Raw genomic sequence first — 72,089 nt, 5'->3', positions numbered from 1 at the left:
ATTTTCAAAGATAGTTTGATTAGGATAAAGAACATTCATAACTTATTCATTTAATTGTTGACCTGGTGCAACATCATGGCAAAATTGACTATCGAAAAATTGAAAACAAGAGTTATCACTATCAAGAATAACATGTGGAGAAGGACGGGTAACAGGTCTGGGTCGGGGAGGCGGGGGAAAGAGTAGTAGCTTGGCGACTAGATTCACCAATTTTAGATTTTCCCTTACCCTTACCACCAAATATTTTTTTCAAAGAAAAGTCCATATTAATTATAATTATACTAAATAAAACAAACAAAACTATAATATTAAAACTTAAGAGTTGGAACGAGTTTACCGAATTGACGAACAACTTCTTAAAAATTGAATATCGTTAAAGACTTGAAAACTTGAATACTTCAATTCACCAACTTCACAATTTTTCACGAAATTACAATAATAAACTAATAAAGTAAGCAATTATAGAAGAAAATTAGAGAGAGATTGAGAGAGATTAATGAATTTGTGAGTAAAAATGAAAGAATGAGGGGGTATTTATAGTTGAGAATAGGGAAAAAGTGTAATTATAAAAAGTTTGGGGTTAAAACAAAATTTGGGGGCCAAATGGCTATTTTTTAAAGTGCCAAATGGCTAAAAGTGAATGCCAACGGGTAGATTTTAAAAATTTGACCGTTGCACATTTTTATGAAATTTTTTTTAAAAAAATAGCTGTTGGGCTCGGTTGGCCCGGTTGAACCGGCCCAGGCCCGCCTACCGGTCCCCGGCTCACAGACTTTTGGGAAGGACCGGCCCGCTATGGGCTTTTGCACCACTAAAGACCAGCCCGTTTGAACCGGCCCATTTGGCCCGTTTGACCCGTTTGGCACACGGGCCCGGGCCGGTCTCGGGCTGGGCCCAGCCCACAATACACCCTTAAGGACAACTGATTTTGAGAGTTGATGAAGAAAGAGTCATTTTTTATATGCAAAAGATATTAAGATTTTCAGGAGATGAAACATCATCTTCATGTTTTTCGATTGACATGCTTAATTATCTTACAGACGAATTCAAAGATGATCAGTTGATTCCAGATTCAATGGAAAGATGTTTGGCCAAATCTGGCACCATACAAGATGATGATCCTATCATCAGAAGAGAAGCCGAAATACTAGAAAAAGATTCTGAAGAGGAGGAGATGCAACCAGAACAAGTTCAACCAAAAATTGAACTCAAAGTTCTCCCATCTCATTTAAAATATGTTTATCTTGAGGAAGAATTATTTCCAGTAATTATTTCATCTTCTCTTACTGCAGGACAAGAAGAAAAACTGATTGAAGTGTTGAAAGCACACAAAGGAGCCTTGGGATGGATTATAGAAGATATCAAAGGGATTAATCCAGCTATTTGTACGCACAGAATTCTCATGGAGGATATCTACATGCCAATAGTCCAGCCCCAAAGGAGATTGAATCCAGCAATGCATGAAGTAGTAAAAAAGGAAATCGTAAAGCTTTTGGCGGCAGGTATTATTTATCTTGTTTCAGACAGCCCTTGGGTAAGCCCTGTTCAGGTAGTACCAAAGAAAGGAGGTATGGCGGTTATAAAAAATGAATGTAATGAATTTATACCTACCAGAACTGTCACAGGATGGAGAATCTGTATTGATTACAGACGTCTAAATGATGACACTAGTCCTTTACCATTTATTGATCAAATGTTAGAAAGAATTGCAGGATATGGTTTTTACTGTTTTCTTGATGGTTATTCAGGGTATAACCAAATACCAATTGCACCTAAAGATCAGGACAAAACAACTTTCACATGTCCTCATGGAACATATGCCTATGGGAGAATGCCATTTGGTCTATGCAACGCCCCTGCTACATTTCAGCATTGCATGTCAGCAATTTTTTCTAACATGACCGAAAAATTTCTTGAAATTTTTATGGATGATTTTACACTCTTTGGCAAAACATTTGAGGATTGTCTTCACCACTTGACCTTAGTTCTTAAGAGATGTGAAGAGGTAAACTTGATTCTTAATTGGGAAAAATGTCATTTTATGGTTACTGAGGGAATTGTTTTAGGACATAAAATCACTGCTAAAGGGATAGAAGTTGATAAGGCTAAAATTGATCCCATAGCAGGATTACTCCCTCCCACAACTGTGAAAGGCATTAGAAGCTTTCTAGGTCATGCAGGTTTTTACAGACGGTTCATAAAAGACTTTTCAAAGATTTCAAAACCGTTGACTAACTTTTTGATGAAAGATATTAAGTTTGTTTTTTCAGGTGATTGTTTGAAAGCATTTGAGACCCTTAAGGAAAAGTTATCAACCGCCCCTGTAGTTGTGTCCCCAGACTGTAATCAACCTTTTGAGGTCATGTGTGATGCTAGTGATACAGTAGTTGGAGCTGTTTTAGGCCAGAGAAAGGATAAGATCTTTCGTCCCATTTACTATGCTAGTAGAACAATGAATGAGGCTCAACTAAATTATGCCACAACAGAAAAAGATTTACTAGCAGTAGTATTTGCTTTTGATAAGTTTCGATCTTATTTGATAGGAACCAAGGTCACTGTTTTTACTGATCATGCAGCTTTAAAATACATCTTAGCAAAGAAAGATGCTCTACCTAGATTGTTAAGATGGATTTTACTTCTACAAGAATTTGACCTTGAGATAAAAGATAAAAAAGGAACAGAGAATCAAGTCGCTGGCCATTTGTCTAGATTAGAAAATTTCCCCCTTGAGTTTAGCAAAATAAAGGAAGAATTTCCTGATGAACATATTTTCTCAGTTAACTCAATTGTGACTCAACCACCCTGGTTTGCAGAAATTGCAAACTACTTGGTTGGAAAGTGGATACCCCAAGATCTCTCTTACTAGCAAAGAAAAAATCTTATATCTGATGCAAAGTATTATTTATGGAATGAACCTTACTTGTTTAAAAATTGTGTAGATAATATCATTAAAAGATGTGTGCCTGAGGAAGAGATGTACAAAATTTTATATCACTGTCATGATGGAACAATTGGAGGTCATTATGCAGCAAATCGAATAGCCTTTAAAGTTTTAGAAGCTGGATTTTTCTGGCTGACTCTCTTTAAAGATGCCCGAGCATATGTTGCACAATGTGACATGTGTCAAAGAACAGGTAACATCACTAAGAGAGATGAGATGCCATTGCAATCAATACTGGTATGTGAAATATTTGATGTTTGGGGAATAGATTTCATGGGTCATTTTCCTTCCTCTCATTCTTTTGAATATATCCTTGTAGCTGTGGATTATGTGTCAAGATGGGTTGAAGCCATCCCCACAAGGAAAAATAATGCTCGAACTGTGTGCAATTTCTCAAAAAAATATTTTTACCAGATTTGGCACACCATGGGTCTCATTAGTGACCAGGGAACTCATTTTATGAATAGACAATTTTCTGCTTTGCTGACAAAATATGGTGTGACTCATAAAACAGTAACACCATATCATGCTCAAACTCAAGGGCAAGTTGAAGTTTCCAACCGTGAGTTAAAAAGAATTCTTGAAAAGACGGTTGGAATCTCAAGAGACTGGGCTTTAAAATTAGATGATGCACTATGGACATACCGAATGACGTTCAAAACGCCAATTGGAACATCCCCATATAGATTAGTCTTTGGGAAAGCTTGTCATTTGCTAGTTGAATTAGAACACAAAGCTTTTTGGGCACTAAAAGCATTAAACATTGAATTAGCCTCTGATGGTAAAAATAGATTTTTTCAGGTTAATGAGTTGGATGAAATGAGGTTGGAAGCCTATGAAAATGCAAAACTTTTTAAAGAAAAAATAAAAAAAATGGCATGACAATTTGATCTGAATAAAAAATTTTAAAATTGGAGATCAAGTGCTTCTTTACAATAGTCGACTCAGGCTATTCCCAGGAAAATTAAAATCAAGGTGGACAGGTCCTTACTATGTAATAAATGTTACTCCATATGGAGCAATTGAAATCCAACAGAACAATGGAGGTGACAAGTTTAAGGTAAATTGTCAAAGACTAAAATTGTACTTTGGGGGACATTTTGAGCAACATTCATCAGTCACTTTGATAGACTGATGAATTCCACAGGTAATAAGTTGAGCTGACGACGTTAAACTCAGAACTATAGTAACATACTCGTAGCCATTGAGGATGAAGCAATGGAGCCTTATAAGTCCAACATAGGTTTGATAATTAAATGCTTAACCAATTAATCTGGTCAATATCCAGGTTACTGTATAACGAGAGCATCTCATGAAGGCCTCTACAAAAATAGAGTCACCTACACATGAGCAACTCCATGGTGATCGGTATGCCTAAGTAACTGGTTGGTTAATCATTTAATGATTCAATTCGAATGTTGGCTCAGGTAATTTTTGGTTTATATTTAAACCAGGACCAAATGACTGATAAGGTCTTAAATTAGTCAGTCTATTACGCATAGAACATGTATAGTCACAGTTTCTTTCAAGCTTTCTTCTGTGATTGTAAATTTGAAAGCCAAATAGATTTTTTATTTTATTTTATAAATATTTGTCTTAATTTTTTATTTTCCTTAAATTAATAATTATATATGTATATCTCTTATCACGTGTTTTAGCCAGGAGGATGAAACAGTTCACGTGTGGAGGGGGTATATTCTGATGAATTTCTAGTATATGTTATATATGAATCTAATTAATAGATATATATATATATATATATATATATATATATATATATGTTTATATGAAGTTCTATTTTCTTTATATCTTTATATATAATTATTTTTCTCTCCTCTATCCTATTTGTAGGTGTTTAATTGACAAAATAAATTCTTTACTATATGTCCAATGATTAATTCTTTTCATCTTCACCATGTAAATTCCATATATATGATTTTGATTTTGTGAAGGCAGGAGTAAGCATCTTTATCTCCGAAAATCATTGGAATTGAGAACAATTATGATCGCAAAACAGGTAGAATCAATAAACTTGGCTAGAACTTGCTCTAAATGTTTCATAGGGCGAAATAATAGGTGACACTGATTTTTGGAAAATGAAATTAGGCTTTCTTTGATTTACCATTTTCTAGCCTTCTTATTTTCTAACCAAATACATATAAATATTCCATTAGAACCCTTATTTGAGCCTTTATCCCATTTTTTTCAACATTTTGATCTCTTATAAAGAAGAAGAAAAAGAAAAAGAAAAAAAATGAGTAATTATATATATATACATATATATTCATGAGATCTTCCAACTAAAAATGAGCAGAGATTGGTGTATATATTTAAAAAAAAGGATGGAAAAAGAAAAAGAAAAATTTATGTGAATATAAAATATTTGAGATTACAAAAAAAAAGGTTATCAAAGGGAGGAAATGTCGAGCACCAAGAAATGTTTTCTCCAAGCTGGGGAAATAAGTCTCTCTAAAAATATCCTTATTCTACCAGCCTGAAGCCTAACATTACAAGCCCAAAAAAGTCCTAGAAAGATTCTAAAAATCAGTGTTGAACCTATATTAGTGGAGAAAAACATAAGGAGCAAGCCTATTGTCACGACCCTAAACCCGGACCCAGTCATGATGGCGCCTCTCGTGAAAACAAGGCCAGCCGACACTTCCCATTTCAATTTTTAACAGATAAACCATAAGAAATAAGTCTAAAGCATAATAAATAGAATATCAAAGTAGCAGATAATAGCATGATTTGTGGAATACAACCCAACACATCCCGATATCGGAGTGTCACTAGTCATGAGCATCTAAACAATCTGAAATGCCACACCTCCTTTTACTATCCCCTGGAAGGGGTATAAGGGAGTTTTTTTCCAATTTAAGTGACAATCGAAACGGGATTATTTATTTAAATTCAGAGTTTCCACTTGGGATAATTTATGGTGTCCCAAGTCACCGGTTTTAAAATCCCGAATCGAGGAAGTATGACTCTTATTTACGGTCTGCGAACACAGAAATCCAGGTAAGGAATTCTGTTAACCCGGGAGAAGGTGTTAGATACTCCCGAGTTCTGTGGTTCTAGCACGGTCGCTTTGATCATACTTGGCTTATTAAATCGTCTAATTACTTATTTTAAACCCATGCGCATTCACCTATTTTAATTAAGAAATTATCCTAAAACGAGTCACGCGTACGTGTACTCATTCCATTTGGCGCGTAAAAAATCATGTCATGCGTACGTGTCCACAATTAATAACGCTTTATTAATATTTAAAAAAAATTGCGTGAACGCATACTCCAATTTTGTTTTTAGAAATCGTAATCATGTCACGCGAACGTGTCCACAATCACAATGATATATTAAACGGGCCTAGAACAACTACGAGCATTTGTCATTTTTATATCTAAGTTATGAAATTAATACAAGGGCCATGAATGATTAAATTATGGATGGCGCACCTCGAACTATATGGACTAAATTTAATTAAAGAGGACTAAATTAATGACAAATTATTATTATTGAGGAAGTTGGTCGAAGTTGTGCGAACGCATACTCCGAATTAATTTTAGAATCGTAATTATGTCATGCGAACGTGTACACAATCACAATAATTAGATTTACAAATGAACTCCATAGACATTACATTTTCGCGGATCCAAGCTAATGAATAGTACGAGCAGACTATCAATATCTTAATGCACACTTTCTAGTATCATATCAATGACTCTCTGTAACCTATAGTACCATCAATAAGAGTGTAATTTTTATTGACAATATTAAAATGGCCTCATCTTATCAATCTAAGAATTTCATCCATGCTCCTACTCTCCGGCCTTCTTCCTTCGTTCATTTTAGCAGAAATTGTGATGAACGATTGGCTATGTGTAGTGCTACCCATCTTCATTTTTTCCTTTAAAGGAAGTGAAACCAGTTTAACACAACAACCTCTAATCCTTTGGGAACTAACTGTATTGTATGTACAAACAGCAAACATGAAACTTCCTTTTGATTTTGCCCATCACAAAACAAAACTGATGCCATACTTTAAACTCAATAAAGACTAAACATTAACGATAAAAATGGAATCTGTAGAACAAGTTTATTGAATCAGATCCTTTTTAAGTAGAACAAACAAATACACCACACGTCTTCAATAGATATAATGATATGAACCAAGTTCTTGTGCCTTTTCATTCAACAAGTGAATTTAGTTTAAAATTGGTCTGTGCAATTTAGTTTAAACTTAGTCGCACTAGTAAGCCTTCATTTCAATACGACGAGGTAGGCAAAGCAACATGGAGTACTGTGAACTCAAACAAACTGGCCACGTAAACTTCAACACTGCCGAGTCCTTAAGGAAATAACAATTTTCAAGTAACGGAACCAAACAGACACTTAAAACTTCATATTTGATTCAACAGGTAAACAAACAAACATCACAAATAGAAGGCTCAAAATACTAGATCAAAATAGATTTACAAATTATAGAAGCATGAAATTAAGCTAAGATAGTAAGAGAAGGAGAAATAAACCTCAAGTAAACCTGAAATTTAAATGACTCACAATCTGAAAATGCTAATCGACGGAACGAACAGGACTGCAAACAAAATCTAAGTCGGAAAATCTCACCGGAAAACTCATGAGCTCTGACCGGACTGCCTCGCTGATCTTTCCATCTTGTCACTGTTTTTAATCACAAATGGGAGGGAAAGAGTCGCTGGGAAATATTAAACGAATCTGAGCGAGGAATATCTTGAACATAGGAAAGGTTACTGCTCTTTTCTGTGACATAGCTGCTGGTTTTCGTCTGTTTTAAGAGGAATTAGGATGGGTGTTGCCTGTTCCTCTTAATTAGCTGCTCGGTTTTGTCACAGTTTGTGCGTTGTGGCTGTTCTCTTGAAGCCAAAGAAAGAGCCGCCATCCATTTCAAATTAGGTTCTTGGGGTTTTTATTAGCTAAAGAAGATGAAGTTCCAAAGGGGGGGTTGTGAAGAAGACGAAGCTTTTAAGGGGGGGTTCTTCTCTTGTGTTCCAGTGGTGCTGCTTCAGTCTCTGAGGCGTTAGCTCTTTCTTCCTTTTTTATTCTTTAGTTGATAGCCTTATGTGTATATGTCTAGGGTTCAATTAAAGGGAAGGGTTGTCGGGCTAAGGGTTAATTTTGGGGCAATGGGGGTTTGGGCTGTAGGGCTAGTCCGAAATTGGGCCATCTTCTTGTCTAAAGTTGAGCTAAAATTGTTTTGAATTAACTAACAATTGGGCTTCTTAGAAAATCTGGATTTCATTACCTAAGAGACTAAGTTTTCCTTATTTAAAATAGTATAAAGCATTTATAAAAATGTAAGACTACTCCTAATTAATTAAAATAAACTATTAAAGATAAACCTAAAATGAAACTGTTGAAATAGCTATATTAGGCCTAAACTAAATATTTACGTGCTAAAATATGAAAAATCCTGGGAGGGTCAAAAATCACATGTCTACACGGAATACTCAAAGAAATCTACAGAGTTTAATACAATAACTAAGAACACGGAGAAATAAGATAGGGAAGAAGCTACCTAGAGACTCCTCGGATCCGCCTGAGCTGGGAAGATCAGCACTCAGGAGCGGGACCAGATGCGCCTGAATCTGCACACGGGGTGCAGGGAGTAAAGTGAGTACTCCAACTCAGTGAGTACTAATCATAAATAAAGACTGAAAGCAGGAAATCATGTAAGGCACATTGCATGCTATAATGAAGCAGTAAAACCATTAAAACAGTGAATCAGTAAAGATATAAATTATCATATAAGTTCAGTTTAAACTTCAGGAAATACATTTTTAACAATTAAACAGATAAATGACAGACAAATAAGACAGATAAGCACATAAAGGTTTTTGCCCCTCGGGCGCAATGTCAACAATACCAGCCCCTCGGGTTATCTCTCACATTACAATGGGTACCCACGCTCACTGGGGTGTGCAGACTCCTGGAGGGGCCTTTTACGGCCCAGGCGCAATATCAAGCCATCTCGTGGCATCATCACTAGGCCCTCGGCCTCATAATCAATATCAAATGTTTCCTCACAACATAGGCCCTTGGCCTTACTCAGTCAAAATCCTCACAAGCCACTCGAGCAATAGTAAAACATGATTTTCAACCCAAAATATCATTTAAAAAATTATTTAGGTGTTAAAACAGAGTAAACATGGCTGAGTACGAAAACAATGACATATAACATGACTGAGCTCAAGTATAAAGTCAAAATAGTGAGGAAATATCAATAAAAGTCCCCTAGGGGTTCATATAGTTGGCACGAAGCCCAAATATGGCATTCATCCCAAATAATGATGATAGCAAATAGATTTCAGTCAAATACATGGCAAAATAGTCATTTGGGATGGACTAAGTCACAATTCCCAACAGTGCGCGACCCCACCCTCATCATCTAGCATGTGTGTCACATCAATATAGCACAACGATGTGCAATCCGGGGTTTCATACCCTCAGAACATCATTTACAATCATTATTCACCTCAATCCGGCCAAATCTCTAGCCCGCAATGCCTTTCCTCCTCGAATCGGCCTCCACTCGCGCCGAATCTATCAAAAATCAGAATCACGGCATCAAAATATGTGAAGGGAACGAAGCCCAAACGAAGATAATCAATTACAACACAAATCCCGAAATTACCAAAACCCGATACCCGGGCCCACGTCTCGGAATTCGATAAGTTTTACATCAATGGATTCCTTATCTCCCCACGAGTTCATACATATCAAAAGTACCAAAATTCGACCACAATAGGTCCCTAAAATCCTCAAATCTAAGTCTCCAATACCAAGCCCTAGTTTTCCCAATTTTTAACCTTAGATTCTATTAATTATAGCTCTAATCCGTGAAATAATACTATAGGAATGAGTTTTAGGTCCAAAATCCTTACCTCAATGAAGTTCCCTTGAAATCCCTCTTCAAAATCGTCCAAAGAGCTCTAAAGCCGACTCAAAATGGTGAAATAGCTCAAAAATCGCGAAGGACACAATTTATACCTTCTGGCCAAGCATTTTCGCACCTGCGGCCAATTTACCGCTTCTGCGGTACCGCATTTGCGGTCCTTGAATTGCTTCTATGAAAATCACTTAAAATGCCCAACTCTGCATCTGCGATAAAATATCCGCACCTGCGCCTTCGCAGATGCGATCCCACAACCGCTTCTGTTGTTCCTACAAGCCTCGCCAACTCCCGCTTCTGCGAGCCCCTTTTCTGCATATGCGACATCGCACCTGCGGTCCCCAATCCGCAGGTTCGGAAATACTAGAAGCAGAAAAATCTGCAACTTCACAAAATCTCAAACTTCTCCATCAACCATCTGAAATCACCCCGAGGCCCCCGGGACCCCAACCAAAAGCACAAACATAACACATAACCTTATTCAAACTTGTACCAATCTTCAAAACACCTCAAACAACATCAAATCAACCAAAACACATTGGATTCAAGCCTAAGTTTCCAAAAATCTTCCGAATTCCGCTTTTGATCAAAAACCCAACCAAACCACGTCCGAATGACCTGAAATTTTGCACACACATCCCAAATGACACAATAGAACTATTGCAACTCTTGGAATTCCATTTTGACCCCTATATCAAAATCTCGCCTACCAACCGGAAATTTCCAAAATCTCACTTCGCCAATTCAAGCCTAAATCTACTTCGGGCCTCCAAAACTAATTCCGATCACGTTCCTAAGTCCCAAATCACCTCTCGAAGCTATCTGAATCATCGGAACTCACATTCCATCCCTCTAACATATAAGTCAACATCCAGTTGGCTTTTCCAACTTAAGCTTCCTTAAAAGAGACTAAGTGTCTCAAACCTTACCAATTCCTTTCCGAACCCGAGCCAGCCAACCCGATTGCATATAAAACCGATAGACAAAGAAATAAGAAGCAGAAATGGGGGAAACAGAGCGGTAACTCATGAGACGACTAGTCGGGTCATCACATCCTCCCCAACTTAAACAAACGTTCGTCCTCAAACGATTCAAGAAACATACCTGAAGCCTCAAACAGGTGAGGATATCTGCTCCGCATCTCCCACTCGGTCTCACAGGTAGCCTCTTCCACGGGCCGACCTCTCCACTACACTTTCACTGAAGCTATATCCTTTGACCTCAACTTTCGAACCTGATGACCCAAAATAGTTACTGGCTCCACATCATAAGTCAAATCATCATCCAACTGAACCGTGCTAAAATCCAAAACATGAGACGGATCCCCAATATACTTCTGGAGCATAGAAACATGAAATATCGGATGCATACTCGACAAGCTGGGTGGCAAAGCAAGCTCATAAGCCACCTCCCTAATCCTCTGAAGCACCTCAAAAGGTCCAATGAACCGAGGTCTAAATTTACCCTTCTTCCCAAATCTCATAATACCCTTCATGGGCGAAACCTTCAACAGAACCTTCTCGCCAACCATGTAGGACACATCTCGAAACTTCCTGTCAGCATAACTCTTCTGCCTCGACTGCATTGTACGAAGCCTCTCCTGAATTACCTTCACCTTCTCTAAGGCATCCTGCACCAAGTATGTCCCCAATAGCATAGCCTCACCCGGCTCAAACCAACCAACCGGAGATCTACACCGCCTCCCATACAAGGCCTCATATGGAACCATCTGAATACTCGACTAGTAGCTGTTGTTATAAGCAAACTCTACAAGCGGTAGAAACTGATCCCATGACCCTCCGAAATCAATGACACAAGCACGCAACATGTCCTCCAATATCTGAATAGTGCGCTCGGACTGCCCGTTCGTCTAAGGGTGAAATGTTGTGCTCAACTCAACTTGAGTACCCAACTCTCCCTGCACAGACCTCCAAAACTGCAAAGTAAACTGAGTGCCCCTATCTGAAATGATGGAAACTGGGACACCATGCAAACGAACAATTTCCCGGATATACATCTCTACCAACCGCTCTGAAGAATAGGTAGTACACACCAGAATGAAGTCTGCGGACTTGGTCAGCCGATCCACAATCACCCAAATAGCATCGAACTTCTTCAAAGTCTGTGGAAGTCGAACTGCAAAGTCCACAGTGATCCTCTCCCACTTCCACTCTGGAATATCCATCCGCTGAAGCAAGCAACCCGATCTTTGATGCTCATATTTCGCCTGCTAACAATTGAGACACCGAGCTACAAATCCCACAATGTCTTTCTTCATTCTCCTCCACCAATAGTGCTGCCTCAAATCCTGATACATCTTCATGGAATCCACATGAATGGAATACCGCGAGCTATGGGCCTCCTCCAGAATCAACTTCCGAAGCCCATCCACATTGGGCACACAAATCTGGCCATGCATCCTCAACACCCCATCATCACCAATAGTCACATCTCTGGCATCATCATGCTGAACTCTGTCCTTAAGGATAAGCAAATGTGGATCATTATACTAGTGCTCTCAGATGCGATCATATAAGGAAGACCGAGAAACAACGCAAGCCAATACCCGACTGGGCTCCGAATAATTAACCTCACGAACCGATTGGCCAAGGCCTGAACATCAATTGCAAGAGGTCTCTCCCCAACTGGAATATATGCCAAACTCCCCATACTCAATGCCTTTCGGCTCAAAACATCGGCCACCATATTAGCCTTCCCCTAATGGTATAGAATAGTAATATCATAATCCTTTAGCAACTCCAACCATCTCTGCTGCCTCAAATTAAGATCCTTCTTCTTGCACAAGTGCTGGAGGCTACAATTATCAGTAAACACCTCACAAGACACACCATACAAGTAATTCCTCCAAATCTTCAACGAGTGAACTATGGCAGCCAACTCCAAATCATGAACGGGGTAGTTCTTCTCAAGGGGCTTCAACTGACGAGAAGCATAAACAATAACTCTACCCTCCTACATCAACATACAACCAATACCAACTCGCGAAGCATTACAATACAGGTATATGAACCTGAAGCTGATGGCAAAACTAATACTGGAGTTGTGGTCAAGGCTGTCTTGAGCTTCCGAAAGCTCTTCTCACACTCATCCGACCACACAAATGGAGCACCATTCTGAGTCAACTTGGTCAAGGGTGATGCGATAGATGAGAATCTCTGAACAAACCAACGATAATAGCCTTCCAAACCAAGAAAGCTGCGAATCTCTGTGTTTGAGGACGGTCTGGGCCAACTCTGAACCGCTTATATCTTCTTCGGATCAACCTGAATACCCTTGCTGGTCACCACGTGCCCTAAGAAAGTCGCTGAACTAAGCCAAAACTCACACTTGGAGAATTTTGCATAAAGTTTCTCCTCCCTCAATCTCTATAACACAACTCTCAAATGCTCCGTGTGCTCCTCCTGACTACGCGAATACACCAGAATATCATCAATGAAGACTGTCGCGCCCCCTTTTTTCCTCTTTGCATCGGAAAATCGGGTTTATGACATTTTTGGGGTAGGACAACCCATTCTTTTTGGGAACTAGGTTTGCATTTGGAGAGTCATCACGTAATGATTTAAGGTTCATTAGGACACCTATAAGGTTCATTTCTAAGTTTGTTTGATAACCAGAGACAGGGTAAGGGCTTGAAATTATCCTAAGGGAAAGGTGTTAGGCACCCCTTAGGATCCACTAGTGTGGTTCCCGCCGGACAGTTTTTGTGAATTTTGTACAATTAGCAGATAGACAAATATAGACTCAAATAGTAGGGGATTTAAGTTTGAACACATAAGAGTTTGAAAAACAATTATTAAAAGGCGAATTTTGCAAAGGAGTTACAGCTCTACAAACACTTGAGAATATAAAAGGGAGGAGGGGGTCCTAGGTTTATTTACAATACGGATTACATCAATGCGATACCCGGTATGACATTCCTCAGGAGAGGGGATACACGTGGTATTAGTGCACCGGTCATCATATCCATATCTACCCTTCCCACCCCATTAAGGTATTAAAGCGCGGATTGGTCTCGACCAATATTGCATGCAATTACCCATCCCGTTCCTATCAGTCCCGGAGGAATTTAGGACTATTATTCCTATAAGAGGGAGGGTTTTAGGCTGACTCTTGGGTTTTAAAGGTAAAAAGCTAAGGCGACATATAAAACACATAGGATTGCATATTAGGGGAAATATATAAACAACTAAGAGGCTCATATATACCTCCTCAGATAAAGCACATAAATAGTATGACTTAAACACATTTGGGGTCATAATTTAAAGGTACTAAGGCAAGGTGCTTTAATCGTTGAAGCAGACCAATTTATTACATAACTCAGATAAGAAGTCTGAATCAGGCATGTCTGCTGGTTGTAGCAGTGCTAATTAAACAAAGCCGAGTTCAATTTTATCAAGCAATTACCTAAGACTTGCCTAAGTGTATTGGTGATGTCCTATAAGCAGGATATCTATCACTGATTAAGAATGCAACAGAGCAGTGGTTAATTTAAATAGGCGATTTAGATCCTATAGGCATGCTTTCTAGACCGTATTAATAAAAGGAGTAGGTTGTTTAAACTGATTCAGAACAGACATGAATCAAACTGATTTTAACTATACTGGTTTTAGATCCTATAGGCATGATCTCTATTATAGTTGATTTCAATTCCTATAGGCATGGTATCTACGTGTTAACGACTGATTTTGATCCTATAAGCATGGAAAATGCAATGAAGTAGGCAGGATTTATTTGATTAAAGTGAAATTTCTATAGGCATGATCTCTATCTGCGTGAAAATAAAGCATGCAGAACTTGAATTAAAACAGAACAGATCCTATAGGCATGTTATCTACCCTTCTAATAGCTAAAGCATGCATAATCACCCTATCCCTTTTCACTAACCAGCCCCCAATATTTGTTACAAATTATTACAGACCAAATATTGAATTACATCAGAAAAGTGTAAAGTAAGAAGTTACAACCATAGGAAGCCTGATTCCGACTTCCTCTCTGAGTTATGGAATAAACCACTTAAAATGCCACTTGTTTCAAAGCCTTTCTCAAACATGGGTGTATCAAAGTTCCCTAAGGGTCCCAAGGGACCTCGGGCAGTGCTTACACCCAAGTTGCGTAACCAGACAGAGATGAGTGCAGTGTGGAAGGGCTAGCCCTTATGCGTCCAAGTTCAAAGGGAGCTCAAGGGTCCCAAGGCAAGGCTCACACAAGAGGAGCAGAACCTAGGTTCTAAGATTATAGTGGCAGTGCAGAACATAGTAAAAAAAAGAGTTTGTTTAAAACTGGACTGGGAAATAGTAAGTGGTAAAGGGTGATTTGAAAACAGTAGTATTAAAACTCAAACTACACAGAATCAGTAGTTACACAAAGGGGTCAGAGGTTTTGGCAATACATTGTATGAAGCATATGACCCCAAAAAGGGTCAGGTTTGGCCATGCACAGCAATAGATGATGTTGGCATGCCTACAAACCAGCCAGAGAACACAAACACATAGGGGGGATGTGGGGTTTGGGATTCATACACATAGGAGAGCATTAATTTAAAAAGGGGAAGGGAACATATTTCACATGCTAGTAATGTAACTTGATTGCATAAACATAAGCAGAAGCAGGCAAAAATGAAGGAAACTGAAACAGCTAAAGAAACATGTTGTTGTTGATGCTTGAAGATTAACTAGGACATACCAGTAGAGAAGTAAAGTGCAGAAAGAAAGAAATAAGCAAGATTCCACAGTCTAGCTTTGGCTTTTAGCCGGTTAGACAAAGCAGTAGCACAAGTAGTAGTAGAGAAAAGAGAGAAAGTTTTGAGTGTAAGTGTGTGTTCTTGAACTCAATTGTTCGTGCCCTTGAAAGAAGAGGGAGTGCAGGGTATTTATAGTTTTGAAAACAGGTGAAGAGTAAGGTAATAAGTAAAGTCTTAACACAAACATGGAAACAATCATAAGTCAGAATCAATTACTACAAGTGATTCCCTTTAATTAAGGAATCACTATTTAACGGGTAGCAGCAGGTCTAATTAAGGAAAGAAAATCGGTTTGGGGACAGATTAATTATTGCCATAAAAGGGGCAGTCATAGCATGAAGTAAACAATCAAGTCTAAGTACAAAAATATGCTTATTTTGGGAAAGGATTCGGTAAGGTAAAACATCACAGTAAAGGAAAGGAATCAATTAACTTTAAACAGATGAGTAGAAATTAGGGTCGTAAGAAAACTTTTGCAATCAGTCTCAATATTGAGGGAATCAGAATCAATCAAGAAAGAAACATGATTCTGCACTTCGTCATATAAATAGAATGAACAGCAGTGTCATACATGCAAGGCCAAACACATTGTCAAGGAAACAACATACAATAGTAGCAGAAATAAGCATAGGATTCAGTAGTGAACGGAGTCAAGTGGTCAGGGCTCACATGTATTAGCCAAAGCGAAGAAGAGAGTCAAAAACAAGTAAATGTCTCACAGTAACAGGTGAGGAAACCTTTTGAGAAGTTAGGGTTTCAACAGTAGTCGAGTTAAAAAGATAGTAAAACTCAGAATCAGATAAGCCACATAAAGAAAAGAGAGCCTGAAACAAGGAACCTTTAATGGAGTCAAGTATACATTCAAACAAGCAGTATCAGACCAAAATACCTAGGGTTTTCCACAATAATCGAGTTTAAAAGATGGTAAAACTTAGAATCAAATAAGTCAAACAAGAACGAAGAACTTAATCGAACAAATACACATTTAAACATGCAGTTTCAGAACTCGGATGAGACAAAAAGGGAACTAGGGCTTTAACATGCTAACTCAAGTGGAAGGAAAGCATAACAAGTAGTTTGAACATAGTAAAATCATAAAACAACATCAAGAATCAGAGAAGAGATTTTTTTAAAAGAGAGGTTAAGAGAAACCCTAATCGGAGAAAATGAAGAGTCATTTTGAAAGAAAAGTTGAAGAACCTTCGAGAAAACACTTAAGAAATACATAGAAAGTACAGATCTAAAGTAGATCTGAAAGAAAGTTGAAAGATCTTAAGATTAGGGTTTCAGAAAACCCAGAAAAGGTGAGAAAGACCTTGTAAGTTTCCGATCTAACCAGGAAAGTCAAGGATCTGCCCTGAAATGCCATGAATGGCCGGAGAAAGGTCATGGATGGCCGGAGAAAGGCCATAAACAGAAGTCGAGCAAGGACTGGACCAGATTCCGTTGAGGTCTGGCCATGAAACCATAGAAACAAACACCCAGGAGCCATAGGATGCTGATACATATCTCAAATGATCATGAGAGGCCATGGATTAGGCAGGCGTTGAGGTGGATTAGGGTGGGATTGGATGGCAGCGGCTAGGGTTCATGAGAGATTTCAGAGAGAGTTGAGAGAGGAGAGGGATTCAACGGCGGCGTTTGGTGAAGAATGATGTAGGTTTATGGGGTCTTTTGGGTTTAATTATGGAAGGGCGAATGGTGGTCGTTGATCTGAATGACCAACGGCCTGGATTCAAAAGGTTAGGTAGGGGAATCCGGGTTGGGTCATTTAATTGGGTTAGGGATCGGGTTTAAATGAAATTGGGTCATGAAATTGGGTTTAATTTGGAGTCAAATTTAGGCTAAAATTGAAATGTAATTGGGCTATTATTTAAATAGTCAATTTTCTCCTTTTAAAATTATAAAAAATAGTAAATTAATTTCTGAAAATAAATTGAAAGCACTAAAATGATTTATAACATATAATTAGCAATTAAAAAATACTGGACTTAATTTTATGAATATAAAATACAATTGAATCTTAAAAGGGCTAATATTGCAATTATATGCAATTTAGCTTAAAAATACTAAATAAATTTGTAAAAATATGCAAAAATTAACTTAGCTATATTTTAGCATAAATATAAAATTCCAACAAATGAATTACCAAAATAATAATTTTAGAAATAATTATTGGGTTTTTATGGATAAAAGAGGAAAATAAATTGATTTGAAAAACTTTAAAAATTATGAAAATATAATAAAATACTTGGATATGCTTAATATGCATATATTTGCTATTTTGAAGGTATCTTGAATATTAAAAATATATAGGAAAAAATTGAGTATCAACAAAGACTATGACAAACGAGTCGAGATAAGGCTGGAACAAGATGTTCATCAAATGCATGAATGATGTTGGGGCATTGGTCAGCCCAAAAGACATCACCAAGAACTCATAATGACCATAACGGGTCCTGAAAGATATCTTAGGAATATCTGAGTCCTTGATCTTCGACTGGTGATAACCCGAATGGAGATCAATCTTGGTGAACACTCTCGCTCCCAGAAGCTGGTCGAATAAATCATCAATGCGAGGCAAAAGATACTTGTTCTTAACTGTTACTTTGTTCAATTGCCTATAATCAATGCACATTCTCATAGTGCCATCCTTTTTCTTCACAAATAGAACCGGCGCATCCCAAGGTGACACACTAGGCCGAATGAACCCCTTATCGAGGAGTTCCTGAAGCTGCTCCTTTAACTCTTTTAACTCCGCTGGTGCCATACGATATGGCGGAATAGAAATGGGATAAGTGCCCGGCACCAGGTCAATACCAAAATCAATATCCCTGTCTGGTGGCATGCCCGACAGGTCTGCAGGAAACACATCGGGAAAATCCCTCACAACTAGAATAGAATCAATACTGGGAGTCTCAGCATCGACATCCCTCACAAAGGCTAGATACGAAAGACAACCCTTCCCAACCATGCGCTAGGCTTTCAAGAATGAGATCACTCTACTGGGAACATAATCAGTCACACCTCACCACTCAATCCGTGGCACACTCGGTATAGCCAATGTGACTATCTTGGCATGACAGTCCAGAATAGCACGACACGGAGATAGCCAATCCATGCCCAAAATGACATCGAAATCCACCATACACAATAATAAAAGATCCACATGGGTATCCAGACCCCCAATAGTCACCACACACGACCGGTACACACGGTCTACAACAACAGTATCGCCCACCAGGGTAGATACATGAATAGGTGAAGCAAGAAACTCACGGGGTGTACCCAAATAATGAGCAAAGTATGATAACACATGGAACCGGGATCAAATAATACAGAGGCATCTCTATGGCAGACTGAAACAATACCTGTAATGACATTATCTGAAGCAATAGCATCGGTTCTACCTGGAAGTGCATAGAAACGGGCATGATCGTCACCTGATCGACCTCCCCCTCTAGGGTGACCCCTAGCTGACTGACCTCCACCCTTAGCTGGCTGGGCGGGTGGTGATAAAGTAACTGGCACTGAAGTCGATGACTGACCCCTCTGTTGAGATGAACTCGCAAGACGACGAGGGCACTGCATCCACATATGACCCATCTCACCACACTCATAACAACTCCCAAGTGCTGGAGAAGGGGACTGAAGGGTACCCCTCACACCGAAGTGACTAGCAGATGCACCTGGCATAGAAGAGCCCTGAACTGATGGAGCACGGGACAAACTCTGAGCTGAAAGGGTACTAAGTGATGACTGGCCCTGATGAGAACTGTGAGAACCATGACCTGATAATGCCCCACGATAACCTGGGCGAACTGGCTGAGCATGCCTGAATGGACGGCCTCTGCAGTGCTGAAACTGACCTCTCAAAGGAGCACCACTGTAGCTACCAGATCCTCGAGACCTCTTGGCCTCCCGCTCCTCTTGCTCCTGGTGACGAATAGACTCAATCTCACGGGCAATATCCACAACCTCCTCGAACGTAGCACCAGTCACCCTCTCTCTGCTCATAAGAATACGAAGCTGATAAGTGAGGCCATCAACAAAACTCCTAATTCTCTCTATATCTGTTGGAACCAACCAAATAGCATGACAAGCTAACTCAGAGAACCTTATCTCATACTACGTCACAGTCATCTCTCCCTGACGCAACCATCAAACTCCTTACGCAGCTCCTCTCTACGAGATTGCGGCACATACTTCTCTAGAAAGAGAACGGAGAACTGCTGCCAAGTAAGGGGTGCTACACCAACAGGCCTACGCCTCTCAAAAGCCTCCTACCAAGTGAAGGCAGCCCCAAAAAACTGATACGTAGTGAAAGAAACCCCGCTAGTCTCCAGAATACCCGTTGTACAAAGCATCCTCTGACACTTATCCAAGAAGCCCTAGGCATCCTCGCCCTCTGCACCACTGAAGGTCGGAGGCTGAACTACCAAACCTCTCCAACCTACGCTGCTCGTCCTCTAGCATGGCAGGAACTACATAGTCCTGAGCAGCTACAATCGGATGAGCTGGATGTGCCCCCGGCGTTTGAAGTCCTTGCACGACTTGCTCAGTTGTGCGAGCGGCGGGAGTCTGATTGCCTCCCCCGGTCTGAGAAGTAGCTGCGACTGTAGTGACTGAAACTGCATGAGCTACGCCGGTGCAAACTGATAGAATTTGAGCCAAGGCCTCCTGAAGACCCGGAATCACAATGGGCACAGCTGGTGCCTGAGCTAGTGCTGCTGGAGCGTCCACAGCTGGGACCTGATCTTGAACTGGGGTGGCTGGTGGATCTATAGGTGTTGCCCTAGTTGTTGTGTGGCCCACACCTCTACCCCTACTGCGACCACATCCTCGGCATCTAGTGGCCACAGCTGGTGGTACTGTTGGTCGTCCATCCTGGCCGGTAGCGCGTGTCCTCACCATCTGTGAGAGAATAGAACAACAGAAGTTTAGTACTTGGATCAACAAAGTCGCACGACAAGAATTTCAAGAATATGAAGTTTTTCCTAAAGGTTCTACAGCCTCTCGAGGATAAATACAGACGTCTCTGTACCGATCCGTTGAGACTCTACTAAACCTGCTCATGACTCGTGAGACCTATGTAATCTAGGCTCTGATACCAACTTGTCATGACCCTAAAACTGGACCCGGTCGTGATGGCGCCTCTCGTGAAGACAAGGCCAGCTGACACTTCCCATTTCAATTTTTAACAGATAAACCATAAGAAATAAGTCTAAAGCATAATAAATAGAATCTCAAAGTAGCAGATAATAGCATGATTTGCGGAATACAACCCAACACAACCCGATATCGGGGTGTCACTAGTCATGAGCATCTAAAGAATCCAGAATATTCAGAGGAATCTACAGAGTTTAATACAATAACTAAGAACACCGAGAAATAAGATAGGGAAGAAGCTCCGGGTCGCGAATGCCGACAACTACCTAGAGACTCCTCGGATCTGCTTGAGCTGGGAAGATCATCACTCGGGAACGGGACCAGATGCGCCTGAATCTGCACACAGGGTGCAGGAAGTAAAGTGAGTACTCCAACTCAGTGAGTAATAATCATAAATAAAGACTGAAAGCAGGAAATCATGTAAGGCACATTGCATGCTATAATGAAGCAGTAAAACCATTAAAACAGTGAATCAGTAAAGATACGAATAATCATATAAGTTCAGTTTAAACTTTAGGAAATACCTTTTTAACAATTAAACAGATAAATGACAGACAAATAAGACAGATAAGCACATAAAGGTTTTTGCCCCTCGGGCACAATGTCAACAATACCAGCCCCTCGGGCTATCTCTCACATTACAATGGGTACCCGTGCTCACTGGGGTGTGCAGACTCCTAGAGAGGCCCCTTACGGACCAAGCGTAATATCAAGTCATCTCGTGGAATTATCATTAAGCCCTCGGCCTCATATCAACAAGCCACCTCGTATCTCAGTCTCTCAGCCTCATAATCAATATCAAATGTTTCCTCACAACATAGGCCCTCGGCCTTACTCAGTCAAAATCCTCACAAGCCACTCGGGCAATAGTAAAACATGATTCTCAACCCAAAATATCATTTAAAATATCATTTAAGTGTTAAAACAGAGTAAAAATGGTTGAGTACGAAAACAATAAAATATAACATGACTGAGCTCAAGTATTAAGTCAAAACAATGAGAAAATATCAATAAAAGTCTCCTAAGGGTTCAAATAGTTGGCACGAAGCCCAAATATGACATTCAGCCCAAATAATGATGATAGTAAATAGATATTAGTCAAATACGCGGCAAAATAGTCATTTGGGACGGACTAAGTCACAATCCCCAACACTGCACGACCTCGCGCTCGTCATCTAGCATGTGTGTAACATCAATATAGCACAACGATGTGCAATCCGGGGTTTCATACCCTCAGAACATCATTTACAATTATTACTCAACTCAATCCGGCCAAATCTCTAGCCCGCGAAGCCTTTGCCCTTCGAATCGGCATCCACTCGCATCGAATCTATCAAAAATCAGAATCACAGCATCAAAATATGCTAAGGGAATGAAGCCCAAACGAAGATAATCAATTTACAACACAAATTCCAAAATTACCAAAACCCGACCCTTAGGTCCACGTCTTGGAATTCGATAATTTTTACATCAATGGATTCCTTATCTTCCCATGAGTTCATACATACCAAAAGTACCAAAATCCAACCACAATAGGTCCCTAAAATCCTCAAGTCTAGGTCTCCAATACCAAGCCCTAGTTTCCCCAATTTTTAATCTTAGATTCAATTAATTATAGCTCTAATCTGTGAAATAATACCCTAGGAACGAGTTTTAGGTCCAAAATTCCTACCTCAATGAAGTTCCCTTGAAATCCCTCTTCAAAATTGTCCAAAGAGCTCTAAAACCGACTCAAAATGGTGAAATAGCTCAAAAATCGCGAAGGACACAATTTATACCTTCTGGCCCAGGCATTTTGGCACCTGCGGCCAATTTACCGCTTCTGCGGTACCGCATTTGCGGTCCTTGAACCGCTTCTGCGAAAATCACTTAAAATGCCCAACTCCGCATTTGCGATAAAATATCTGCACCTGCGCCTTCGCAGATGCGGTCCCACAACTATTTCTGCGGTTCCTGCCAGCCTCACCAGCTCCCGCTTCTGTGACCCAATCTTCCGCATATGCGACATCACTCCTGCGGTCCCCAATCCACAGGTGCGGAAATACCAGAAGCAGAAAAATCTGCAACTGCACAAAATCTCAAACTTCTCCGTCAACCATCCAAAATCACCCCAAGGCCCCCGGGACCCCAACCAAAAGCACAAACATAACGCATAACCTTATTCAAACTTGTACAAATCTTCAAAACACCTTAAACAACATCAAATCAACCAAAAAACATCGGATTCAAGCCTAAGTTTCCAAAAATCTTCCGAATTCCGCTTTTGATCAAAAACCCAACCAAACCATGTCCAAATGACCTAAAATTTTGCACACACATCCCAAATGGCACAACGGAACTACTACAACTCTCGAAATTCCATTCTGAGCCCTATATCAAAATTTCGCCTACTAACCGGAAATCACCAAAATCTTAACTTCGCCAATTCAAGCCTAAATCTACTTCGGGCCTCCAAAATTCATTTCAATCACATTCCTAAGTCTCAAATCACCTCCCGAAGCTATACGAATCATCGAAACTCACATTCGAGCCTTCTAACACATAAGTCAACATCCGGTTGACTTTTCCAACTTAAGCTTCCTCAAAAGAGACTAATGTGAGCGCGTGATTTTTGCCTTATGTTAATTACTCCCATAAATTCAAGAAAAATAAATTTTTCCCATTATTTGCAATTTCGTAGATTTTTGTCGATTTTTTTTAATTGTTTGCATTTATTTGTGCATGTTTAATTTTACTTAATTCATGAAAATACAAAAAACATTGAATTTGCATTTAGGATTTAATTTTACATTTTTAGGTTAATTAGCAATTTAGTTGTCTTATAAAAATGATTAAAATAAAAAAAATAACTCTTTTTGCATGTGTAAGTTTTAATTTTGAATTTTATAGTTTTTCTTTTAATTTAGGATTTAATTAATTATTGAAAATACTATGTTGAGTGATTAGTTTAATTTGGTACGTTATTTTAATTTAAGAGTTATTTTAGTTTAATTTAAAAAAGGAAAAGAAGAAAAGAAGAAGAAGAAAAACAATTGAATTAAAAAGAAAGGAAATTAAAATAAAAGGGCTGATTGATTTTGGGCCACTGATATCGCATCCCAAATGATTTCTCCTTCCAAACCCGTTCAGGCCGGCCCACGCTCCACCCCAATACCCGGTCCAACCCCCCAAATCCAAACAGCATTGTTCCGTGAAATGAAAGATCTGAGTTGTTGATCTCTTTCAATCCAACGACCAAGGAACGCCCCCCCCCCGCTTCATTATAATTGTCCACACTTTAGACATTACCTCGTATCTTTGCACCTCATCTCCTCAATCTCTCTCATCTCTAACCCTAGACCCGCCGCCCTGAATTTCTTCACCATCTCCGGCCGGCGGCGGATCTCAAACTACCACCAAAATCTAACCACACAACCACCACTCATCCCTGAGTACCAATCCACCACCACATATCCTCAAAATCCCCATCAAATCGGGTCAGTTTCAGATCTAAAAAAAGAAGAAGAAGAAGAAGAAGAAGAAGAAAAGGAAAATCTCCCCAAGTCTTCGAGTTAACGATTAGGGCTGAAATCGGTATTGATCGTCTATTCTCGACGAGAACATGCGACTGATGCCAATTTTGGGTCAAATCGAAGTCGCCTAAGGTTTGTCAAGCCCTATCTGTGTGACCATTTAGGTATTTCTGTTCTTTTCTCCATCTTTTGTTTTGTTCTTGTCCTCATCTCCTTCTGATTCCTCTCTTTTCTTTCTTGTTTTACTACTCTAAAGTCGTTATAATTGCATAAATAGGATCGACTCATTTCAGTGTATAATATTTAGATTAAGCTCTCTGATTGGTATTTGCTAGTTTTCTTTCTATTTTTTTCCTTTTATTAGTTCTGCTTCGTGTAAATGTTTTGTGTCTAAAATTTAGAAATGGAATAATTTTGGTTTTCTTGGTTTGATTGAGAATTCATTGGCCTAAAACTGAACTTGGGATCGCTAAATGCAAGAAGCCCAAAGAGCTGTTGAAGCTCGTTGTTACAGGGGGGCCAAAGGCATTTGGGCAATTTGGTTCAAAGTTTTAGCGTGAAAGTAATTAGTGAGTCTTTTAGGGGTATTTGGGGAAATTTAATAAGGGGAATCTGGTCTAACTAACTAGGTAGCTTCCAGAAAATTGGGGAAGGGATTGACTTAACAAAACAGGTTTTAAATTGGGGGTCTGAAGGGAATTAATGAAAATTGGGGGAGGGGTAACTAGTAAATTAGCAAAATCACTTTTGTTGCCCTAAAGCCATCTATATAAGGCTTGCCTTCAATAGAATTAAAAAAATATCAGACCCTAGAAATTAGAAACGACTGAGAAAATACCAACACTAAAAAAGTTTGAAGAATCAGAAGAAAAATACAAAAACAAATCACAAAATACTGTTACATTGAAGCTTTTTGTGTAATTCTTTGGGTTTTAAAGTTTGAAGTAATCTTTGATTCATTCTGGGCTCGGAATGGCTTGAAAGGACTGAATTTCTTGGTTGTTTAGCTTGTGTTGGTGTTGCTGACATTCTGCTGCTGTTAACTCCTTATCTTTTATTTGCAATCCAGGTATTCTCCAAACTATGCATAACAAGTGAATGTGAGCATGTGTTTCGAGTTGAAACCTGATTGAGTACAAAGTTGTACTTGAGTTTTATTCCTTATGTTTTTTTCATTTTATTAGTATTTTGTAGTAAATCCAATACTAGACATGTTATTTTAGCTTTCTCATGTTACTAATGTGTTGTAAAATGAGTCAATTTAAGAGTTTGGGTGTGATTTTGGATTCAAGTAAATGATATGTGAACATCCTGGGTTCTGAGACTTGTGGTATTAAGAAAATAACCTAGTTTAAATTAAATTTCATAGTGTATTTGTGAGTTGGCTTGAAATTAAATTGCTGCTGTGTATTGATGAAGTCTATCAAGCTTATCTGGTATTGTTGGGTGTGAATGGCATGTTTTGTGTGAGTGTGGACTCGATCTTAAGTTTTTCTCTTCAGCCTTAGCTTTGCAAGGTTTAGGCTCTTTGGGCCTGGACTTAGGGCTGTTTACAAAGTGGGAGTTGCCTTACCATGTGTTGTTTGGGCCTGCTTCTCGGATCCAGTAGCATACATGATTGCTACTGCTGGGTTTGGCTCTGTTAGGGGTTCGACCTGAGGCCTCATGGCTTTCAGTAGTGCTAATAGGACTTGATATTTAAAATCATGGCTGTTTAATGTCAATCTCGCCAAATATTGTTGATATGGTGTGTTAAAAGGTTTAATCGAGGTTTTTGATTTTCATATCATTGTTCTTAAGTTAGTTTGGGATTGAAGTTAAATTGAATGTTGTATGGTTTGTGTTTGTATGTCACTAATACCCTTGAATCAAACAATGTTCTCTTTTAAAAAATGTAATCTAGTATAGTAATGCCCATAACCCTTTTAGCCTGTTATTGCATACTGATGAATGTAGTTGAGCTTGGCTGGAATTTTGAGGTTCGAATATTGACCGCTTGACTGTGGAAGGACTCGATCTCGAGTCTCTGATTCTTCCGCATTGTCTTAAATCAATTTGGGCTACCTTTGGGCCCAATAGTTAATTTAAGTGTTGTGGCCCATCGTGCCTATGACAGGCGTGGCCCAAAGGGTTGGGAACCAGCATGATTTCAGTGATTGTGCAAACAATAACTCCAAATTGTGTTTTTTTTTCTTCTTGTTTAAAATAATTCTTTTACTAAGCTGAGGCGTGCTATAATAAATAACACCAATAGTCTATGGCCCTCATAATTATAAATAAGAAATCATTTGAACCATTAGATTTGAGGCATGCCATATTAAGTAGGATATAGTTTATGGCCCTCGAGAGTTTAGTTCAGACATCCTTTAAAATTAGAATCGAGGTGTGCCATTAGTTGAATTTTCCATGGCCCTCATAAACTTGAGAATACGTAGTTGCTTTAGGCGCGCTATTTAAATTAACTTCCTTAACTCGGGTGTGCATTTCATGTGACCTAACTCTAATTCTCAACAACGTTAAATAAAATGTGTCGTGGATTGTGGGTGCATTTCATGTGGCGCGGTTCAAGGCGTGTTTTAAATAACGTTGAATCTTCTTAAAAATGATTAAAAGCAGTTAATAAGTTAAAATATACCATAGGCTAAAACATGTATTAAAATTGGATAATAGGCTAATAATAACAGTTGAGCGACCGTGCTAAAACCACGGAACCCGAGAATGCCTAATACCTTCTCCCAGGTTAACAGAATTCCTTACCCAGATTTCTATGTTTGCAGACCGTAAATAGAGTCAATCTTTCCTTGATTCGGGATTTAAACCGGTGACTTGGGACACCATAAATCATCCCAAGTGGAGAATCTGAATTTTAATAAATAATCATGTTTCGATTGTCGCTTAAATTGGAAAAAACTCTCCTATATACCCTTCCGGGGGTAGAAAAAGAAGGTGTGACAACTAAGTGTCTCAAACCTTACCAATTCCTTTCCGAACCCGAGCCAACCAACCTTATCGCATATAGAACTGATAGATAAAGTAATAAGAAGCAAAAATGGGGGAAACGGAGTGGTAACTCATGAGACGACTGGTCGGGTCGTCACACCTATGAACAAGAGTATGATATTAACTGAATAAGTGATCATAAATCTATCAATTCTGAAAGATTTAAGGGAAGAAGATTGCAAGTTCTTGTTGATCAAAGCAGAATTCAGAAATAAGGTAAAAGATTTGGTGAATTTTAAAAGGGTTAATTGCATTGACCATATTGGAGGATATTTATTTTGTATAAATTTTCTATCATACAATAGTCATGGATTTTGGAAAATATATTTTTAAAGTATTCTTTTTCCTCGAGGACAAGCAAAAGTTCAAGTATGGTGGTATTTGATGGATATAAATTATTCATGTAATTTCATGTGTAAAAAATAAGTTTTTAAAATAAAATATGAATAATTATATCCTATCCTCGCATATTTTCTAACAATTCTTGTCGGAAAAAGAAATTATGAAAAAGAAAAAGCCACAGTTGCACACATCATCGTCATATTCGCAAATGTGGAATATACATATGGGCTTATGGAAAGAGACAATTAGAGATGAAAAGGAGTATAGTTGCATATGTGAAATCTATATTTGCAAAGGTCACATTCGCAAAACCTACATTTGCAAGTCTAAGTCATGAAGTCAAGAATGGGAGCAAAAAAGTTATAGATGCATGCGTGGAATCTATATGTGCAAAGGTCACATTCGCACACATGGAACATACATATGCAAGACTAACTCATGAAGTCAAGAGTGAAGCACAAGTGCCACATTTGCATATATTGAATCTACCTACACAAAGGTCACTTTGCATACATGGAAGCTACATTTGCAAGACTAACTCATGAAGTCAAAAGTGAAGCACAAGTGCCATAGTTGCATATATAGAATCTACGTACACAAAGGTCACTTCGCATACATGGATTTCACATTCGCAAAAGTGGAACATGACAAAAGCTACTCATCTTTTCCTATAAATATCAAGCTCTCTTTGTATAAGGATATCCAATTTTTCTAAGACAAGAACTAGTCTTGATCTTCTTTCTTTGTAGTAAAAATATTTCCTTAGTCTTTTAAATATTTCTAGTCTTCTAAATATCTTTTTTAGCTTTTGTTACTCCATAATGGAGTAATTTCTTTTTTTGGGATAGTTGATGAAGCTTGATATATTCTATTATATTATCTTAGTTTTTATATATTCTTGGCTTGAAACTTTTTATTTACATTTCATACTATGCTGAAATAATGGTTTTTAATTACTCTATCATCACATATACATATTTTATCTCTAAGTTATTCATATATTAATTTTATAATTCTCGCGGAGCAAAATTAATATATAATAACTGATGAATAAAATAGTAGTGTGAAAGTAATTTTTCAGTAAACTATTATTTCAAATCAGTAATCTTGCTTGCCTCAGTTTTTATTCTCACGGAGGAATTGTTGTAGGCAAGATTATTGATCCTTGGTAAAAATATTCTCACAAATTTTTTACTTTCTTTTAGCACAATTCAAGCAAGAAAAATATTTTGGTTTAAACGTCACTAGTCTTAAATTGATTAATTAATATAATTCTCACAGAGTGTTATTAATTGATTATTTCTCAGTGAGCAAAATATAATTGTATTAGAAATAAGCAATTATTCTTTAGAGAAATAAATGTAGAAATTGAGATTTTATTATAGTAATATTATCAAGTGAATTCAATGATTCCCAACTCCTTTTTAAATTATAAATCTTCCAAAAATATTTTGTTTTGTTTAAGTAATTAACAAGTTTTATACCTCACTCACTTTTTATCAATTTGATTTTCTCAAATAGTAGTTAAAATATTACAAGTCTGTAGCATAGATTATCCAGTCTCTGTGGGACGATATCTTAAACTATATTAGAATTTGACAGAGTACGAGAAGGAAATTCTAATACATATTGGCCTCATCACTGGGACTTCTCTGAACTTGAAATCTTTGATGTCTTCTGCGATCGCACATTACATTCGACCTCTGTTAGATTCTCTTTGTATTTTGCGGCCGCAGAAGGAATTCTGCGCTCTGCACATTTAGCCTTTTGCTTGCTTTTTGTACTTGAGTTTATTTTACTCCTTTTTGAGTTGGATTTTATTTTTTTGGCTCATTTCCCAATGCTCCTACATTTAAGCACATTTCACCAATTTTCGGGAAAAAAATTAAGCACTTTTGGACTAAAACGAAAGTAAAAAGGCGCTAATAAGTAGTCAAAATTCTCACTTATCACCTCCCTAAGCACTTTAATACATATACTTTAAATTCAAACCCCACACTTATGTTGAACCAAACCCCAACCTTCATTCATAATAGCCTCAACCTCCCAATATCGTTAAGCACAAATAAGACAAAATTTACCACTAGCAAGAATTCAAATTTTTTTCTAAGTTTTAATTTTTTTCTTTCTTTTTCAATCAAACTCTTTTTTTTAATTCTCTACAAGTGGCTCTCATAATTTTTCAAACAGTGCACTTTTCTCTTTTTCTATAGTTCTACTCAAAACCCGACCATACCTCACTTAAATTTTACATGCTCATAATAAAATCAAGTGCTCAAGAGATGTAAAAGGTTCAAACAGATAGACAATTCAAATAAAGGCTCAAGCTTATAGTGTGGTTGCCAAAGAAATAGGATTACAAGCTCAAAGTACATCACATTTAGGTGGGTAAAGACATATATCTGGCTCAACAAAGAAATGCCTATATCACTTCCTAGACTGAACAAGACTATTATTTCGTTTTGCAAACACACGGGGCAAGTTCTAGACATCAACCGGCATGCACAAAATATCATAAAACCTCACACACATATTGGCACATAACTCACTTAGGATCAGATCTATCCCGACTCTTTAGTCAAAGCATTTATGCAAATTTACAATCATATAATTTAAGGTACTTATTTCCGAGTCAAGAACTGAGCCTAAGCGTCACAAATCAGGAACTCATTGCTCTCAAGGCACAATAAAGTCAAGAAAAGTCATCTCCCTTTAACACCTAGCACAAGACTTTACTACTCCTATCAAAAGAAAAACTAACTACACTCAGTTCAAGCAAAACTCTTAAAAAAGAACTGCGGTACAAAGAAAAATCAAGGGGCAATTGTTACACTATCTAAGAAAATAAAATATTTTTTTCTTCGACTTTGATCCCTCAAGAAGACAGTCGAGGAAATCCATCATCGGAAAAAGTCACAAAAAAAATTCAATCAAAAGAAACGATTTCAAATACACATATACATATTTACATTCCCACCCCACACTTTAAATTGTAGTATGTTCCCATGACACATAAATAAAAAGCAAGAGATAAAGGAAACTTTCCTGATTCATCTGGTTGGGTCTGAATCGAAGTCGGGATCTCCTTTGCACGCCCCACCCAGTGCACACATCCATGCTGAGAGCTTCTTTTCAACGTTCTTTGGGTACATCCCACACTTATCAGTTTCACTTTTTCCAATTTGCTCTTTCAGGTCCCCCTTTTCTCCTTCCATTTTGAAATTAATCTTTCATCCCCCACTCTGAGCATGAGTTGCCTTTGCTTAATGTATAGAATTGCTCTGCCCATAACCAAGAAGGGTCTTCCTAAAATCAGCGGGACCTCCCTATTTTCCTCCATCTCACCACAATGAAGTCCATGGGGAACACAAATTTGTCTACCCGAACCAGCACGTCTTCCACTATTCCTTCAGATATGATTGTGGTATGATCTGTTAGCTGCAAGGACACAGGTATCGACCTGATCTCTCCAAACACTCCCTCCAGTTTCCTAAAAATAGACAAAGGCATAAGATTAATGGAAGCACCTGAATCACATAAAGATTTTTTAAATTTAGTACTTCCTAAAGAGCAAGGTATAGTAAAACTCCCTGGATCTCCACATTTTTTAGGGAGCTTATTTTGCATTATGGCAATTTTGACAACCGATGCCTCTTCCACTTTCCGCTTCTTGAACAATATCTCCTTCATGAATTTAGCATAAGCTGGCATCTGTGAAAGCACCTATGTGAAAGGTATATTCACATGCACCCACGTGAACACTTCTAGAAAGCGCTCGAATTGTTTGTCCAACTTCTCTCTTTTTTGCTTCTCAGGGAAAAGGTAGAGCTAGCATGTATTTGCTCTCTTCAGTCTCATTATTTGTTGAATTATTATTTTTCTTCTTTTTCTGAGCTTTAATCTTCCCCTTATTCTTCAAATCTTTATCTACCCTCACTTCACCTTCTTGAATGTTGTTGATTTTCTGTTCCTCCACAATCTCCACCTATCTTTCAACCAGCTCATCCTTTTGCTTTGCTATGGGATCCTCTAACTTGTGCTCACTCCTCAAAGACACTGCATTTATTGTCTCCTTTGGATTTCTTTCAGTATCGGCAGGGAGCATTCCTGGAACCCTCTCAGACAATAGAGTAGCTAGGTGCCCAACCTGTCTTTTCAGATTTCAAAAGGTTGTGTCCAGTTTTTTGATAGCTACACCATGTTCTCGTATAGCTGAGATATGGGCTTCAAGTCTCTCATCTATGTTAATAATAAAGGCTTTCATTAGATCTTACATACTAGACTGATTGGACTATGGAGGCTGATATTGTTGCCTCTACTGATTTTGAAAACCTTGCGCTCCATGTCCCTAGGGTTGGAGTTATTCTACTACCATGAGTTCATACTACCATTTGGTGAATTCCAAGAAAAACCTGGGTGCCTCTGTCCCATAGGATTGAAATTATTACCACTTTGGTAGTTGTCTCTATTAAAGCTTCCCACAATATTCACCACTTCATTTGCAGCTAAGGCCTGACACTCATGCGTCAGATGACCCATTCCACAGAAATCACAAATTGGTGATGGTTGGCTCTGGACCTTGGCTAAGGTCAACTTCTTATTTCTTTGGCCATGGCATCTAGTTGGGCTTGCACTGCTATGTTAGAATCTACTTGATGAACCCCAACTGATTTTCTTCTATCATTACTCTCAATAATCCACTGGTTAGCGTCTTCAGAGAGCTCATCAAGAATTGCCACAATCTCCTTAGGAGTCTTCTTCATTAAAGAACCTCCAACTGCAGTGTTTAGAGTTCGTCATGAGGGGGGTGTCAGTCCATCCCGAAAGTCCCAGAGTTGCATCCAAAATTCAATCCCAATATGCTAACACTTTCTCACTATCTCTTTGAATCTTTCCCAAGCCTCGAAGACTATTTCAATGTCCGCATGGCAGAAGTTGTGAATTTCCCTTCTGAACTTCACTATTTTTGCAGCTAAGAAGTATTTGTCAAGAAACTTTCTAGTCATATCTTCCCATGTCCTGATCGACCCCGTTGGTAAGCTACGAAGCTAGTGCTTCACGTCATCCTTTAGTGAAAAGGGGAATGCCCTTGAGTAGACTGCATCTTTTGACACTCCATTGTAGTGAAAGGTATTCATGATTTTCTCAAAATCCATCAAGTGAGTGTTAGAATCTTCATTCACCTTCTCTCTAAAAATACAGTTGTTCTGAATAGTTTGAAGAAATCCTTGCTTCGACTCGAAATTATTTGATGCTACTGGTAGAGGTCTGAAACTAGATAATCCCTGATTGTAGACTGGTTTGGCATAATCGCCCAATGCTCTACCAGGCCTGAGTACCGCATTCTCGAACTGGTCTTCAATCAAGGGTTGATTTAGATTCAATCTTCAACCCCCATTATCTTCGACGATCTCCTCAGCAGCTCTACGGGCTACATCAGCTGCTATCCTTGCAGCTTCTTCTCGCTACTGTGCTGCCTCTCTTGTAGCTAATTGCACCTCATCTTCACCGTTATTAGCCATATGTTCTTGGATTGAAGGTTGCCCCAAGAACTTTTTGGTGAGCTCTTTTTTTTTCCTCATCCGTCGGAGACTCTTTTCTACCTATGGATTGTATAGAATCAATTCCTTTGAAGAAGATCGAGTCATACACCAGAGACGTCAATTTGTTGCCTGCACACAGAAGAGGAAACCCGTGAAGAATAGAAAAAAAAATCTTGAATTAGCACCAAAAATTATTTTGTACGCTATTGATTGCCAATCCCTGTCAACGACGCCAAAATTTGTCGCGCACAAAACACAACACGTAATTGATGCTCGGTAATCAAAGATAATATAGTATAATATCATCTCCATAGAGATTGGTTAAACATTGTTCGATTAATTTCTGGTTTAATTGCTACTCAGGAGGATCAATACTTGAGATAAATGATTATACACTAAGTTTAACTACTAAATAAAGCAACTGACAATTGACAACAAGGAGTTAGAGATTCGCAGAGTTGGTTTCTTATCAATGTGAGAAATAAGAATTTGATAGGATAGGTGCAAGATAGCTATTTAGGATTTAACTCTAGTTTAATTCACTCTAATGTTCTAATAATTCTCACAAATTCACTTGATGATTAGTTCAAATGTATAGTCAAGACTCCTCTCTCGATTAAATGTTAACTCTATGAGGTGAACTAATATAAGCACTGTGAAGTGTGCAAGCATGCGTTAATGGATTGATCCTTAGGAAAACGTCTCTCGAATATTCTCCTAACTTGATTTAATCAACAATTCAACAAGCTCTTTTGATTACTTAAGAGAATCAATGAATTAAATCAAACAAAATAATGAAAAGATAATCACCAAGAAATTCCTCTTTCGATTAAATAACCTAGCGAATAACATTGCAACAATTCAAAACTCCATAAACGAATTCATACACGAACTAGAGTTAAAATCCACAAATATTTATCAAAATACTATACCCGTCAAACTCTAAGGTAAACTACTCCATAATCATGGAGGAAGTCATCACAATTGCAATTGAAGAATAATAAAGCATCAATCTGACTTTACAATCCAAACTCTCGTATTGAATTGATGGAAAGATGATGGAATCTCGTGTCTTGTAGGCTCCAATGCTCTCCTAATGCTTCCAAGGTCAAAGTTCGTCTAAAAATTATGTTTTGGTGTATTTATACTATGTAGGAACGTGCCCGGATGAAACTACCCGTTCCAAGCCGAAGTGGGACAATTGAACCGCGAAAATACACTGGCGCGGCACCCCATGCGCCACATTAGTGAGGATTTTCAGAGAGTTAATTTTTTTCACTCTGTAGGAATTTTACACTAGCGCCCCGCTACGTATGGCATGGAGCGGTAGTGCAATTTTCTTAGAGTAATTTTGTTTTTGACATCCAGACTTGATCCTCGACCTCCGAACGTGATCCCGATTTAATTTCTTCGGCATTTACTCAGACTTTAAAGCTCCACATTCTTTGATTTAGTTCCAAATTATCTTTTTAACTTGGAATCACTTTTTACAATGCATAAAACATATAATAAGTGCAATACACTAATATTTAAGCTCAAACACAAGTAAAATACAGTAATTAGAGTGCAAACTATGACTAAAACACGTGATTCTAGCCTACCATCAATAGGTAAAAATGCTAAGTTTATTGTTGAATAGCCTTTACATTTGACGATCAGGGGCGGATGCACGTTTCCTCAAGCGGTGTCATGCGACACCGCTTCGTCGGAAAATTTTACTAAATATATATATTAATACTGTACGGAAACGGATAAGTAAGAAAAAATGACACCACTTGACATAAATTGTGCCTTGGTGTGTTGGTTTTGTGCTTGATTTTGCTCTAAGAGGTCAAAGGTTCAAACCTCAACTAGTACATTTTTCTTTTGTAAATATTTGAGAGAGCCTTTGTAGTTAAAAATTGTGATGAAGTAGAATTGAATTCAAAATCTTTTTTAACTTAAGACTCAACAAAACCAATAAACTAAGGTTATTTCTTGTCTAAAAGTATGATAATCAAAGTAACATTCCAGTTCTTTTATAAATTTCGACACCGCTTACAAAAATTCCTGCATACGCCCCTATTGACGACTAATCACAATTAATGAAGATGAAATGTCATATGGTTGCCCTAAACAGCATACAACAACAACAACAACAACAACCCAGTATAATCCCACTTAGTGAGGTCTGGGGAGGGTAGTGTGTACGCAGACCTTACCCCTACCCTAGGGTAGAGAGACTGTTTCCAAATAGACCATCGGCATCCTTCCCTCCAAGAACTTCCCACCTTGCTCTTGGGAAGACTCGAACTCACAACCTCTCGGTTGGAAGTTGGGGTTGCTTACCATCAGAACAACTCCTCTTGTCTGCCCTAAACAGCATAGTGCATCTAAAATGCAGTACTCCCTTTTATCAAAGTTGAGTTGTATACGAAGTTGCACGTGAGCTTCCTTTGATTTGTATACAGAGGCGGCTCAACCCAATGCTACTAAAGCCAAGGCTTTAGGCCCCCAAAAATATAGGGCCCAAATTTTACTCATATTATATATAAGATAAGTATATTTTACATAATTACTTCTATAATTCTTTATAATGATAAGAAAATCATGTGATCAACCATTTGCTATGTCAATAATCATTATGGCATAATTCCAAACATTATGCTATTTTTCAGAAATAGTATTAACAATATTTGCCTCCAAAGGCCTCTAATAACGGTTTAGCTTTAGTCCCCTTACCCCATCGAGCCGCTACTGTTTGTATATTAATCACTTTATCTTATGATTATATTGTTAAATAACTTAAAAAGTATATGTCCAGTAAAACATATACAAAGTTGAAAAGATCTAAACATACAACCACAAAGCCAGCATATCTTTTGTCCAACACTTTATTAATGTTTTCATTGACTTGAATGCATCTACTTTTTTTAGTTTCAAACTCTTTATTATGCCGGGAAGTGGTATGGACCACCCCACAAAGTTTTATTTCCTTTTTTACATTTTTTCTTTTTTGATCTTAAATTGATGGTTTAAAATAATGCTGCTTACAAATTGCACAAGCAGAGAGTCAATATGACTTTATCTCAGGAGAGGGGTAGGAGAACACTTCACAAAATGCCTCACTGAGCTGAAGTGTAAGGTGTAACGGAAGAAAACAGTAGAGATGAAGTCTATCCCATAGCCTAGTCTATATTCGTAGCTGACGCAACTTCGTATCTACTTTCATTGAAAAGACAAAGTGGCAACTTCACTAGCCCCAATTTTAGGCCTAAAAACTCAAACATACTAGTGAAAATTTCCATTCTTCATGCCATCGTAGGATGGATGTACCTCCACTCTTCGTTATGAAGCTCTAATGATGCAAAGAAAATCAAAGTTAGAGATGAATTTGTCGAGAACATGTTTTTTCTGCAATTATGGTTATACTATTTCTACGAGTCCATTTCTAGTATGGTCACTTAACTAATAGAAATTATCTATGAAAGTCACTTTGCTTTGTTTTGTAACTAGAAAGTTATTATACTTTGCACATTATAACTCAAAAGTCACTCATCACTTTTTGGGCATTATTAAACATTATTTTTCATATTTCTTTTCAGCCCAAACATTTAAAAAGTCAAAAAATCTATTTAAACCATGACTCGACCGTTCCATGACCCGCACCCATTTTCTCTTATTTCTATTATAACAAACGCAAATATTACTTTGTTATAGTGTCTTACATTGGTTCTCAATATAGTTATACTAAATGTATACATTGGTTTAAGCAAAGTATTAAATAGAGAATCAGAAATTAATCTTAACAAACTAGAGGAGTTAAATTTGAAAGTGAAACAAGAAAATTAGCAGCGTTGAAGTGGAATAAAATAAAAATGAGGAAGGAAAAATGAAAAAAAGTTATATATGCTTGAAATTTTGACCAAGAAATAGTAATATAAGAGTAAATTAAAAGACAGTATCCTCGATATTTTAGAACAAGAACGCGCATTGCTTATAGTAAATATAATGTTACTAGAAGACCATTTCTAGTCGAACGGATTTAATACTTTGCTTAAACCAGTATGTTGAAAACCAAGATAATTAACAGCATTAACAGCAAAGTAATATTTACGTTCTTTGTAAGAAAAATAAGAGAAAGTGGGTCGGATCAAAGAGCGAGTTGAGTCACGGTTTAAATAGATGTTTTTTATTGTTTAAATGATTGAGTTAAAAAAAGAATATGAAAAATAATATTTAATATGCCCTAAATATATTGAGTGACTTTGAGTTACAATGTACAAAGTATGATGACTTTTGGGAAATGAACTCCTATTTCTACCTCTGGATCAGATGTGCAATCCATGATGTTTTTGTGACAAATTCAGTTTGCCAAACGAGTTATACTTGAGACTGGAGGGAGTAGTTAATTATGACATTGTATGTAGTAGGTATTCCTTTGTCTAAAGAAACTCATTTATGTCATCTCCTCTACTTGCGTTCCAAACCCTACTACCATGCAAACATATCTACTACAACAACAATCCACTATAATCTTATAAGTGGGGTATGGGGAGTGTAGAGTGTACGTAAACCTTACCTTTACCCTGAGAGATAGACCCTGGGGGATAGAGAGGTGGTTCCCGATAAATCCTCAGCACAAAAAAATGCAATAAGACAATAAACCAGTGACAACACGCAAACACATCTAAGGCTCTAAATAGTCTTCAGCACACACATTTAAGGCCCCATTATGAAGTCTTCAAGAATAAATTAGCCATAGTTTCACCACACGCAACTCAAAAGGTACTGAAACCTATTAGCATTGCATCCCCAAAGAAATCAGGACAAGGAGATTAAATCTTGCAGTTGAAGCAATACATGACTGGATATTACCATCTGTCTAAACTCATTTTACTTTGAAAAATACAAGTACAAGAAATCTGCTAACCCCGACATCTGTTCCATTTAACAGAATAGGGGACCAAAGAAGCTTGCCACTAACCCCTACCCCAAATTGAATGACTAGTTTCAAAGCATTCCTCAATCTGCTTCATCATATACATGTTGGTACACATACAAAAGGAAGAAACTATTTGAAAAGAATATTCATCATTCATGTCCACAGACAGCAAACAAGTTACTGCTCTTAAAGATTAAACGCCAAAAGACCACACATTCTCTAGTAACAATTAAGAACAAACTTGTGAAGCTCATGAACTTCACCACATCTGCCTGAGAACAACCAAAAGAATCGGAAAGCTGTTAAGAATATTGGTAAATGGTACAAGAGCTTGACTAAATTTTAAGAAGTAATACAATGACCATGAAACAAAAACAGACAATCTCACCTCAATAACCCTCTACTCACAAAATATATAAATCAATGTTTGATTGAATATATATAACGGATGGCTCAATAAAGTGAAGGTTGAGCTGCTTGTATATGCAAATTCAAGTAGTAACATAAACTATATCTATCTAAAAATGATGGTCTGAAAAATATCAACAGCCAGTTTATCTTGTATAAATAAACAATTGAAGAATTCTGACAACAGCACCAATAAAATTACCAACCTTCTTGGGTCATCGAAAGTTTCCTCCAACTCTCATTTTTACAACAAAAATTCTTCAATACAACTGCATATGATTTTATTACACCTTGAGACATATACATTTTCCAGACCGAACATATAGATACAAGATTTGCATCGAATTTGTGACATTTAAAATAATGCAAATAGCTGAATTAGAGAGCGTAAGAAACAACATCATCAAGGAGGAAAAAAAATACTAAGAAGGCTTACCGTTTGAAGAAATCGGAAGCACATCGAAGCCCGTTATAGCTAATAAACCACAATAATACAAGGACCAATGTATCTAAGATTGATTAAGAAAAATCCAAATCGAATAAATCAGATCCATTAAACACTCAGCAGTTGGAGGAATCAATAGGTAGACATAACGAATAACAGAAACTGATAGAAAGCAAAAGGAGAATCAGATCTAAATTGAAAATGTAAGAATACTGAAGAGACAACGTTCCCACAAGTCAAGCATGTACAGACCAAAAGTGACATTGTACACATACACTTTCCGCTGAACCCAATTCATTCTATACAGAGATTCAAACAAAATAATTGATGATTTTTGGTTTTATACTTTTTTGGAGTCGGACTCAAATTCGCTGGCCTGTAATGGTTGAATCTTCCTTCCTGCCGCCATTTAAAACTGAATGCCTCTCCGGAGAAGACAACAAAATTTGTAATTCATAAAATTGATGGTTACGTATGTAGAAAAACTCTAACATAATGTTTAATATCATTTCAATTTTATACGAAGTTTAAGTCTATTAAAAGAAAAAGGTTTTCCGACGATCCGAACCTAATGCCTTGCTCCGATAATAAGTAAAAACGCCGCCCATAAAACAGTGGTTGGAACAGGCCAGTACATGAGCAGTAATAGAAGATGTAGTCTACTTTAAATTTCCCTATAGTGGGGAATCATTACCCTGAATCGACAATTTGTTACTGCTCTCTCATTTATCATCACAACAATTTCACTCTGTAAAATCCATATAGCATATCATCCAAATAGACAAAATGTTATTTAAGCGGCACTAGAAGAAGTAAAAACAATACATTACACTAACAAACAAAATTGTTCTTCTTGGCTAGGGAACAATGAAGTACATGACAACCTGGGTCTATACTAACATAATTATAAAAACATACAAACAAGCCAATAATTATTCCTGTTTGATATTTTACACCAGCTTTGACCACACAAACAAACTTCAAAACCAGAACAACGTAGCCCAAAAAGGAAAAAGAAAAAGGAAAGGTAACAAGGCGACTATAATCCCTCATTCCAAGAGGTGATAATTTCTAAAGCCATGCAATAGCTCCCCATATAGTAACACTCTGGAGGTTATCTATCATAACTATAGTGGTTAGAGCTAAGCCTCATAGTCTCCCTCAGAGAACTTGTTCTCCGGGTAGAAGACAGCTACAACTTGGTTACCACCGAATTTTCTTCCATTCAGTCCTTGCCGAGCTTTGCTGGAACTGTCGACATCTGCATACTCCAAAAATACCTGAAAAAACAACCCGGAAACTAGTTTAGCAATTATACATTCAGAAGTACAAACCACTAACACCAAGAGAAAAAACAGTACAAACGTATTGAAGCCCTCTTGCAATGTTCCAAGTCAGGCAATACTTAAGTAAGCAATAATAAATAACAGAAGTGAAAAACACCAAATAATAGTCATTTTTCGGCAGGTCGCTATAATGAAAGTAAGATACAAGCTGAATCTCCTTATTTCCAACATATACAGGACAATAATCAGATTATAAACATAATTAATCTTGATTATGGTTTAAGAGATCAGCAGACAGGTACCTTTCCTAGTCCAGGTGTAGGCACACCATTAGGATTTGGACGTGGAATGACAACATTTACTAGAGCTCCTGCAAAGTAGCCGTACAAAAAAGCATATACAGGTTAAGATTCCAAACTCAAATTCCAGCCATAAGCTATGCTGAATATAGGAAACAGAACACTTGATATTACTACTCACCGAATTTCTCACATTCAGTCCTCATATCTTCCAAAATATCTTGATAGTCATCATCATCATTGAGCTCATCCACAGTGACCACTTCAGTCAAGCACAAGACCTTCGTTGCTAATGCACCAGGTTGTAACATGAATCTCTATTAAAGAACATGACAGTGAGAGTGAGCTACGCAGTCCCTGTATCAGCATATAGCCTAAGAACCTGAAAACTGAATGAAAGAGCACAGAAATATCTCACCTGCAAAGCTATCTGCTGTTGTGCATGCAACAATACACTCTCTTGCTCAGGGTTGGGTTGTGTTGTGCCCTGGTTAGCACGCCTAACAGTAAGAGTTTTATCGCCCATCTTAATTCCATTAAGCGCTGCACAAGCAATATCAGTAACAGACACATCCTGGTACACACAAAAAGCATAGCCTTTTGAGTTCCCAGTTTCTCTATCTTTGACCAGATCAAATCCTCGAAGTTGACCAAAAGACTCTAAAAGTTCCCTGATTTGTGATTCTGTAAAATAGTAGGGTAAACCACCAACAAATATGCGATCAGGACCTTCAAGCCCTCCCGAAGAACCTGGTGTTAATCCAACAGCTGCAAGGTTGAGGTTAGGGCTCGGTTGGCTAGGACCAAGAGTAGCAGCCAGCGAAGGATTGTAGTCACTGGGTCTTCTAACCTTAACTGGTCCGCCCTGAGCAAAACATACAGTGCAAAAAGAGCAAATAGCAATCAGAGTCGGAATAAATTTAAGGACATTTGCTTGACACAAAAAAACATGATGCTTTGGTTATATGTTATCGAACACCCGAAACCCCCCATAAGTAATACATAAATAGTAACCAACGAAAAAGAACAGGGTTTGCAGATTCCAGCTTATATAATGGGATGGGGCGAAGGGATGTTAGTTTGAAACTTCTCCTTGTGCTGAACAAGACTGGGAGGATCAGAGAGTTGGTTAGAATCCTGTGAAAACTAAAATCTAATCCTGTGAAAACTAAAATCTTTCCTTGCTTTGCTTTCTCTTCAATAAACTATGAGTAGAAAGCTAACATACAACACCTATTCAAGTCATATGGCATTTAATACCTCAAAAATGACACCATCCAAAGCCATCGCGTTACTAGCCTCCTCTACAGATCTCATTTCAACAAAAGCAAACTTCTTCTCGTGGTTTATATAAACATTGACAACAGCATCCCCTGAAAATTTCAAATAATACTATGAGCATCAAAAAGGTAAATTTAGTGATAATAGCGAGGGAAAGCACATTAATCCTCGAACCAACCTGGACCAGCAGTGTTTCCTCCAATTGCATACATGACATGACTAAAGAAGGTAGCAACAGACTGCATGTAGATCAACAGTGAGCCAACATAAAAAGTACTCAAAGATACGCCACAAACAGAGAGTAATAAATTACCTAAAACCATAAAGTTAGTAAGTTCAACCCTATGATAATCTGTAATCTTGGAGGGCGAAAACTTGATTGTTACTTACACATACACACATAAAAAAGCCTAATTTGTCCATCATAGTACGAAATAATTGCTAACAGTGAACAATGAAATGTCACCCATTAATCACAGATATCAGAAAAGATCTACATCTCACTCTAATAGGACAAGCAAATTTCCTCTTTTTTTTCTCTTTATCAAGTTAATGCAAGAAAGGTTCTCTCTAAGGATTGTAAACTGAAGGGATATTCTCCCAAAAATTTACATTTATTTGCATTAGAGTTGTTTCTAGTTACTATATCTACATAAGAATAACAATCTAGCCAAAAAATGATATGACTACGGAAGGTTCCCATTCTGCAGACATCAGTAAGTCAATGTAAAGTGCCAGTGTTGATGTCAAAAAGTAATTGCAACGTACTGGAGAAGATGTGCAATGTCACAAAAATATGTATACTATCAGCCCCCACAGTAGGAGGAAGCCTAATACCTGTTCATTTGCAGTAGGAGGAAGTCCACCAACATAAACTCGCCGAGCATGTCTGGTAGCCTGATAAAACATCGTTCGAGGATATACTCAGGGTAAAAGAAGATGCCATTAGAGAGAGAGAGAGAGAGACAATAGGAAGTGACCAACAAATTATAAACCTGCTGTGTCATTGCCTGGACTGGCATCATCGGGAGAGCTCCAAACTGAGAGAAGCCACAGAACAAATAAATGAGAATCTCAATAAATCATTGGACATTTATTAAGAAGGGTCCATGACAATACCTGGCTTGATGCTAAAGGAAACATGTTAGAAAACAGTCCAGGAATTGCTGGGTTAGTCCCAGGAACTTGACCTGCACAGATGAATGAAATAGCATCTTATAAAATGAAAATAAGTATATACTTCAAATTCTAAGAGCAAGTGAATATTTATACATAATATTTTTCTTCTTTCAATATTGTTGAAAAAATAAGACTTTGTAATCCAATCGAAATAAAACAATTGAAGGGATGGAGATTTTTACAGTGTATTCATTACTAGGGAATATAATTGTAAACTACCAAGATAGCAATTCCTTGTTGAAGATGAACAAGACCTGTATCGATTCTTCCTTGTACATATAAGCTACAGAAGTCGGCTCACGCCCATTGTCAGCACAGTGGGGCAAGTAGCCCAACATTGCCTTCTTAGAACATAAGACAATACAAAACAAACAAACAAACACCAAACACAACAAGAAACCAAAACACTCTCAGTCTCGGAATTATTTCACCAAGTAAAAAGTAAAGAAAACCAAAAGAGCTAATCTATACCAGAACTCTCTACCGATATAGGTGGAAGAACCAAAAAGCTTACCAAAATGTAACCATGCATTTCGATACGAACTTCCACACTATGTCCAGGAAAAAACATGACAGATTTCAAGATACTTTTAATTGTAAGAAAACTGATGGGACGTGTACCTGCAGCATCAGTAGCGCCTGGTAACAACGCAGTGGTAGGAGGTGCCATATCAAAACCACTTATCCTTTTGCTGAAAAGAAACATCGTTAGTACCAGTAGCAAAGTCATAAATTGGTAGCAAATTTTAACTTTCGATGATCTATATGGATGTTAGCAGCTCACTGGGACATATGTAACACCAGAAAGGTTTCAACCAGATAAACATATGAAATAGAAGGGCATGACTACAAATCAAAAGGAGAAAAAGACGCTCGTAAAAGAAATACAATACAAGGGGCAAGACCGAGAAATCACAAGCATTAAAAAGGACAAACAGTCAGTATCGAATACATTTTCAGTAAAAAGAGCGAGGATATCAAAGTCATCATAGCAGCTTTAACCTTTTGCAATAACAAAGATTTTCTGTAGCCAAATACCAAATCACCAACTCACAAGGCCAAATAACAAAATTTTCAAGTACTGTCTTTAATCCAATTCCATCTATAACTCTAGCACTCATTATTCCCTTTCCAATTTGACAGATCAAAGAGTACAATGACCAGTCTCACCTGCATTCCCGCAAATAACTATTTACTTCATGTAAAGGAAAAGCCTAACGTAACTAAAATGTCAAGACAGAAAACATTCATGAAAGAGCATTAGGACTTCAAAATTAACAAAAATATAATATCTCAATGCTCCGATAAGAAGATATAGGAGCAGCTGTAAACCTCTTGGATGGCGACCGTGATCGAGATTTTGATCTATGCTCAGATCTACCCCTTGAGATAGGTCTATGTCTACGTCGATCCTCTCTATCTTTGTCATTGTCTCTTCGCCTGCAAGGACGAATGAACAATCACATCAAGATACAGGAAAACTCGGAAATTTGGTAGAATATTAAATCAAAAAGCATCAATTGCTTGAATCTCATATGAAGTTCAGGCTAAAGTATATAGAGTATAGCAAACAATGACATGAAAACCAACAGAATTTGAAGTTAAAAATCAAAGGAAATGATTCTCAAAATATAAATATCACTAATACCATCACACAAAAAAAAAAACTGAAAGGAAGTACACATTATTAATCCAACTAACAGAACTTACCTATCATAATCTCGACTTCGATGAAGATCATCTTCATCTCTATCTCTGGTCCTCTCCCTCTCCCTCCTATCACTCCGATCCCTATGACGATCTCTGTGATGACGATCACGGTCCTTCTCCCCATCTCTGTCCCTATGCCTATCTTTGTCCCTTTCCTTCACTCTGTCCCTGTCTCTATCTCTATTCCTATCCCTGTCCCTGTCCTTATCACGCCCTTTGTCCCTCTCCTTATCCCTGCTTCTTGATGAGTCCCTTTCATTCTCATGGTCACGAGAAATATGCTGGAAGAGGCAAATTGGTAGCAGAAAAGGTTAGTGTGTGATGAAAATTACAAATTTTACATATTGAAACAAAATCTTAGATTATTATGACATAAAAGAACAAATCTAAGGATGGGAAACCATCATAATCTAATACTTGAAACTGAACAAATTGAAAACTTTAGAGCACTAGAAGCCCGTATTAATAATTTGAGACAAAAAAAGAAAAATAAAGAGCATGAATCAGGAAAAATATTTCAGATACCCAACATCCAACATGTTACTTACAGTATAACTACTCCCGTATCCCTGTTAAATAACACTATCACTATTCAAAGTGCCGTTTTTCAAACATTTCCAAATACTTTAGACCATGTAAATGGTGACTTACATTACTTTTGTGTAATTTCTAAGGATGTAATTTCAGCTCAAAACATTAAGGAATGAATAACAAGTCTAATTGGAACTATTGAGTGCTATCATAAAGCTTTGGTATTGGCTAAGTCACAACTTGGGGATTATCAGGACCACCATAGAGTGTAATTCTCTAAAGATGTAATTTAATTCCAAAAGAACTCTGATTTTACACCAAAAAGTTGATGTTTTTATACTCATGTTTTCAAAGTTATCGACCATCAATCAATCAAAAATATCTTAGTAGCCCAAAACATCTCTGTGGATTAATTCATCACCATTACAAGTTCAAATCCAATTTAAAAAATAAAAGCTTTAAATTGATCCAATAGAAATAGAGAGAGTACCTGACTGTAAGGAGAGGCGCCATTATTGTCTATATATACTCCATTGCCTTCATAGTCCTGCATCGTTACACTCTAATTTTTACTTGCTCTCTCTTCCTCGCCTTGAGAAAAAGTAACACAAAACTAGGGCTAGAAAAGAGTTTCACCCGTTCACCGTTTCTGTAATTGGGAATAGTCGTCCAATTGGGATTTTCGTAAAGGGTACAATTGTATATCCAGTCCACTTTACCGAATTGGGATTTTGATTTTTGCTTAAAAGAAAATCAAATTTATTAATATAATGTTTTTGACCACTAAGTCAAAAAGAATTTTGTGTGCTAAAAACTAAAAAAAATTGATGTACGAATTCAATAAAGAAGAAGAAGAAGAAGAATAAGATTAATGGAAATGTTAATTAATATTAATTCTTTTGTACTGTATTTCCTTACCACTTTCTTCATTTTCAAAAAACACTAAGAAATTTTTGGAGATATTGAACACTTGAACCATTGGGTAATCAAGTTAATGGGTACTTATAAAGTTACAAAATATGTATTTTGATTTTGTCGGTTTAGTTCTAATATTTTTCCCCAATTTTTTTTTTAAAATCAAAGCATACAAAATATTATTATATTTTGATAATTTAATATCATGTCAATTCAAACCAAAAAGAAAGATCGATGTATATATAATATGTAAGTGTGTAAGAAAAACTAATGTCTACGACACAAATCATTAATCCTTTTTTGAAGTTTTAGTAATGATTGTACAATAAAATTAAGGAGGTTTTTAAAAAAATATTATATACTGGAATAAAAGTAAATGTTTCACTTACTTGGAATAATTTTGAATTAGAGTTTAGAATTTCTATGCCAAGCGAAATGGTAGTAAATGCAAGCTAAGGGGTATTATTATGTTTAGCCCAACCAGAAACTATTTATATTTGATAGTCGAAAAGGTGTATAATTTTTGTATATAACACACATAATGTGTGTATATATATATATATATATTTTGAGAGCGGTTATTCAGTGTCATTTTCCCTAAATGCAACTTGCAAAGTCTCAATAACGTCTCAATAATTGTAACTAGAGAGGTTTAATAACTTCAGGTTAGTAATAACTTTACAAATGATGCTTCTCTTTGATTATTTGTTTTACCACAAAGTTCTTGTAGGACGGAAAATGGATTTTAACAAATTAAACCTAACTCTTTACAAATGATGCTTCTCTTTGATTATTTGTTTTACCACAAAGTTCTTGTAGGACGGAAAATGGATTTTAACAAATTAAACCTAACTCTTTAGCATATTGTATGCAACACTTTATGGAATTACGAAAATTATAATATCCAGCTCAAACAATGTCTGCCATGTGAAGAGAGTAGAAAAGTTGAACTAATATTTTAGTAATTGTAACACGCATCATACCAATGATATGAAAATGAAAATTCAGTGGATTCTGCAAAATAAATAAGTTACAACATCTAATACATAATAAGTCGGTAGATCGGACCATTTAGTCGTCCTAATTACTGTATCTTTGTATGTTTTTATTGAACTTTCTCCTTATCATCATTAGCTTAATTAATTTTACCCACATTATTTGAGTCGAGACTGAAATTGCAGAACCGTAACAAAGACAAATATAATACAAAGGTTTTCTTTGTTCCCACCCCAATACCTAGGGCCCGATTAAATCCGGATTAGTGATGAAAAAAATCCTACATTGGGCTCTCTAACAAAGACGACTCTATACTAAGACTTGCAAAAGAAACTTCTGGTTAAGGATAAAGAAATACTTACTAGTCCACCACAACCTTAGTAATCTAATACAAAAGTTAACATAACAACGAGAAATTTTCAATTGGGATTTTTACATACCTATACACTATTGGAAACTTTGTTACCCTCCTTACTCAAGTTTCAAGTTAATTATCTCCTATATACAAATTTACCAATTATATACATTTATATCCCTTTATATTAGGAATCAATTATTTCTCGTCCTTATTCTTTCTCCCTCATGCTCTCTCTCTCTCCCTCTCTCTCTCTCTCTCTCTCTCTCTCTCTCTCCCCCCTGCGCACTCTCTCTCTCTCTCTTTACGTCTCTCTTTATCTCTCAATCTCTAATTTAAGTAATTTAGAGCAAAGGAAAAGAGAGCAGCAATTCCACCAGTGATAACCATTTAAAAGCTTTGAATTCGAATTTGGGTTTTCAAAAAATATTATTTGTTTGAATTGGGTGTTGTTGCAAACAATTGGTAATTCTCTCTACGTCTCTCTCCATCTCTCAATCCCTAATTCCAGTAATGTAAAGCAAAGGAAAAGAGAGCAGCAATTCAACCATTGACAACCATTAAAAAGTTTTGAAGCTTTGAATTCATTTGTATAGTTGTAGTAAAATTGTAGAAAAATTATATTTTGTTGTTTATATATATATATATATATATATATAGCTATTGTATGAAAGTTGAACAATATTGTATAAAAATTGTACTTAAATTGTATGATATTGTAGTTGTATAAAAATGAGTAGAAATAATATATGAAAATTGTAGATAAGTTATAAATAAGTTGTATGAAATTTGTTTTTACTATGTATAAATCAGATACAAAATATACAAAAGACATATTATATAAAAATTGTACAAACTTCTTGTTATTCCAAATTGAGCAACAACCAAACCACAACTTCTACTGGGTAAGAACCTAGAATTGTCGGAAAGGCAGTAATCGGGTGGTGGGAGGGGAACAGAATTTGGTGTTCGTTCACATACTGACTTTCCTGACCAGAATACTCTTTGTGATTGCACTTCTTAATTCTTACAATTACCATAATTCTCTTTCTCGTTACTAATTTAATATGCAAGTAATTAAGCTTTTTATATTATCTTATATTGACATGTGTGACACAAAGGAATAGGATTGCTCCTCAATATTCTATATATTTCGCTACTTAACTTATTGAGGAAGCTTTTTAGTTGTAACCAATAACCAGGCATTTCTGGAGGAATGGGTAGCTACTCATACTTCCAGGGAGAAGCATCCTGCCCAGGTTTCAAATGCTTTTGAAAAATTCCTTATTATTCAAAGCACTCCGTTTATTCGAGATATGGGGAGAATGAGAGAATCTGGATAGAAGAGGGAGAGATGAGAGAAAAAAGGAGAAGGGTGTAACTAAATCCCTTGATTAAAAGCACAAATTGAAAATGTTGGTTTATGTTTAGTCAACAATGGCATGCTGAAAATGTTGGTTTATGTTTAGTCAACAATGGCATGCCAATTGGAAGAGTTGGTGGAAAGAGTTGGTGTGGATGCTAGGAGGAAGCTTCCTCCTTTGATGTCACCCATGACATCAAGAGGAGGTAGTTTGATGTCACCAATGACATCAAGAGGAGGTCTTTACCTCTATAAATAGATGCACTCCTTCACTTGTAGAAATCATCCCAAAATAATACAATACATTGTAGTGAGTAGAGAGTTAAGAGAGAAATTCTCTTAAGTGTAATTGGGAAATCTCCCCTTCCTTTGTTAATATTAAAAGGGCAATTGTTCTCTGGTGGACGTAGGATTATTTTGATCCGAACCACGTTAAATCTTGTGTTCTTTCTTTTACGTTTCCGCTAACAATTGGTATCAGAGCGACAGGATTCTTTAACGATCCAAGGAGGAAGAACAAGCAAATATGAGTTCCATGAAGTTTGAAATTGATAGATTCAATGGACGCAACAACTTCAATATCTGGAAGATCCAGATGATGGCGTTACTGCGGAGGGAAGGTTCAATCCATGCTATTGACGGAAAGTATCCTACGGATATATCAGCTCCCGACAAGGAGAAGATTGAAGGGGATGCATTGAGTGCAATCCAACTATCCCTTGCACCTAACGTGCTTTGTGAAGTGAGTACGGGTACCGAAGAGACGGCCAAACAGTTGTGGGAAAAGCTAGAAGGGCTATACCAAGACCGATCAGTGACAACAAGAATGTTGTTACAACGGCGTCTTCACACATTTAAGATGGGGTCAGGTACTTCGTTACAAGATCATTTAGATGCGTTTCAATAAACTTGTCATGGACTTACAGATTGCAGGAATTAAAAGGGAGGAGGAGACGCTTGCATGTGCTTTGCTATTTTCATTGACTTCAGGATATCGTGATATTGAGAATTCAATGATGTATAGCAAGGAGCCTATCAAGCTTGAGCAAGTGCGGCAGGCACTTAACTCTAGTGATGTGCGGAGGCACATTGAAGGAGATAGAGATGACCAGGCAAGTGGCCTCTTTGTAAGAGGCCGGACTAGCCAACAGGGAAAGACCAAATCAAAGCACAGATCAAAGTCTCGTGTGAACAAGAAGAATACAGAGTGTTGGGGTTGTGGCAAGAAGGGGCACTTTGAACGAGATTGCCCAATGTCAAAGTCCAAGGAAAAGGCGAGTGCATCTACAGTTGAACAGGTACATAATTTTGATAATGATTATGTACTAACAACATCGTGTAATAATAATAGTAGTTATGAAAACAAATGGGTGTTAGACTCTGCTTGTACTCTGCATATGACGTTCCGAAAAGACTGGTTTAGCAGCTACGAGAAAAGTGGAGGAACCGTAGTAATGGGCAATAATGCAACTTGTGCAATAGTTGGCATTGGCTCAGTTCGGGTTCGCTGCCATGATGGAATCGTGAGGACTATTACACAAGTCCGTCATGTTCCTGATCTGAAGAAGAATTTGATCTCCTTGGGTACTCTGGATGAACAAGGCTACAGGTACATGAGCGAAGCAGGAACTATGAAGGTGACTAAAGGTTCTTTAGTCATGCTGAAAGGCAAGCTGGAGAACGGCCTTTACACATTGGCCGGAAGCACCATTGTTGGCTCTGCAAATGCATCTACAGTGCAGTTATCTAATGATGACAAGGCAAGACTATGGCACATGAGACTGGGTCATATGAGCGCACGTGGACTGGAGATGTTGAGCAATCGTAAACTTTTGGAAGGTGAGAAGATCAGCACGCTTGACTTCTGTGAGCACTGCGTTCTAGGGAAGCAGAAGAAGGTCAGCTTCAGCACTGGCAAACACAAGACAAGAGGAGTGCTAGACTACATCCATTCAGATTTATGGGGTCCTTCTAAACTTCCATCGAAGGGCGGAAAGAGGTATCTTCTCATTTTTATTGATGATTTCTCACGAAAGGTTTGGGTGTATTTTTTGAAGGCAAAAAGTGATGCTTTTGAAGCATTTAAAGAGTGGAAGATTTTGGTTGAAAATCAAATGGAGCGGAAAATCAAGTATCTTCGCACAGACAATGGCTTGGAGTTTTGCAATGAAGAGTTTAATGAATTCTGCAAGGTTCATGGGATCTCAAGACATAGGACTGTCAGGCATACCCCACAGCAGAATGGAGTTGCCGAGAGAATGAACAGAACTCTTCTTGAAAAGGCTCGTTGTATGCTCCTACAAGCCAAAATGTCCAAAGTATTTTGGGCTGAAGCAGTTCACACTGCTGCTCATATTGTCAATCGATCTCCAGCATCGGCAATTGACTTTAAGACTCCGAATGAGGTATGGTCAGGTGAACCCTCTAACTATTCATACTTACGAGTATTTGGGTGTCCAGCTTATTATCACGTTAATGAAGGAAAGCTTGAACCAAGGGCTAAGAAGGCCATATTCGTAGGGTATGTGGATGGAGTAAAAGGGTACAAACTTTGGTGTTTGTCTTTACTCAAATTTATAGTTAGTAGAGATGTCACCTTCGATGAATCCTCTATACTTGATCCCCGTAAAGTTTCCGTGGAGTTTTCAGGAAACAAGAACAACGAGCAGGTGGAGCTTCCGGTGGAGCTTGCCAAGGAAAAGGATCAAGAGACTCAGGTTAAAGATGAGTCAGAAGATGTAGGCCTTGAAGAACTTGCTGTCAATGAACCATACACAATTGCGAAGGGGAGGGAGAAGAGGCAGACACGAGAACCGGAACGCCTTATAAATCAAGCAAACTTGATTGCATATGCGTTCGTAGCTGCACAAGAAGAGATTAAAGATCTGGAGCCCTCCTCGTATATTGAAGCAACTTCTTGCAAGGATGCCGCACAATGGCGGTTAGCCATGACTGAAGAGATGGAGTCTCTTCACAAGAATCAGACATGGGTCTTAGTGAAAAGACAAAAGGGGAAGAGGACAGTTGGATGCAAGTGGGTCTACCGAAAGAAAGAGGGAATTCCTGAAGTGGAAGATGCTAGGTTCAAGGCGAGATTGGTTGCAAAAGGTTTCAGCCAAAAGGAGGGAATTGACTACAATGAGATTTTCTCTCCGGTCGTGAAGCATAGCTCAATTCGCGTGCTACTAGCATTGGTTGCACAATTTGACTTGGAGCTTCAACAGCTTGATGTCAAAACTGCTTTCTTACACGGTGATCTAGAAGAGACAATCTATATGGATCAACCTGAAGGTTTCCTAGCTGAGGGAAAAGAAGATCACGTATGCCAACTAAAGAAGTCTTTGTATGGTTTGAAGCAATCCCCTAGACAGTGGTACAAGAGGTTTGATGCATTCATGACTACACATGAATTCTCAAGGAGTGCATTTGATAGCTGTGTGTATCACAAGAAGATGTCTGAGATAAATGCTTTGAAAAAACTATTGAGTAAGGAATTTGACATGAAGGATTTAGGAGCTGCAAAGAAAATCCTTGGTATGGAGATTTCAAGAGAAGACGATGTTGTACATCTTTCTCAGAAGAGGTATATTGAAAGGGTTCTCGAGAGATTCAATATGCAAACGTGCAAGCCTGTAAGTACACCATTAGCTCCTCATTTTAAACTTTCAGAGTCACAAATGCCTCAGTCCGAGGATGAGGTGGAGCATATGTCAAAGATTCCTTATGCCAGTGCAGTTGGTAGTATTATGTATGCTATGGTATGCACACGTCCAGATATTGCTCAATCTGTAAGTGTGGTAAGTAGATACATGTCCAACCCAGGAAAGAGGCATTGGGAAGCTGTCAAGTGGATATTGAGATATCTCAAAGGAGCTTCTGGTGTTGGTCTTACCTTTCGAAAAAGTGGTACAGGTATTTCAATTCTCGGTTATGTGGATTCTGACTATGCAGGAGATCTTGACAGAAGAAGGTCCACAACTGGATACATCTTTACCCTCGTTGGCAGTGCCGTCAGTTGGAAGTCGACTTTGCAGTCGATTGTCGCTTTGTCTACGACAGAAGCAGAATACATGGCAGCAGCGGAGGCGGTAAAGGAAGCTATCTGGTTGAAAAGTTTAGTAGCGGAATTGAGTTTGGTTCAGCTGGAATCAACTCTTAGATGTGATAGTCAGAGTGCTATTCATCTAATGAAAAATCAGAGATTTCATGAGCGCACTAAACACATTGATGTCAGATTTCATTTTATTCGAGATGTTATTGATGAGGGAACTATCAAGGTCGTGAAGGTTATCACAGACGATAATGCTGCAGACATGTTGACCAAGATAGTCCCGCTCGCTAAGTTTGCACACTGCAAGGACTTGGCGGGGGTGTGCATCAACTGATGCAACTCCGAAGAGAACAGTTGCTAGGTGGAGGTGGTATGTTCAACAATGGTTTGATTCTTCTTGTTTCTTACAACGGGGTTGCCCAGTAAGCTTAGAAGTTTTGGCCAGAGTTGTTCACACGCTCGAAACGCAAACCAAGGTGGAGATTGAAAATGTTGGTTTATGTTTAGTCAACAATGGCATGCTGAAAATGTTGGTTTATGTTTAGTCAACAATGGCATGCCAATTGGAAGAGTTGGTGGAAAGAGTTGGTGTGGATGCTAGGAGGAAGCTTCCTCCTTTGATGTCACCCATGACATCAAGAGGAGGTAGTTTGATGTCACCAATGACATCAAGAGGAGGTCTTTACCTCTATAAATAGATGCACTCCTTCACTTGTAAAAATCATCCCAAAATAATACAATACATTGTAGTGAGTAAAGAGTTAAGAGAGAAATTCTCTTAAGTGTAATTGGGAAATCTCCCCTTCCTTTGTTAATATTAAAAGGGCAATTGTTCTCTGGTGAACGTAGGATTATTTTGATCTGAACCACGTTAAATCTTGTGTTCTTTCTTTTACGTTTCAGCTAACACAAATAATGAATTGGAAACCTTTTAAGGTGGATTGTATATATTTTGTAAACAAAATTTAGTTATGCCGGGTAATTAACTAAACATGGACATTTAGGATAATAAAATTTTTAATAGTGTATAGGTATATAAAAATCCCTTTTCAATTGGCTATGCAATTGCAAAAGCAAACCCGTAATTTTCGTTTGCATGCGCTTGCTATTCCATATTATAGGTTCTAAAATAATCCTGATCTCACGATAATAAACAAATAAAAAGAGCCACATCAATCACGCACAAAATTAGTAGTCAGGATAAATTGGCAGTCTTACCATTCAAAATAAGTCTTCATATTTGAGTTACCCCTTAAGAGAAGCTCATGTAACATATATACAAACATGGATGCTCAGAGATCTACTTGCATCTCTTTTATCTACTAGTCCTGTTGACTACCTTTTAGCCTGCAGATTTTTGACAACTGCACAGAGCCCTGGTAGTGGTAGTGGTGAGTGATAAGAAAACAAGTAGAAACATCTGAAGCAGGCACAATGAAATATCCTATTCTCAACACAAAAGCGGCACAACAATGCTATATATCATTGTTAAAATGCAGTAACTGTTATACTTCTTAAGAGTAAAGGGAAACGTTCAATTTTAAATGCAGTAACTGTTTCATCATTGTTTAAATGCAGTAGGCGATCATAAAACTAGTACCAACTTGGACTTCTTCAGTGAGAAAGAGTTTGATTAAATGGAAGATCTACATCTTGTCCAACATATTTCTGATATAGAGATATCTCCTAGACTTTCTCACAGAGGAGCTGCATATAGTTGCAACGCAAAGGGCTTCCCACCAACAGGCTGAGACATCGTATAACCCAAAAAACTAAACAATTATACTTCTTAAGAGTAAAGGGAAACGTCCAATTTGCAGCTTCTCATCGTTGAGAATTTCCAACTACTAACATGTATTTCGGGTGACCTGTACAACTTGAATTAAAAACCGCAGACTATGATGAACTGCCATCACCACTTCTCAAAACCCATGCTGAATTTTTTGATTCACATAATTCCTGCATAACCTGCAGAAGCATAGAAAAATATTTAGCATCCCGGCAAGTCAACAAAAGCTTTTCTATAATCTAACACGGATAGGACAAAAGCTTGTATTGCAATCTGACGGACTAACAACATTTCACACTACCATCGAAGCAGCTCATTCACAATACAAAATTCAAAGCAACATGAAGGATCCTAGACCACAACAATGCAGTATCTCAATAGTATCACTTAACATGGAATTTGGTAACTGTTACATTTTATATCCTATCACTGATGTTGATTGTTAAGCCTAAGAAGAGAAGGAGAAATACCAAAAGGAGGAAAAATGGAAAGAAATGGGGTAAGAGGATCAGAAACAGGATACTGTAAACATCTGTCGTACATCTGCTTGTGCTGGAATACATTGACTTCGTGTAATAGCATGTAGGTTCAAGCTCATTTGAAGCCCAATAACCATCATAGATCACGTCGGTCAGCACACGCGCAGGATCATGGCAGCATTACCACAGTATTGCTAAGATCCAAATTACATATAAGAAGTGCAAAATAAGAACCCTGACAGCAGTCTAGTAGAAAAACCTAAAGCCCAAGATACAAACTTTCCCACGTCATAGAAGAGAACAAAAATGGATCCTGCCAAATGTTAATGTTAGCTTTGCAGTTTTTGTTTCTTCTGCACTATATTTCTTTTGTTGTTTTTGTTTCTTCTGTATGGATAATTGTAAAATTTACAGAACAACTACTTTTAGAGAACCCTTCATTCACCTTTGGAGTGAAACATCTAAATGATTCATACAAACAACCCAGACTAGTTTGGGTTTAGGCACATTTGATTGATAGTGTTGGTATAAAAGGGAGAACTCTTGATTATATCATAAAGCATAAAGAGGATGGAAGAGGGAGATACACATGAAACACAATAGTAATATTCTCAAAGAGACCACTTTTACATAACAACATTACAAGGGGTGCTTTTATTGGTGTCGAGAGAAATTCTAAGACTCATACCTAACAAATGATTTCACAAACACTATGAACTTAACCACAATAATTTTAAAGGTTATGCACCTAGGACAACTAAAAACACATGAATCTAGAGCTTAAACATTTAAGTTTACTATTTTCAACATCCCCTTAAACTTAAATGTCTTCTCCTACTCTTCATTTACTCTTGATAATTTCAGCATCATTTTCAACAACCTCTTTGTTTATGCCTTCTAAATTTGCCTTCAAACAGTATCCTTGCACGCATCTAGGTAGGTCATCTGGATAAAACTTTTCTCATAATTTCAAATTTTCCATCAAAGCAGAGAAGTTTCAACTATAGGGAATTCATTCAATCTCCTTCTAACTTTTGGCTATTGCAAATACACTCATGGAAGACTTTTCTGTCTTTTTTTCCCGTCTTGTTAAGTCCTTCAAGACTTACACCTTCTCGATGGTGCTTTATTCTTCAAAACCCCGAAATAATCAGTTTTCTCTTTGAAAATTGCCGGCCTCTCAACAGGTCCTCAAATATGGAGAAGCACCTTCTGTTGAATTACTGAATTTCGCCTTTACACCTACCAGAATCGAACCACCGTTCTGATACTACTTGTTGGAATATAAAGATGGGCCCTTGATAATATCATAAGGCACAAAGAGGAAGGAAGAGGGAGATACAATGGGTGCTTTTATAGGTGACAAGGGAAACTTCTAGACTCATACCTAATAAATGATTTCACACACACTATGAACTTAACCACAATAACATAAAGCCATACTTAGATAATATAAAAGGTCATGCACCTAGGGTAACTAAAAAGACATATAAACCTAGACACTTACACATCTTACTATTTTCAATAGGTTGACTAATTGACACTACATCAACTATGATAATAACTGTTCTGATCTTGACTTCAGCAGCCATGTGAAACTCCATACAATAAACTCAAAGAAGACATTCCTTAATTCTCTTGACAAGTAAGAAAAGAACTACTCACCTTTTTAAACTCAATATCGGTAATATCCCTATTCAGTTGCAACTTGGCAGCTTCAACTATAGAGGCTTTCTTTAGCTTTGCACTCGGCCCTTCAGCCATAAGAAGGTCAATTACAACTTTCCTGAGAACCAAAACTATGTATTAGCCACGGGCCTAGGTAATTATCAAGTAGTTTTAGTTATAATAGCAACACTTACTAACCTCAATGCGTCATATTGTGGATTATCTGGTGATGACTTTAAAACATAGACACCATGGATGTTTACAGCAACCTGATTAATCACTGCCTGTATCTCCTCGGGAGGTGCATCATCCACAGAATTGGCTGCAGTTATGGCCTTCTTTGCATCTCCCTTTTGAGACTCAGAAACTGCCACATCTCGCAGACGTTGGCGGATTTGCTGGAAACTGGCAAAATTAAACAATGGATTTCCGATCTGTCAGGGGGTCACAAATTTAGATGGAGGAAATCGTTTTTTTTTTTTAATTTAAGAAAGTCATATACAGTTTTTCCTTGAACAGCAAACAACTCTATTAAATCTAAATATCAGACAGGCGAGGCGCAATGGAGTAAAGACAATGGAAAATAGAGTTTTCTTCTATGTTATGATCCATTACCATTCTAGAAAAGTATAGTATAACATAACAGGAAGACAGCATAAATTTTGTGATGGACAATTTCGACCTAAGTACTTGCACAACTCACCTCAACTAACAAGTCAACATAAACAGGACTTTGAAGGACAATGGATTACCACTGCTCAAAGTAAGGTTCTGAGATGATGCCAAAGCAAAGAAAAATGTCCTATAACTAGACCATCTCATCCTTTTAGAAGTCATATTCAGGATGAAACAATCGCCTATTTACACAATCCTTAAGATCCGAAAGATAATATCAAAAGCCATAAAAGGTGCAACAGCTAGCAGAACAAGATTATGAGAGAGAGAGGGGGGGAGAGAGTGAGTGAGCGAGAAACGGAGTTCTTGAACCAAACACAAAGGAACTCCAACAGGTGGCAGAAGTTGGAGCAAGGAGCTTCAAGCAGTTCAAAAAAGCCAAGCACGGAAATGATTGTAAAGTTGCAGAGCAATCAAACCAAGGTCAACAAACAACCTATTTACAAAGGTTTCTGCATTTTTTCTCAGGCTGTAACAATTTGTGTGACTAAGATGAATACCCAAAATCACTGAATGGTAAACAACAAAGGGCAGAAAAGTTCACAAATCTCAGAGATCTCACCTGCAAGCCTTATAGATTCTAAAAACTTTTTGAAGCGCCTTTGGTAAAGCTTCTCGAGTCTTTTCTGACATAGATGTTCGCGAAAGTGACCCAGGAGCGGGTTTACCGCCACCTGGAAGTGCAGGAATGTTGGCATTTGAATTTAAATTCTTCATAGGAGGCTTGTTTCTTCCTCCGGACAAAATACCATTGATCTGTTTCCCCATGCATTCCCAGGTAGCTTGCTGCTCTTTCACAACATCACCATAAAGAACTTCAAATTTCTTGTCAGGATGCTCTTTGAGCTTCCAATCATTCAGGTCAAGCCTCTCAACAGCTAATGATTTTAGTGTTGGTTTCGCAGCTTTAAGGAAATCCAACCTCCTGGCAAAAACTTTCTGCTTAATAATGGTACTCTTGCTAAACTCAAAGAGAATAAAATTCCTTGCTAAAACTTCCAGTCCATCATTCTTTCCATAGATTAATGAACTTTTTGGAACCCATAATCCTTGAACTAATTGTGCGTATCTTTGGAGGACTCTCAAAATTTCATCAACAGGATCATCCAGAGCCAGGTGCTTTAGAGCATCAAAACGATGAATTGGAGGCCCCTGTTGCCAAAAGAACCCAGATTTAGAAATATGCTGCCTTTATGAGTTATCAAGATCATGAGACCTTGTAAACAAACTTTGTTGCAGGCATAAAAATATACAAGTAGCGCATAATTCAAATAGTGGATATTAACCTCAAGAAGCCAAGTTCTAATGCGTTCTTCAAGAGGTAATTGAGACAACCTGAAAACCAAACATTTGACAATTTAGAAGTTAGGAGGCATTAAATGACTGGGGAAAATGTTTAATTTAAGATAGTTGAGAAATACGGCATTTCAAGAACAGCTATCTACTATTCACATGGCTGGGTATTGATAAAAAGAAATAGCAAATATCTGGCTAGAGAAAGATAATAGAAGAATCACAAATGGAAGCAATTCAAGTCATGAGCTGCATATTTATGTCAAACCACATTGTCAAGCCCCAACGAGGTGATTAATTTGCAATTTCAACCTCAGGTATATGCTAAAGAATTGTGGCAATACTAGAGAAGACAGCTCTATGATCATAAATGCAAATAAAAACTTTGGTGTTGTCCTTAGCAGCACCTCCAAAACCTTTCGATGTCAAAATAATCGACGAAGAGAAGGATCAATTAGAGAAGCTGCAGTACCTTGTTCGAAGAATTTTTAATCTGTCAGTATCAGTTGGTCTGCCAGGACACACAGCGTTCAGATAATCAATCCTGTGTATCAAATTAACAGAACAGAAAACTGGTATTAGAATAAGACGGTGGATGAATGTATGCTTTGAGAAAAAAAGCTTCTTATTAATTGTCCTGAACAGAGCAGTTTCTCAAACGGAAAAAATCAACCATATTAGGGGACACATACGGGCTCATTGAAAATGATACTGGAGAGCCTTCCTCCATGGCCATTTCCTGTAGATATCTGGCTGAAATGTCACTCCTAGCTCCATGGTATTTTAGATGTACCCAATGCTAAAACAGGAAATGAAGAAGATACCAATAACTTCTCACAAAGATCTGAATTAACGAAACCGTTTGAAATGATATTTGCGACTGGATGGAAAAAGCTAACTGCTCTTGACCAGATTATAAATAGAAACACTACGAACAGAAATGTCAATCCAAATCATAGTAGATGCAAAATCAGCAGCCACTCAAGCTAAAGAACTATGGAGAGTTATTAGCTAATATCGAAAACTGGAAATTTTGTCAGTACATGGTCACTTTTATCATACCTCTTCAATATCCTTGACATTCCCAGGTGGTTTGTTCTGCACAAAAGGTATATGTTATAAGAATAAATCGAAGAATGGTAAAGCTTTAAGCAGCATTGAGGGAGGGATAGCCTAGTGGCAAAGACCCTCCACCTCCAACAATAAGGTTGGGGTTGACTTGAGACACCAAGTGAGCAAAATGGAAAAGCAGGTATTGGGCTCCAGGGTAGGGGTTTGGGTGTGGAGCTCACAATACTAGGAAAAAGCTTAGTCTTGAAAGTAGCAGAATGATTAACAAAAGAAGATCAATCTTTAGGCATTGCCTTATCATATTTACCCGAAAATGTGGCAAACCTAGTCCGGAACCAAATAGTCCTCCACATAAAATATCTTAAGTGCTAGCCACTAATTTGTACAATAATATCACATGAAGATTAGTCATAAACAAGGTCCATTCAAATTGCTTAGGAGCTGGGCATCAAAGAGCAAATCATGAAATGAACCTGCTTCTTTGATGGACCCGCAGGCTTTTTTTCCTCGACTTCTTTGTTTTCAACAGTTTTTCCATCACTGCCGGTGGCAATGTTCTTCTTCTTCAACTCACTTTCCTTAAGATGCTGCTGTGATGGTCGGAGCTGTACAACTGCATGAATAGGATTGAGGTGCAACTGCATAACAAACAGGAAGCAAGAGCGTAACTATGGAGAACACTAATAAGCGTTAATTTTTTTCCTTTCAACACAGAAATGAGCTTCAAATTGCTATCAGCAAACTAAGAAATTTTAGTGGAAGTTTCTCATGCTGAAGTGTATAAGAAACGGAAGAATATAATTAAACAAACTTGACAATTTTCTAATACTAAGTAGCAGATCTTGGGTAAATATGAGAGCCAGAAGCATTACAGCAGTTCCCCACTGCATACTTAAGGTAGTGTCAGATTTGACAGCGGAAAATTTGCTTCAACTTGAAGCTGACACAGAATTAACTTGATTAAACTTGAACTTGAAAGAGTAACATTGTTATTGTCCAAATTAGTTTTTGGAAAAGGGCAAAAGCTGGAGATGTATAAGCACATACACAACCTGCGGAAAACTAATTTTCTGTCAATCAGAACTCTATAAATCTAGAAGTCAGAGATGCACATCAATAACAAATGGTTTACCTTATCACCAATGAGGACCCCAACAGCATATCCAGAGGTGCAAGTTGATAATGGCATCCATGATGTAGAAAGGGTCTGAAAAATGAGAAATAATCAGATTATTGGTAAAACAATTAGAACTGTAATTTCTGCTAAGGGAACAAATATCAAGTGCAGAGTTTCCAGAATCTAGATGTCAACCTCCTTATCCTTCACCTAACAGCACAGATGCAACCATGAAGCTGGAAGATATATAATACATGTCCATGAATAGCAAGGAGTATGTCCAAAACAAATGGTATTAAACGGAATATAAGGTGGAGCAATGGATAGACACATAATAAGGAAGATCAGATATTAGAGGAAGTCGAGCAGTTTCATGAACATGGAAAGCAAAAAATATATAGAGACCAACATTGAAGGTTAATAGATGCAACAACAACAGCAACAACATACCCATTATAATCCCACAAGTAGGGTCAGGGAGGGTAGTGTGTATGAAGACCTTAGCTGTTTTCCGATAGACCCTAGGCTCAAGGTTAACAGATGCATGGAAGCAAATAACGCAGGAAATTAGCTCAAAGAGTTACTCTTTTAATTTAGAGGATAAATCGAACGAACCTGCTTTTCCATCTTTACTGCATGAACAGAGTCTCGGTCAAAATTTTTAGAATCAAAATCTACTGCCAAATCAACCTCCATTTGTGCAGTTGAAGGTCTCAATCTCACCTGCAAATATATAAAATCTGATTCAGACGTACAAACTGGTCATTTAAAACCAGCATTTTCTATCTAATGATTGATACTACTCATTTATTTTGAGTAAGAAACACGAAAAGCAATTTTTGTAACTCACCTCTTGACATCTTTCCTCCAATTCATAGGGACGCCATACGGACCTCAACGGATATTGGAACACATATAGCTGACGAAAATAGAGAAATTAATACTTAGCAAATAGAAAATTTTGCAAATTCAACAAATAAACCAGCTAATTAAATAAAAGATAAATATACCTGAGAGTTAGGATCAGAGGAAGGGGTAAAAAACACATCAATTTCACGAACAACTTCATCTTCAACGCTATCAGTATCCATGGTGACTTGTTCTTCTTCTGCCACGTCGTCTCCCGTAGTGTTTTCATCCAATGGAACGTCATCTTTAACCATTGCGGCTCCATTTTCGGCTGGATGATCTTTTACTGAGGGTTTTGAAACTAATTCTTCCTTTTTAGTTGGAATAGGAGGATCAGAAGATGATAACGGTGTTTCAGGTTTGGGTTTGGTTACTTGTTGGGGTTGGGGCTTCAATTTAGAGCTTTTGGGAGCAAAACGGGATGGCCTAGTTGGAGCTTTACTTGGGCCGTCGAAGTCCAAATCCATCTCTGCCATGTTGTCTGCCGGAAAAGTGAACTTCAACGCAAGTACGGCAAGTAATCAAAGGTGAGGGAAGGGTTTTAGGGTTTATTAATTGGAGCTGCGGGACCTCTTTTTATCGTTTTCCTGGTTTTTTGCCATTGTACCCGAGCAACTAATTTGTAAAATATTTTGGAATGTCAAATATTTATTTTATGGATTTAAATTATATATACCAAAAAATTTACATTATCAAACAACTTAACAATAATTACATGTGACTATTCATAAATTAGTGAATTTAGGATAGATGAACAACTAATAAAATGTAAAGGTTTTATCCAATATTCTCTCTGCAAAGTTTTACCTTTTCTAAAGCAAAAACAGAATGAGAAAACTGGCCAATTTTCTTTTTCTTTTGTTGTTGTAAACAGGAAATTTTATTAGATACTATATATCATTCACAGTCATTCCATTGGGATCGAAACTGAGAAATGTTACAAAAAAATTAGAGCTATTCATTACATCGATATTACCCATACTAGCTAGCTTAATACAAGATTCTTCCGATATAGATCTAAGGTAGGATTTCCCAACAGCCTCCACCATTGGCGTAGGTGCATGATGGATGATTGTTTTATTCATATTCCTAAGCTTGGTACTGTCTTTTGCCAAGAGGTTTGCCATTGAATTTACTTCTCAGAAGTTATGTCTGGGTAGCGGAATCCCCAACTGGGCCATTGACCACCTGCATGAAGAGATAATGTGGTTATAAATTTGATGATCAGTATTGAGAAGATTTATTACCTCTGTTGAGTCCGTTTCGATTTCAAGAAGATGGAGCTTAAACTGTACATCAACTCTTAGACCTGTTTCCAGCGCAAGGAGCTCTGCTTGAGTGTTGCTAATGGCGTTAGATAGCCTTTGAAAACTAACAATCCATTGGCCATGATTGTTGCGTATGACCCCCCCCCCCTCCCCAAACCACCAATGCTCTTATTGATATTATAAGCACTGTCACAATTAAGTTTGTAAGAGTCCATGCTAGGTTTTTGCCAAGTGATGGTGATATTTATGACATTTGAGGAGGGGTGTTGGGCACCAGTAAGGTACTTAAACTCGGCATCTCTATTAAGAGTTTGGGAGACTGAGACATCTTTAGAGTCATTGTTAAGGTTATTGCTATTACGATTGAACCAAAGATGCCAAAGACCATAAGGATAAATATCCTCCCAATCCAGCGAGGGAAAAGATTTTGTTGGTTGCATGAGCTTAATAGAATCGAGAAATTAGTTGAGTTTAGTAGGGAGATACCTAAGTTTTCCCAAAATCTCACAGCTATGGGGCATGTTTTGAAGATGTGGGTGATATCTTCCTTATCTTTTCTACAGGCTGGGCATAGGTCATCAATGTTAAGGCCTATGCGAAGAAGATATGACCTAGTGGGAAGCTTATTATGATAGCAAAGGCAAGGAAGAAACTTATTTTCCTAGGGATTTTTAGCTTCCAAATCCATGAGATATTTAGGATGGGATCCTTAGAAGGGTGATAAGGCTTATGGCTGATTTTATGCTAAAAATTCCGCTATTCGTGAGAAACCAGTATGGCTTATCATTGGTGAGGATAGAATTATTTATATGAATGTTTTGTATAGCATCCTTGATATCACTAGGGATGGAAAAGGAAAGATCATCAAATTTCCAGTTGTGGTGGACAAGGATATTCCTTACTAGCATGTTTTCTTCTTTAATGGGAAGGGAGCCTTGGATTAGAGTTCTCAGAGGGGGGAGGTTAGGGATCCATCTATTGTTCCAAAGGTTAATAAGATCTCCTTTACCTATATTCCATGCAAGACCTTTGCTGCATAGGCTCCATCCATGCACAATATTTTTTCATATAAAAGATGAATTCCTTGGGTTGTTTTAGTGGAGTATTGGTTAATAAGAACCTTAGCTCCGGGGCCATTGTATTACTATAAAGGCGCCATGTAAGGCTAGCTAATAGTGTTTGTTTTTTTATGTTAGCTTTGACTAAACCAATTCCCCCTTTCTACTTAGGAGTGGCAACAATATCCCAATTTATAAGGTGAAGAAATTTTTCTTTCCTGAGTAGTGCCCCATAGGAAATTTCTTTGATGTGTTTAAGGGTTTGTTTGGGTAGTTGAAAGTATTGCATGACGTGATTTGAAATATTACTAAGAGTGGATTATATTAAAATTGTTCACCCAACAAGGTTTAGGCAATTAATTTTTCAGTTTGCAAGCTTTGTTCTCATGTTATCAAGAATATAAAGGAAGTCCTTAGGCTTAGGAGATTTATCAATAATTGAAAAATATAAGTATTTACCAAAATTATTGCTTATTGAAATGTTAAGAATTTTGAAATTTTTTTCTAGAAAATATTTAGGATAGTTGTTGAAAAAAGGATCTTTGATTTTTTGTTGTTGATTTTCTGTCCCGATAAATTACAAAAAGTAGAGAGAGTATTAGAGATCGTGGCACATGTTTTGTTATTAACGTTGGCCATCAAAGTAAGGTAGTCTACAAAGAAAACATGAGATAGATTTGAAACTTTTGGGTTTAATTTAATGGGGTCCCAATTAGCACAATCAACTTGGTAATTTATATATTTGGATAACATGTCAATGCAAAGGACGAAAATATAAGGGAAAAGTGGGTCTCCTTGACGAATGCCTCTAGTAGGCTTGAAATAGTTTGTGCTAGTGCCGTTAATGAGAATTGCAATGTTACTAGTGGTAATACAATTCATAATAAGATTGGTGATTTTTGGGGGGAATTTGAAGTATACAAGAGTTCTATAAATAAATGACTGTTCCAGACATCGAAGACCTTTTCTAGGTCTAATTTAATAATCATGTTAGCCTTAGAATCTAATTTAATAATTTGTGTGTCAATTTAAATATCAATTTTAGCATTTTTGCTCATATAAAAGTAACTTAAGTTGGCATAGTACTCAAAATTTAATTTTTTACTCTTGCTTTCTAGATACAATGTGAAATAAGTGAATTTATCCGGTTAAGGCATTCTTAATTGATTGAGACAAAACGATCCCTTTCATCATTTTGATCCATAATTATTCTAATGCTTTTATTCTCTATTGATTTTCACAAATATTTAATCTACCAATATTTTCATATAAAAATTATTATTCATTCAAAAAAGACGTCAACGTCATACATACTATAAGTATAATGAAATGATCAATTCTATGTTATTATATTTGTTTAGTTAGATGATTCATTATTTTCATAAATTTGGATATCAACTATTGATTTTAATAGTTTATTTGAAGCAAAGTATTGCTCGATTAAACAAAACGCAATCAAGACATGAACTTACACTAGGAATGTCATTTATAAGGAAGTATTAGGTTAGATGCATTTTATTGTATATATGTCTGTACCTCATAAAAATAAAATGAGAAAAACAAATCACATTTATCTAATTAAACTTCGATTATTCATCTTTGTAGGTTTGGACAGTAACCAATTATCTTGATCTCGACAAACAAGTCAGCCACATAACCTATACTTTTTTTCACGCATATCTATTTAGCCTATACAAAATATTGTATACTGTATGACTTGACATACACGTGCACGCACGTGTCGAGAAACTAGTTATTTCTAACAAGTTTAAATAACACCCGCTCCAAATTTCTCACAAAATCAAATTCGGAATTTAAACCCACATATTTAAGCTTGTTAAAAATCTAATTTTTACCACCCAAAAGGATTTGGTTTGTTGAACTAATATTTAGGTCATAGTTATTGATTCGAAAATTAACTTAAAAGCTTGAGCAATCCTTTTTAAAAATTAAATAATAATTTTGAGAACCTATTGGAGTTGGATGTTGAATCTTAGCCTATTATTTTTGGGCTAGTTGGTTGTAGATTGAAATATGAGCTATAAAATTAAAAAGTAGGGAGCCAAATTGTTCTTATGTGAAATTTTTCCTTTAAAAATAGGGAGAGCATCTTCAAAAGTTCTATTATTCCAGCATAAATTGGCCAATTTTCATTCCACAAAGGATCTATATCAAGTCTTCTCCTAATTTAATCAATCCGAAATCAATATTTAAATGGGGAAAAAAGTTTTCACCGGTGGCAGAATATTTATTATGATATGTGCACTATAATGCAACATAAAATAGGCAGTAAATAATTGACAAAAGCTATAGAGTTATCAACTTATGTATAAATTAAGTGAAATACTATGAACTACAATACGGATAGTAAATTTCTCATCAAATGTCTATTCGTGTCACATTAAATGTTTAGCTATGAAAATTAAAGCATTGTTTTTTTTTTTTGTCATTTACATGAATTGTGCATGGAGAATATTTGTAGGGGAAAGAAAAGCAAAGGAGCTATGCATCAATGCGAAAACCAACTTTTCCTCATTCAAATATTGTGTTCTTTCCATACTCTATTCAAATACTGATTTGTACAATTTTACCTTTTTAGCAAAGTGATTAGCTTTCTAACCAGCCTTTCTAGAAAACATTGAGAAGAAAAACTATTTTTTTAAACCAAAATCGCTTCTTCAACATTGTTTATCCATAGCAAGATTGACATTGCGATAGATGATGACATATGTCAGATTGGAATGTTAATTGAAGAACAATAGGCATATGAACATAAGTTCGGAGAGATACAAGATTATGTCAATATGGTTAGTGCCCGTTTGGACATAAAATTTGATGGAAGATTTTTCCAAAAAAAAAAATTCATTTTGTTTCGAAATCAGCGTTTGTTCATAAAATTTCCAATTTTCACTTGAAGATACATTTTGGAAATTTTCGAAAATTTGAAAAACTGCAAAAAGCTGTTTTTCAAAATTTTCACTCAAATCACTCACAAAACTTCAAAAACAACCCAAATAGAAATTTATGTCCAAACATAACTATAAATTTCAAATACCATTTTCACTTGAAAATTTTTTCACAATTTTTTTGAATTTTACAATTCTTATGTCTAAACGCCTAATTAATTGCTCACTTTTACCAAAGATTAATAATAGATCAAGTAAGTGAGTTGTGTGGTTAAAACTGCAGGTTGGCAAGGTTGAGCTAGTTGGCGGAGATTACTTTGTCTATTTCTTGGATAAACTTAATATTAGTTAGTTATTGAGCATGACCATTTTATAAGGCATATTAGAGTGTAGTTGAAGAAATGTAAGTTGTCCCTGTGAGCAAAGATATGAATTGCCAATAATACGAACGTACATATCTAATTTTGCAAAGTTGAACTGATTAAAATAATTCACATCTCAATTAGTTACCATTAAAATCTTCTTACCGAAACAATCTCAAGCATTTCTGATCTAAGATATCTAAACGAGTAACATAGTTTCGTATATGTCCCATTTTGAATAATGCAACTAGACCGAAGCTCTAGTGGAGGGTTCAACCTAAGTATTCTAGCAGTGTAAATCCTCAAATCACAAATGTCGCGACCCGCATTTTTCACCCTCGGAAGTCGTGATAACGCCTACTAGTGAAAGCTAGGCAAACTAATCATTCCAAATATTTTACCTTTTCCATTTTTAATCCTTTAACAGTTGTGAATTAAAATTATATAAACATCGGAAATAATAAAGCGAAAGAATAAAATGTAACAATTTAATAATAATACCGATACCAATCCATAAACACAAGCTACTCAGAACTGGTGTCACAATCTCACAGACTATCTAAGAATACTACAAACAGGGTCTGAACAAAATAGATATATGCCTATCTCTAAAATAGTAAAGAACAAAAGAAAACTAGATAGGAAGGGGACGCCAAGGCCTGCGGACTCCTGCAGGACTACCTCAGGTCACTTGATGGATTAAAGGCAGCAACCTCGCTGTGGTTCAAAAGCTGCAGCACCGGGATCTGCACACAGTGCAGAGTGTAGTATCAGCATAACCGACTCCATGTGCTGGAAAGTGCCTAGCCTAACTTCGGCGAAGTAGTGACGAGGTTAGGACAAGACTACCAAATAAACCTGTGCAATTATATCATATAAAACAAGTAATAATGACAGAAACTAGCAGTTAAAGATGGGGAGGGAAAACATGTTGCGGGGAACATCATGTACAACCAAATCTTAGTAAAGAAGTGAAAAGAATACAAAAATTCAACTGTAAGCAAGAATAAGGAAATCAAAGACAAGTGCACGACATCACCCTTCGTGTTTTTACTCTCGTACTCACCATAAGAATCAATACAATCGGCACGGCATCACCCTTCGTGCTTTTACCTCACATAATCATGGCACGAAATGATCCTTCGTGCATTATCACTCATATCATGGCATGTCATTGTACATCGTGCGTCACGGCATCACCCTTCATGCTTTTACCTCACAATATTGGCATGACATCACCATTCGTGCATTAACACTCTCAAAATCATGCACGGAATCACCTTTCGTGCTTTACACTCTTCCTCACCCAAGCAACAATCACAAAGCAATTTGGGCAAGAGAATCAATAATATCACAATAAAATCCCGGCAAGGGAACAATAACATAACAACAATATCCCGGTAAGGGAAACAATATCATGAGTAATAACATCCCGGCAAGGGAGATAACATCAAAAATAATAACATCCCGGCAAGGGAGACAATATCATAAACCGCTTCTCTTTTCCACAATTACTTCACAACTCAATTCTTAACTTGAGCCAACGCTCTACAATGTTCAATTACCAATAATACTTCCACAAGCCTTATTCAACAGTAGAAATTATCATATAAAGCATGAACAATACGAAACAGAGTCACGTTAATCATAGTATAAGACTCACGGGCATGCTTGACACCGACGTATAGATTCTCATCACCACACCTATACGTCATACTCAACAATTAACACATAGCAAATAGGATACAACTCCTAATCCCTCAAGCTAAGGTTGGATCAAACACTTATCTCAATGCCATGAATACAATTCAAGCCCCAACTATCACTTTACCTCTTATTTCCACCATCAATTTGCTTGTATCTAGCCATAATTTACTTAACGACATCAATAAATGCTAAATGAATCAATTCTAATGCATGAAAATAGGTTTTCTAAAGATTTCCCCAAAAAGTAAAAAATCGACCCCGGACCCACATGGTCAAAACCCGAGATTCGAACCAAAACCCGATTATCCATTCCCCCACGAACTCAAATATATAATTTGTTTTGAAATCGGACCCCAAAATTTAAAAATCCTAAGTTCTACCCAAAACACCCAATTTCCCTCATGAAAACCCTTGATTTTGAATTGAAATCATGTGAAAAGATGTTATATATTAAAGAAAATAAGTTAGAAATGACTTATAATCAATTTAGAGAAGAATTTTTCTTTGAAAAATCGCCCAAGAGAGCTTAGGGTTTGAGGGAATTTGAAAAATAAAGAATTTTCGGCTAAGTTCTAATTTGCACAGGCGCAAATATCGCATTTGCGAAGTCATGTTTGCAAATGGGAACTCGCAAATTGAGGCCGAAGCTTCGCAATTGCAAAGGAAGACATGCCTCTGCTTTCTTCGCAAATGCGAACAACTGTTCGCAATTGCGGTGCCTGCTAAGGTCTCATTTGCAACATAAGCCTCGCAAAGCGAAGTTTCCCTGCCCTAGCCCATCATCGCAATTGCGATGTTTCTTCGCAAATGCGAGCTCGCATTTGCGAGCCAAGCTTCGCAATTACAAAGCCTGCAGACCTGCAACACAACAGTAGTTTTCTTAAGTCCAATTTCACTTCGTGGCCTATCCAAAACTCACCCGAGCCCTCGGGGCTCCAAACCAAACATGCACGCAAGTCCAAAAATACCATATGGACTTGCTCGTGCAATCAAATCATCAAAATAATATCAACAACTATGACTTAAATCTCAAATTCATGAAATCACTCAAGAACATCAAAATTACTATTTTCTCAACTATAGGTCCGTTTTATACCAAACCAATTTCGATCTTTACCAAATTTTACAAATTCAACTTAATTATTATTTCAAACCTGTACTGGGCTTCGGAACTAAGATACGGGCCCGAAACCATCAAGAAAATACATCAATTCACTTCTAAAAACCTTTATATTTTCTAGAAAACAATTTTCTTTAAAAATTCATTTCTCGGGCTTGAGACCACGGAATTCGATTTCGGACATACGCCCAAGTCCCATATTTTACCACTGACCCTATGAGACTGTCGGATCACGGGTCCGGATCCATTTACCAAGAATGTTGACCAAAGTCAACTTTATTCAATTTTAAAAGTCAATTTCCTTATTTTACTTAGTTTTCACATAAAAGCTTCCTGGAAACGCGCCCGGACTGCACACACAAATCGATGTAAGACAAAAAGAGATTTTGAAGGTCTCGGAACACAGAATTTACTTTTAAAACGAGCGATGATCTTTTGGGTCATCACAACAAAGCTCCGCGCTATATTCTAGTGCATAAGACGAAAGTTTCTATGAGTTGGAAAATATTGATAATAAGGATATCATAATTCCAGGATTAATTTTTTGGGTCATGGTCCTTCCACCTCTCCCACTCCGGGTGGGAAGGAAGAGAATTTACACATTGAGGGACAAACACGAACATTTAAGCTAAAGCTAGACCAAGATGATCAAAAGAAAAAATTTCAGGCTTTTCGTCCTTTGATATTTAGTCCTGCACCTTTCGGCAAAAAATCATATAGATATTTAAGATCAAGGTTATATTCTATATCCTTGAATAAGCTGTAAGCAACATGTCTCAGACAGACACGATGTTAAGCATAATGTGTCAGTTTCAGGCAATCGATTTGTTCTGACTATTTTGGTTTCTAAGGTTTAGCATCCTGCGAACTAAAAATAATAAAATATAACTAAGATAAAACTGACATATAAATCTTTCATCCCCATGCATCTATTTTTATCAAGAAGGTTCCTTTTAGCAGTTCACTCAATTTTGATTCAACTGAATAAAGCTACATCTTTCAAAAGTGCAATCTTCAAGAAGACTGACTATACCAAAAAATAAATATTATCGTTCATTTTGAACCTCAAATATAGATCGTCAAACCTAAGCATTAGATAAAAGACATGAAACCTAAAGTCTTGCTCCATTGGATGTAATTCCTTGAGTATTATGTGCGTACTTTGAAGGAAAATGAATAAGAAAGCCTTGAAGTTGTGGACAATAATTTTGTGCATATGAGGGCATGTTTTTTATATCTAGTGAAATTTTGGTGCACTTATTAGGACTTGATCAATATAGATATTTGGGTGTTATTTGTAGAGATCCAATTTTTTAAGGCTCTATAGTACTTTTGTATGCTGCTTCTATACTGACAATTTTCCATCTCTATCAAATAAAAATGATTAGTCATCGCATATTAAAGAACTACTAAAAATTGTATTTAGTTTTAGGCGCAAAACTGTAGAGGATCTCATAAAAATTATTATTTTCTTTCGAAAGAGGTAAGCAAGCTACGCAGAAGAGACCCGTAGTGTAGTGTAACTCATTATAAGAAGCTTTCTAGTTTCATCAATATACAAATTAAACTAATCTATCAAGCTTCAATCATTTCCAACTTATGTATGGAGCTTTGAATACACAGTTGTTAGTGCTACTAATGAAAAGAAAATTCAAGTGTTGAAATAGACAGATGGGACATAGTTCAAATGGAAGACTTGATATTAACACTATCTTGGTATACTTTTTC

General features: G+C 37.2%; 2 protein-coding genes across 3 annotated transcripts; both read right to left on the bottom strand.

The window, feature by feature from the left end:
* Nucleotides 1–39,742: 39,742 nt before the first annotated feature.
* LOC104240831 (splicing factor U2af large subunit A) lies at nt 39,743–45,946 on the bottom strand. Its single transcript, XM_009795721.2, has 13 exons — nt 45,750–45,946; nt 44,729–45,009; nt 44,351–44,458; nt 43,640–43,710; nt 42,959–43,029; nt 42,835–42,879; nt 42,677–42,736; nt 42,018–42,078; nt 41,819–41,931; nt 40,977–41,423; nt 40,740–40,875; nt 40,562–40,629; nt 39,743–40,253 (listed from the first exon to the last, which is right to left on the bottom strand). Exons 1-13 carry the CDS (start codon nt 45,810–45,812, stop codon nt 40,116–40,118), a joined length of 1,662 nt encoding a protein of 553 aa, XP_009794023.1. The 5' UTR covers nt 45,813–45,946; the 3' UTR covers nt 39,743–40,115.
* An 8,456-nt stretch (nt 45,947–54,402) lies between these two features.
* Nucleotides 54,403–62,543, bottom strand: LOC104240830 (uncharacterized). 2 transcript variants are annotated; one of them, XM_009795720.2, is made up of 13 exons: nt 62,042–62,543; nt 61,882–61,950; nt 61,647–61,754; nt 61,047–61,121; nt 60,388–60,552; nt 59,906–59,941; nt 59,536–59,642; nt 59,316–59,387; nt 58,837–58,885; nt 58,113–58,702; nt 57,074–57,280; nt 56,873–56,993; nt 54,403–54,907 (listed from the first exon to the last, which is right to left on the bottom strand). In XM_009795720.2, the coding sequence occupies exons 1-13, from the start codon at nt 62,414–62,416 to the stop codon at nt 54,836–54,838; spliced, it is 2,046 nt and encodes a 681-aa protein (XP_009794022.1). In that variant the 5' UTR covers nt 62,417–62,543; the 3' UTR covers nt 54,403–54,835. The 2 variants fall into 2 exon arrangements, with proteins under 2 accessions (XP_009794022.1, XP_070024162.1); XM_070168061.1 differs by lacking the exons at nt 54,403–54,907; nt 56,873–56,993 and having other exon boundaries at nt 57,074–57,309.
* Nucleotides 62,544–72,089: the final 9,546 nt, after the last annotated feature.

This window comes from Nicotiana sylvestris, chromosome 2, assembly GCF_000393655.2.
Source record: "Nicotiana sylvestris chromosome 2, ASM39365v2, whole genome shotgun sequence".
Taxonomy (NCBI): Eukaryota; Viridiplantae; Streptophyta; class Magnoliopsida; order Solanales; family Solanaceae; genus Nicotiana; species Nicotiana sylvestris.
The sequence above is the reverse complement of the archived record's forward strand: the minus strand, read 5'-3'. Positions and strand labels throughout refer to the sequence as shown.

Bases quoted from the DNA above. Each gene is read 5' to 3' on its own strand.
- LOC104240831 (XM_009795721.2), bottom strand. From the start codon at position 45,812: ATGCAGGACTATGAAGGCAATGGAGTATATATAGACAATAATGGCGCC. The intron at 45,010-45,749 runs GTACTCTCTCTA...TGCCTCTTCCAG, and splicing joins GCGCCTCTCCTTACAGTCAG to CATATTTCTCGTGACCATGA. The intron at 42,737-42,834 runs GTTTATAATTTG...ATGTTTTATCAG, and splicing joins TCCAGGCAATGACACAGCAG to GCTACCAGACATGCTCGGCG.
- LOC104240830 (XM_009795720.2), bottom strand. From the start codon at position 62,416: ATGGCAGAGATGGATTTGGACTTCGACGGCCCAAGTAAAGCTCCAACT. The intron at 56,994-57,073 runs GTTAGTAAGTGT...TTTGGTTCTCAG, and splicing joins CCACAATATGACGCATTGAG to GAAAGTTGTAATTGACCTTC. The intron at 54,908-56,872 runs GTGAGTAGTTCT...ATGCTTCTGCAG, and splicing joins CCGATATTGAGTTTAAAAAG to GTTATGCAGGAATTATGTGA.